Below are 72,089 nucleotides of genomic sequence, written 5' to 3' on the forward strand. Positions count from 1 at the left end.
TTTTCAGTAAGCCAGCATCTGCAATTCCTTGTTTATACAAACACACTTTCTCCTTTGGCCCATTTCTTGTGGGGGTAAGAACAATGGAAGACCCATCATGTGGGGGAGGGGGGGGGGGGGGGGGGGGGGGGGGGTGGGGGGGGGGGGGGGGGGGGGGGGGGGGGTGGGGGTGGGGGTGGGGGGGGGGGGGAATGAAGGAAGAGGGGGGGGGGGGGATACTTTGTAACTTTGTCAGCGCTGATTATGTAGCGAATATTAACAATTATGTAGCGACTATGTAGCAAAGAAACTCACTCCGCCTTGTCACATGTGACAATAAAGTATTCCATTTCTTTCTTTTGAGGCATTCAGTTGTTAATTGGATTTCTTGGAGCTCTGAATTACCACCTCAAATGATGTTTATCTGTACCTCCAGAGTCAAAGGTAGCAAAAACAGGAAGGCAGATTACTATCTAAATGGCATCAAGTTGGGAAAAGGGGAAGTACAACGGGTTCTGGGGGTCCTTGTACATCAGTCTATGAAAGTAAGCATGCAGGTACAGCAGGCAGTGAAGAAAACGAATGGCATGTTGGCCTTTATAACAAGAGGAATTGAATATAGGAGCAAAGAGGTCCTTCTGCAGTTATACAGAGCCCTAGTGAGACCACACCTGGAGTATTGTGTGCAGTTGTGGTCCCCTAATTTGAGGAAGGATATTCTTGCTATTGAGGGGGTGCAGTGTAGGTTTACAAGGTTAATTCCCGGGATGGCGGGACTGTCATATGCTGAGAGGATGGAGCAGCTGGGCTTGTACACTCTGGAGTTTAGAGGGATGAGAGGATATCTTATTGAAACCTATAAGATTGTTAATGGTTTGGACACGCTAGAAACATGTTCCCGATGTTGGGTGAGTCCAGAACCAGGGGCCACAGTTTAAGAATAAGGGGTAAGCCATTTAGAACGGAGTTGAGGAAACACTTTTTCTCACAGAGAGTTGTATGTCTGTGGAATTCTCTGCCTCGGAGGGCGGTGGAGGCCGGTTCTCTGGATGCTTTCAAGAGAGAGCTGGATAGGGCTCGTAAAGATAGCGGAGTCAGGGGATATGGGGAGAAGGCAGGAACGGAGTACTGATTGGGGATGATCAGCCATGATCACATTGAATGGCGATGCTGGCTCGAAGGGCTGAATTGCCTACTCCTGCACCCATTGTCCATTGTTTCCACGCTGTACCTCTAAACTAAGCTAACGTTGTACTTTACTTATTTTAACGCAGGTTCCCGAGACGTCTCTTCATCTGAAGCGTCCTCTGGTATTGTGGGGACGGGTCGAGCCATCGCCTTGCAGCACTGATGGAGGCCGAGTCTAAGACTGCGGCCCCTGAGGCCGTGCGGCTGAAGAAGGACATCTCCTTGCTCCACGGAGTGTGCCTGATCGTGGGCAACATGATCGGATCCGGGATCTTTGGCTCCCCCAAGGGCGTGCTGAGGTTCACCGGCTCCTACGGCCTGTCCCTGATCATCTATTGAGGGAGTGCAGCGTAGGTTCACAAGGTTAATTCCCGGGATGGCGGGACTGTCATATGCTGAGAGAATGGAGCAGCTGGGCTTGTACACTCTGGAGTTTAGAAGGATGAGAGGGAATCTCATTGAAACATATAAGATTGTTGAACGCTTGGACACGCTAGAGGCAGGAAACATGTTCCCGATGTTGGGGGAGTCCAGAACCAGGGGCCACAGTTTAAGAATAAGGAGTAAGCCATTTAGAACGGTGACGAGGAAACACTTTTTCTCACAGGATATGGGGAGAAGGCAGGAACGGGGTACTGATTGGGGATGATCAGCCATGATCACATTGAATCATGCTGACTCAAAGGGCCGAATGACCTACTCCTGCATCTATTGTCTATTATCTATTGTCTATTGTCTATTGTTGATTGTCTATTGTCTATTGTCGATTGTCTATTGTCTATTGTCTATTGTCTATTGTCTATTGTCGATTGTCTATTGCTACTTGTGACAAAGAGTGAAAATAATTGTATTGAATCTTTCTAACATCACTATTACTTTGTTACATTTAGTTTCATTTAGTTTAGAGATACGGCAAGGAAAGTGGCCCTTCGGCCTGCCAAATCCGTACCGACCAGCGATCCCCGCACATTAACACTATCCTGCACACACTAAGGACAATTTCCATTTACACCAGGCCAATTAACCTACAAACCTGTACGCCTTTGGAGTGTGGGAGGAAACCGAAGATCTCGGGAGAAAACCCACACAGGTAATGGGGAGAACGTACAAACTGCGTACAGACAAGCACCCGTAGTCAGGATCGGACTCGGGTCTCTGGTGCTGTAAGGCAGCAACTCTACCATTGTGCCACCATGTTGGAGATTGGAAGGCATCAAATAATCTGAGAAGCACAACATAAGTTTTAACAATAATTATTAGATCTTTACAACAATGCTAACTACTTGTAACTAAATTCTATCACATTCAACTATGGCAAATATGGAACTCAAACATGTTTCGAAGTATCAGGTAAAGGGGATATAATTGAGAAGAATAAAATTCAAGGAACTATCCATGAGCAAAAGATTCAATCGATTTTTCATTATTGTGTGTGCGGCATAACCTTCTTTGAAAGTAAAAAGGCTAAATCATAACCTGAGCAGCAAGACTGTTCTGCTTGCTGTGAATTGGATTATATATCTTATCAAGGATGAAAAACATAAGTTAGTTCAGCCTTTGTGACATTTACCTTAATTTATTGAACAGGAAAGGACGCAAAGTATGTAGGAAGGAACTGCAGATGCTGGTTTACACCAAAGATACACACAAAATGCCGGAGTAAATCAGCAGGTCAGGCAGCATCTCTGGAGAAAATTAATGGATGACATTTCAGGTCGAGTCCCTTCTTCAGACTGAGAGTCGGGAGAGTGAGAAATGAGTGGTATGAAATACATACATAGTGGTACAGAATACATCAGAGCAGCACTTATGAACAAGTAAAGGTGGAGCCCATAAGAGTCCATTGGTGGCTGTGGAAGAGGTAATAACAAACGTATGTGTGGATGGGAGATGGACGGATACAGAGGGAATGCAACTGAAGAAGGATCTCGAGCTGAAACATCACTTGCCCATGTTCTCCAGAGATGCTGCCTGACCTGCTGAGTTACTCCAGCACTTTGTGTCCTTTTGTGTATTTACCAGCATCCACAGTTCTTTGTTTCTACTTCTTTATTCAACTGGATTGGTTTGGCAGGTAGTTTGGCATTCAATTGTCAGGATCACACACACCTCCAGTTCCCTGTCTTAGCTGCCTTTTTTCAGAGTCCGAATGCTGTGAATTCAGCCTCCTTCCAACAACTGGGCACTTAGATGTCATATCAGGCACCCACTGAAAGATTCCTGCATTTTCCCCGGATCTGTGCTTCAGTTGGGTCTAAAAAATAGGAATGCCACCGGTATTGTGCAGGAAGGAACAGCAGATGCTGAAGTCTGAAGAAGGGTCTCTAGTACCTGAAACGTCACCCATTCCTTTTCTCCAGAGATGGTGTCTGACCTGCTGAGTAATGCCATCTGTATTCCTGGGGTGAGTATTTCAGGCGAAGCTTAAAAAATCTCAAGATAAAAAGGAAACTCGTTATTCAACTGAGGCACAACTTTTCTCCAGAGTTGCTGCCTGACCCACTGAGTTACTCCAGCATTTTGTGTCCATCTTCGGTTTGAACCAGCATCTGTAGTTCCTTCCTACACATAGATAAGAGGAAACTAATCTTGTTTTTATTATAAAGGATTTATTGTGTGTATGCAATACGTATTGAATATTTGTGTAAATACTCAGTGTACTTCAAAGTAATTCCTGGAGGACAAAGAAATTGGAATAATTAACATGGCAAATACCAATATACCTTTTATTTTGAGCCAAAAAAAATAATTTATGTAGTTCCCAAATAATGGGTGAAGACAAAATGTCACAGGATTTTTTACCTTCATCATCTACTTTTTTCATATCTTTCATTCATTGATCTATATCTCTCTACACCATCGTCCATATCTCTCGTTTCCCTTTCCACTGACTTTCAGTCTGCAGAAGAGTCTCGACCCGAAACATCACCCATTCCTTCTCCTCAGAGATGCTGCCTGGCCCACTGAGTTACACCAGCATTTTGTGTCCATCTACAGGATTTTTTAGTTTAGTTAAGTTTATTGTCACCTGTACCGAGGTACAGCGAAAAGCTTTTGTTGCATGCTAACCAGTCAGCGGAAAGACAATACATGATTACAATCGAGCCATCCACAGTGTACAGATACATAATCATATGTTATATTTAACCTCTTAAATCTATACTGTATTCTACCAATTGATTTGAACTAAATTTATCAAAGGAAATACATTTTGTCATTAAGCATAAAGTGAAGGTAATAATGATTCTTTAACTTGTATATTCGTAACTGCTTTGTGACTTTGCAATGAACACAGGATTCGACACACACACTCCCAGTAATTTAGAGCTTAAAAATATGTGTTTTTAAAATAAATGAGGTGACACATATTTACTATTCCAATGTAGTATCAAAATAGCCATAAAATAAAAATGAAATTAAGATTTGTGAAAAAGCATTGTTTGTTAGTGTTAGAACTGCACATTGAAGTTTTCAAATCATGAGAAAGACACAATGCTAGTGTTATTCAGCAGGCTGGGACTCTTCTTCAGAGCAATGGAAGAAGATCTCATAGAACTCCCATCGGATGGAAAAGGTCAACTTCATCTAAGCAGGCAAGTCTTGAAGAGATTTAGCCGTGAAGCAGTCAAGATGTAATATCAACAAGGAACTGCAGATGCCGGATTCATATGAATAGATGCTTGATGATGAGTGGAGATGCATGGACCAAAGATGGACACAAAATGCTGGAGTAACTCAGCGGCTCAGGCAGCATCTCTGGAGAAAGGGAATTAGGAATTAGTCTGAAGAAAGGTCTCGACCCAAAGCGTCACCTATTGCTTTTCTCCAGAGATGCTGCCTGAGCCACTGAGTTACTCCTCAGTAAAAGGCACATGACAGGCCGCTTGGAGATTGCCAAAAGGCACCTAAACAAAATTCTCTGGTCTGATGAAACCAAGATTGATCTCTTTGGCCTGAATGCCAAGTGTCACATCTGGAGGAAACCAGGCACGACTCATCACCTGGCCAATACCATACCTACGGTGAAGCATGGTGGTGGCAGCATCATGCTGTGGGGATGTTTGTTCAGCAACAGGAACTGGGAGACTAGTCAGGATCAAGGGAAAGATGAACGGAGCAGAGATATACTCGATGAAAAGATGCTCCAGAGCATTCAGGACCTCAGAGTGGGGCAGAGATTCACCTCCCAAAAGGACAACAACCTTATGCACACAGCCAAGACAATGCAGGATTGGCTTTGTGACAAGTCTGTGAATATCCTTGAGTGGCCCAGCCAAAACCTGGACTTGAACCCGATCGAATATCTTTGGAGGGACCTGAAAATAGCTGTGCATCGACGCACCCATCCAGCCTGATAGAGCTTGAGAGGATCTGCAGTGAAGAATGGGAGTAATTACCCAAATACAGGTGTGCCAAGCTTGCAGCATCATACCCAAGAAGACTTGAGGCTGTAATCTCTGCCAAAGGTGCCTCAACAAAGTACTGAGTAAAGGGTCTGAATACTTATGTAAATGTGATATTTCAGTTATTTATTTTTAATTACTTTGCAAACATTTCTAAACACCAGTTTTCACTTTTTTATTATGGGGTGTTGTGTATAGATTGATGATAAAAAAAATGAATGTAATCCATTTTAGAATAAGGCTGTAACGTAACAAAATGTGGAAAAAGTGAAGGGGTCTTTCTGAATACTTTCTGAATGTACTGTAATTCCGCCCAGCGCGGCCTGCGGACATTGGGAACCGCGGACTCCAGTAGGAGGTGGCCGACTCTGATGTCCAGGCCGTTGGGGAGTTCCCCCAGCCCGACGTGGGACTTACATCACCCCGGCGAGAGGGCCCGTAGTGGCAACTGCAGAGGGCTCGGGGAGGCCCCAACCACTGGGGAACATTGGGGAACATTAGAGGAAGAGGACTGACTTTGGTGCCTTCCCTCACAGTGGGAAACTTTGATTCTGCTGTGTGGGGATGTTTTATGTTGAATACTATCAACCCTATGTTGTGTTCTTTAAATTTTACTGTATGGCTGTATGGTGATTACATTTCACTGTGCCAACTGGCACATGTGACCAATGAATGTATCTTGTATCTCTTAGAACTTATAAAACTGCAGATAATTCATGTTGACATATAGATTCTGTTGGGTATGGGTGAGTTTATTATTTGTTTCTTTGGAAGTTGAGATCGTTTCTAATTCAATGTGAAACAGGGAATAGAATATTGCTCAATTTAATACCAATATATATGACAATATTCAACATATTCAATATCTCAACCAATGGGCCAAATGGCCTAATTTTACTCCTAGCCTTATAACATAACATCTGCTATTGCTCAATGATTGCGACTGTATTGTTTTCAGCAAGGTCGATGCATCTAAGAGACCATTCACCAGTTAATTTGCACAGCGCTGTCTGTTTGATATGACTAGGAGTAAGTCATTCTGCTCATCAATCTAGCAGCATTATAGTGTTGGCAATAAAACGCTTGCTGGGTTTAATTCCAGTTCCTCATCTCTTAATATTCTTTAATTTCCTTTTATCTCGAGAAGCGGAGAAGTGTTGGTGACAAGACCGAGATAACTCCCCGCTGCTTTTCCAATGGTACCGAGTAATAGGATGCAGAAGAAGTGATAACATTAATGTCTAATCAAAGTTTAATATTCCCAACAATATGACAGATTAAAAAAAACCCCAACATAATTTCATCTTCTGGGGCCGGTTGCTGTGCTCTGGAAAAAAAAAGCTTGTTTTTATCTTTTCAGTTGCACTAATTCACGGAATTAATTTCTTGTGCTCTATCGCTTGGCACTCTAGCCCAGAATATTTCAAATGGCACAATTGGAGGAACAGCACCTCATATTTCTCATGGCCACCTTGGTCACTTAAACGCTTTAAAAACGTAAATACTTTAACTCTCCCTCCCATTCCCACACTGACCTTTTTGTCCTGGGCCTCCTCCATTGTCAGTGAGGGCCACACGCAAATTGGAGGAACATCACCTCATATTTCGCTTGGGCAGCTTACACCCCAGCGGTATGAACATTGACTTCTCTAACTTCAAGTAACCCTCTCTCTCCATCCGTCTCCCCCATCCTAGTTTTCCGCCCAGTCTCACTGTTCTCCTGATTACATTTTATCTCTGTATGCCTCGTTGTCAACTCCCCCCTGGCTAACAATGATTTATTCTACATTTTCCTTGATCCACATCCCCTTTGATTTCTCGTCTTCACACCTTACCCTTCCATATCTCTGCGCCTCCCTCTCCCGCGAATCTCCTGTCTGAAGTAGGATCTCGACCCGAAACGGCACCCATTCCTTCTATCCGGAAATGCTGCCCGCCCCGCTGAGTTACTCCAGCATTTGTGTCTATCTTCAGCACTTGAATATGTACGAGTTTCCACCGTCAAGTGAAGTAACAGACGGAGGCACTAGAAGGATTTAAGATCCAAATATCTATATTGAAGTACATAGATACGACAGGTTTGGAGGGATATGGACCAAGCGCAGGCAGGTAAGACTAGCGTAGCTAAGCTGGGACATGTTGACCGGTATGGGCAAGTTGGGCCGAAGGGCCTGTTTCCACACTGTACCACTCGCCTATGACTCATTGTTAAATGTAGAGCTGTAAGAAATACTGACGCCTCATCGATATTTATTTAACTGCTTATTCTTGTATATAATAACTCCATTTGGATATTTGTACCCGGGTTACCTGTGTGTATTTGGTTCGGATGGGACCGCTGCTTCCTTTGTTAATGCTCGGGGTCTTTATGGGTCTTTGCAGTTGTCGTGTGTCCTTCATACTTGCGTGTGCAGGAACATTTATTTTTCTGTTCACCTGATTTATACCTGCGCTCTGGCTATCATTCATACTCGGTCTTGTGCCCCTGTCCAACCCCGCCGGCGGCTCCGCAGATTGATGGGGTTGTTTGTGGCGGAGAAGATAGCGCTCAGGGTATCATTCTGACTACAAATAACCGGGGTTGGTGGGGAGACTCTCATGGTCGATTACACTGTGCAAAAATCCCATGTTGCCATTGGTAAAGTCATTTAAAAAAAAACTTTATCAATCACGGCTTGTGGGCGACGTCGGGGCAAGCCGTGTAAATAGCGGGTTATTTATCCACTCTGCCGTCTCGACAACACTTTAGTGTGAATGATGGCTGATCTTTGACATTCGTCGTATGATGTGCAATTCCATTCCACCATCAAGCTATTGGGTGTGAGTCTCCGAAGTCTTCAATTCAAGGGCTCATGAACCCCCTGTGAACTGAACATAGAGTGACAGTGTGTTGTTAATGACAAATAACTCATACAGTGATACAAGGTGGAAACAGGCCCTTCGGCCCAACTTGCCCCCGCCGACCAACATGACCCACCTGCACTAGTCCCAACTGCCCGCGCTTGGCCCATATCCCATCTAAACCTTTCCTACCCATGTACATATCCTTTAAATGTCATGATAGTGCCTTCCTGGACTACCTCTTCCGGCAGCTTAACCATAAAGCCGTCATACTTTGTGCAAATAAAATGTTATCCCTCCGGTAACCATATAACCATATACCAATTACAGCACGGAAACAGGCCATCTCGGCCCTACAAGTCCGTGCCGAACAACTTTTTTCCCTTAGTCCCACCTGCCTGCACTCATACCATAACCCTCCATTCCCTTCTCATCCATATGCCTATCCAATTTATTTTTAAATGATACCAACGAACCTGCCTCCACCACTTCCACTGGAAGCTCATTCCATACCGCTACCACTCTCCGAGTAAAGAAGTTCCCCCTCATGTTACCCCTAAACTTCTGTCCCTTAATTCTGAAGTCATGTCCTCTTGTTTGAATCTTCCCTATTCTCAAAGGGAAAATAGGTACCTATTAAAAATTGCCGCCTTCACCTTAAACATGTGCCCTATGGTTCTCGATTCGCCCCACTGGGCAAAAGACTCTGTGCATTCCCCCAATTTATTCCTCTCGTGATTTTGAGGGCCTCAAACATAAGGTTTAGCACGACACGCTACGAATCCCAGTTGTGGAGACACTGGTATCGTTGTCTCGTTGTGGGACATTGATCATTCTTTTTATTCTGGATTTTAATTCATGTATTGTGTATTTTTTAAATATATAATTTGATGCCTTTATAACTGCAATACTAAGATTTTATAAGTACTTTATGATATTTTTTTAATATGCGTGATCATATTGCCATGATCATATTGAATGGCGGTGCAGGCTCGAAGGGCCGAATGGCCTACTCCTGCACCTATTTTCTATGTTTCTATATTTATGCAATGTTGTCCCTTTTCTGGACCTTGAGACCGAAATAAAGTTTATTATTATTATTATTATTATTATTATTATTATTATTATTATTATTATTATTATTATTATTATTATTATTATTATTATTATTATTATTATAAAGTTACCCCTCCAAGAAATAAAGTCCGAGCCTGCTCTCCTTGCAGCTCAGGCCCTCGAGTCCAGGTGACATCCTCGTAACTTACTCCTCCTCGTTGTCACCGAGTCATATGGTGATACAGTGTGGAAACAGGCCTTCGGCCCAACATGCCCACGTCGGCCAACATGTCCCAGGTACTCTAGTCCCACCTGCCCGCGTTAAGTCCCCCCCTCCCCCCCTGTCCGTTCGCTCCAGAGATGCTGCCCGATCAGTTGAATTACCCCAGCATTAATGTGCTTCACTCAAGCCGCCAACATTTGTCCCCCTCATCTGTATCCACCAGCCACGTGCTAGGCTTTGGTCCGCCCCCACCTCCCATCCAGCTTCCCCCACCCTCCCTTGTACAATCAGTCTGAAAATCAGCTCTGACCCCCAAACGGCGGCTACACATTCTCTCCACACGTTGCCTGACCAGCTGAGTTATTCCAGCGCTTTTGTGTTTTTAAGTCATTCGAATCTTTTTATGATCTGATTAGAAACATAGACACGTAGAAAATAGGTGCAGGAGTAGGCAATTCGGCCCTTCGAGCCTGCACCGCCATTCAATATGATCACGGCTGATCATCCAAAATCAGTAGCCCATTCTTGCTTTCTCCCCATATCCCTTTCGTTAGCCCTGAGATCTATGTCTCACTCTCTCTTGAATACACGCAGTGAATTGGGCTCCATTGCCTTCTGTGACAGAGAATTCCACGGATTCAGAACTGGCAGAATTTATTTTCCTTTCATCTCAGTCCTAAATAGCCTACCCCTTATTCTTAAACTGGGACCCCTGGTTCTGGACTCTCCCAACATCGGGAACATTCTTCCTGCATATAGCCTGTCCAATCCCGTAGATACTGATTAGACCGGTATCTATTTATTTACTTTATTAATGATTTCAATTAAATATTGGGAACATCAGGCCGCAAACGTTATTTCTTGAGTGTTGGTGCTGGACTTTGACTCGACCTTCCTAGTTAGCCGGCGCCCGAGACTGAGCCAAACAATGTCCAGACCTGACTTCAACACAAAGTGATGGAGGAACTCAAAGGGTCAGTCAGGCTCGTCCAACGCTCTGTGTTTTGCTCGTGATTCGTGCATCTGCAGTTCCTCGTGTCTACAGACCAGAGTTAATAATAATAATAATACATTTTATTTATGGGCGCCTTTCAAGAGTCTCAAGGCCACCTTACAAAAATTTAGCAAGTAGAGGAAAAACATGTAAGGGGAATGAAATAAATAGTTGAGACATGACTGGTACACAAATTAAAGACAGAATTCAATTCAAAACACAATATGAGGCAATTCAAACACAGATGAAAAGGGAGGGGGACGAGTTGCCACTTGACTCCGAGATGACCATCACAGAGCATACGGAAGATAGACACGAAATGCTGGAGTAACACAGCGGGACGGGACGGGCAGCATCTCTGGAGAGAAGAAATGTGACGTTTCGGTTCGAGACCCTTTTTCAGAGTCTCGTCCCGAAACGTCACCCATTCCTTTTATTCAGATGCTGCCCGTCCAGTATTTTGTGTCTATCTCCAGTATTACTGTGTCTATCATCGGCGCAAACCAACATCTACAGTTCTTTCCGACACATTAGAGGATACCGTCTCGCCATCACTCGGATTACCCGCTTCATTTCCATAACGTTGTCACCTCTCTTTACTTTGCTTACTGAAGCCTGATCCTTGTCACACCCAGTGCTCTATCGCCCAGCCTCTCATTTTATAATCGGGTTCGGCCAGGAAGGTACTGCAGATGCTGGATTAAAACGAAGATAGACACAACATGTAGCTCAGCGGGACAGGCAGCATGGCAGAAGGGTTTCGACCCGAAATGTCACCCATTCCTTCTCTCCAGAGATGTTGCCTGTTGGGCTGAGTTCCTCCAGCATTTTGTGTCTACCTTGGGTTTATCCAGGATCTCCCCGTTGCTGTCCTAACTCGCTTTGGTTTATTATTATTGTCTCATATCGAGAACCAGCAGATACAGGTTTAGGTTCGGGGGAAATGATTTAATGAGAGCCTAAGGGGTAACTATTTTACGCAAAGGGTGGTAGGTGTATGGAATGAGCTACCCGTTAAGGTAGTTGAGGCAGGTACTGTCGCAATGTTTAAGAAGCATTAGACTGAAGCATGGATAGGATAGGTTTAGATGGTTATGGGCCAAACGCGGGCAAGTGGGACTAGTGTTGATGGGACATATTGGTCGCTGTGGGCAAGTTGGGTCGAAGGGCCTGTTTCCACGCTGTATGATTCTACGCAGGGAATACAGTGGAAAAAAACGTTTGTTTGCGTGCTATACAATCATATCAGATAATGCTATACATGAATATAACCAAGCCACGTACAGTCTGAAGAAGGGCCTCGACCCGAAACGTCACCCGTTCCTTCTCTTTAGAGATGCTGCATGTCCCGTTGGGTTACTCCAGCATTTTGAACCGTCGAGTTACTCCAGCATTCTCTTTAAACCGGCATCTGCTGTTCCTTCCGACACATGCACAAGAACACCAGGTAGAGCGAAGAGGAAAATACCAGAGTTCAGAATATATGTTTTCAGTGTTGTAGCACAACAGTTCCAGGGGAAAAAAGTCCAATGTCCGCATTGAGGTAGGTTGGTAGGTCGGGTCAGTGCCCAAGCGAATGGAAGGAAGAACCGTTCTGAAGCCGGATAACCGAGCGGAAGAAACGATTCCTGTTCCATTCACGATTGATCTGAAGGCCTATTAACCTAACAACGTCTCTCAATGTTAAATGTTCGATGCTAATTTGCACCCCTTCATTTCAACCCCCATCACGTTCTCGCTCCTCTTGATCTCCGCGTCCTTCCTGCCCTGACCTTCGAAGTTCCCTCACCGTCCACATCACACCTTCGTCACCCATCCTCTCCCCTGAGATGCTGCCTGTCCCGCTGAGTTATACTGCATCGTTTTGCGTCTGTCTTCGGTTTAAACCATGCATCTGCAGCTCCTTCCACAGTGTTCCCCAATAGCCCGCGCCCTCTGCACATTTCAACATCTCAATATTTCAGCTCAGCCTGAAGAAGGGTCCCGACCCGAGACGTCACCTATTATCCATATTTTCCGGGGCCGCTGAGTTAGTCACTCCAGCACTTTGCCTCACCGCCTTTTCAATGTTGGCCTCATCGTCCCACATTCACGGCCAAACCTTTGGCCAAATGCTCTAATATCTCCTCACCGGATCTTCGGTTAGTTAAGGTACCATGAGGCGTTTTTGTTGTTGTTTTACGACAGGAAGGAAGCGATGTAAATACTAAGTTGTTATAAACTGTCGGGCTTGACGCGAAGTTTTCTCCCTACCTTACCCTCAGCGCCACGTTCCGGTTACGCGGTGCACGGAACATGGTCAACACTGTCTGAAGAAGGGTCTCGACCGGAAACGTCACCTATTCCTTCTTCTCCAGAGATGCTGTCTGACCCTGTCCGCGTTACTCCAGCACCCTGTGTCTCTCTTTAGTGTCTTCAGTTGGACTTTTACTGAATATTGAAGAAAAGGGCGTTGATCAGGGTCAACCAACGCGCTATGTACGTTGTGTAGGAAGGAACTGCAGATGCTCATTTACACCAAAAATGCTGGAGTAACTCATAGAAACATAGAGACATACAAAATAGGTACAGAAGTAGGCCATTCGTCCCTTCGAGCCTGCACCGCCATTCAATATGATCATGGCTGATCATCCAAGTCAGTATCCTGTACCTGCCTTCTCTCCATACCCCTGATCCCTTTAGCCACAACGGCCACATCTATCTCCCTCTTAAATATAGCCAATGAAATGGCCTCAACTACCTTCTGTGGCAGAGAATTCCCGAGATTAACCACTATCCGTGTAAAAAATGTTTTCTCAACTCAGTCCTAAAAGATTTCCCCTTTATCCTTAAAGGGGAACTCAGCGGAACAGGGTCTGAAGGAGGGTCTCGACCAGAAACATCACCCATTCCTTCCTCTCCAGAGATGCTGCCTGTCCCGCTGAGTTACTCCAGCGTTTTGTGTCTGCACACTCATTGTTCTTATCTCTTGTTGCGATTACTTTAAACAAAGGCAGCGCTCGGTTATTGCGGCGATGCCCTTCAGATGTGAAACGAATGATTCCAGACGCACTGCCCTGACTTTATTCCTTTGTTTATCATCGTTACTTTTTTGCGTATGTTTTAGTCATTGTTTTGTATCTCTCGACATCACCGTCTATATCTCTCGTTCCTCTTATCCCTAACCAGTCTGAAGAAGGGTCTCGACTCGAAGTGTCACCCATTCCTTCTCTCCAGAGATGCTGCCTGTCCCGCTGAGTTACTCCAGCTTTTTGAGCCTATCTTCGGTTTAAACCAGCATCTGCAGGCAGTTCCTTTCCTACATTTTATTCCTTTCTTGGTGTCTTCTGGGCAGATGTTGCCTTCTGCACGAAAAGTCTTGGATGAGATTGTGTGTGTGTGTGTGTGTGTGTGTGTGTGTGTGTGTGTGTGTGTGTGCGTGTGTGTGTGTGTGCGTGTGTGTGTGTGAGAGAGAGAGAGATAATGTGTGTGTGTGTGTGTGAATGGTTTAGGCATCTTTTGGGAGATGCAGCGGTTTACATTGGCATTGCCCACTTGAGATCCCTTTGTGGCGGAGCGCCCTGACCGGTAACCCCGGGTCTTGCGGTCTGGTCAAGAAGAGGTGATGTGGACACGGTATCAGTTGTAGTTCTAGAGGAACATTGCTTCCGATCGATGTCTCTTATGCACTCCTCAGTCAGAAGAACTGTGTGCGCTCTTCACCATCATGGCTCCCAGCCTACAGGTTTCTGATCTGAACAACTAACTTCTTCCCTATTTCTCCTCCCCCCGTTTCCCTCTCCTCCTCGGCTCTCTTGTTCACTCACACCTTCCCTCCCTCCCCCCCTCCCTCTCGCAGGGCTTGGTTCAAAGGGGGGCAACGAGCCAAGTGGGGCGCGGTCTGAACCCTTTCTGAAAACGAGCACAAAGAGAAAAAAAAAGTATTGTCAAGCGCTCCAAACTTCGTTTAAAATAAGTAAATGCGACCTTGGCTAATAATTTAAAAACAAAACAAAAGCAACACCCTACAAACTCTCTGTCTCTCACGATACGTGTTGTCTTGTGGGGGGGGGGGGGAGGGGTGTCGGAGAGAGGGGGTGTGGGTGTGGAGGGGACCCGATGTGAATGTTACCACTATAGGATGGCGAGGTTGGGCTCTGAGCTGCAGTGAGAGCAGAGAGGGAGAGAGCGAGAGAGAGAGAGAGAGAGTGCGTGTGCGCGTCAGCAGCAAAGTTAAATACAAAGGGCTTGTACGCGGTGGCAAGAGAGGTTTCCTTTGTTCTCGTCCGGGGCTTGAGAGAGATCGGAGAGAATGAACCATCGCACACCACTCCTAACACTCCTGGAGGGCTTACAAGCTGTGGCTGCAGGTGATATCCACGTCCATGCCTCAAGGGTAAGTTTCTTTTTAAAATGCGTATTATTTCCAACATCTTGACATCCTTTCGCGATGTAGTATATGTTTTTAAACATCACAAAACGCGCCGCAGGGGACAAAAGTTGAAGAAATGGCTCTCTTTCTATTTCTATGCTAAACGGCCGCCGATAAACTTTTCTCTCTTGGTTGCTTTTTCTTATTGTTTCTCCACCAGACGTTGCTCAAAATAACTGGGGGGGGGGGGGGGGGGGGCGGCCCGAGACATTTTTTTGTTGTTGTTTTATATTCATGCACAGTGGGCGCGCAACAGGTAAGAAAGTGAGTGCGAACTGCCGCCTTTGTAGCTGCTGCTTACATTGTATTCTGAAGGCCCGACTCAGTCTTTGTTCTCACTTTGGGATCATCAACACTGAAAACAAGCGTCTTGTGCAAGAACCACGGAACCGGCAACCAATTCACCGCGGAAGGCATCGACTGCCCGGGCTAGCACCGAATTGCTCTTGAAAACCAAATTGCAAGGTGATCATTTTTCCGAGGTGATGTCGCGAAATAAAGATGAGATCGGCGAAAATCTCAGGTCTGGGCTTTTATCGCTGACCTGTGCTAAGGGCTTAAAAAAACTGTGAGGTATTGACATTTATGCTTCTGTTGCAGACTAAATGAAAACATATCGCCCGGTCGCAGTATTTTTTTAAAGCAGAATTCGGAAGAAAAACTGACAATGGGATCGAACTTGTGGACCCCCCCTCACACACACACACACACACATTTGCGATATTTAGATTGTTTAACAGTGCAGTAGTTAGTTGCCATTGTTTATGAATGAGTGGAAATACAAACATCTCAGTATATCGATTTCCTCACCCCTCTATACAATAACCTCCAGACCCCTCAACACTAACATTTCTCCGATTTCTTCCAGTGGATTTGAACAAAAAAAAAGTTGGGTCTTCCAGCAATAGTTAACGCACCAGATTGTTAATACATTTCCACTTCTCCTAAATATAGATTCTCTCCTCCAAAAGAATGGGTTTCAAACCCACTGGGTTAATATTATAGGACGAATACAATTCCATTTTATTCGTATCCGCGGCGAAGGAGGAAGGGGGGGGGGGGGGGGGGGGTAGAAGAATATCAACAGGAGACAAAAAACAATTGTACGTGCATCTTCTCAGCACGGAACTGGGTTGAACAATCCGATAACACGAATCGCCCAAGACCAACCCTAGGCATCCAAGTTCTTTGTTTAGTGCCGTGGCCAGTCTTAATACGTTAACTGTTATCACTCTTTATGTTATTCTTGGTCTTAAACTCGTTTCTTCGTAGTCTTTGTCCCCTCCCCGTGTGACCTCGTTGTGGATAAAGCGATCCAAATAGTTTTAGGTATTCGCACTAGAAGAATATTTTGGCTTTTTCATATCGACTGAACTCATCTTCTGAACCTTCTGAATGTGTAGTCGGCAGGGCAGTGCACTGCATATCGTCTGGGACCATATATGTCTGAGAAACTCGTTCGCCAACATGTAAGAGAAAATACTTTTTTTTGAGATGCTTCGCAATGCCTCCAAGGTGGGACGAGAATTAATTAATTAATACAATGTATGGGTGAAACTTTTTACTGCCACATTCTGTGTTCAGGGATCCTGTACTTTATATGAAATCCAGCCTGCTATACGGAATATTACAAATCTGGCCAAACGTATCATTGTTTTACACGAGGTCTCGGGCGCGGTATATAATGCCAGAGTTACACAATAGATTATGGGGGCCACTGTATTGGTTGCAGACAGATGGATTTGAACGTGCGGCCGGAATTTACAACCCATCTACAACCAGATATTAATGGGAATTGGGGTGAATCCTTCGTGATTGATTTTGTGGATGAGGTTTTTAGCTTCTTCACTTTTGGTCGTGTTCAGCCACTCCCTGTTCTTTTGTTACCCAGGGAATCCTCGTGATAGCGGACTGTTGGTGTATGTATGTGTGGTACCGCGTCTATTCAGTCAATTCTTCCATTGCCCCTTTTTCTACTTTTATTTTCCTTGTTGTTTCGCTCTGTTAACACTTATTGTCCCAGAATGTTTTTTTTTTTAAATAAATCTATCGCTTCCAACAAATCTTATCACAAAAAAATTGTAACTATAATAAAGAATATCCTTCGCAATGTGCGGTCCTGTTCTCTCATCTTCCTCATTGGAGACCATTGAACTATTTAAATCGGACTTTAATGATATATGTTGCACTAAATGTTGCGCCCTTTATCATTTATCTTTGCACTGTGCCCAGCTTGACTATATTCAAGTGTAGGAAGGAACTGCAGATGCTGGTTTAAACCGAAGAAAGACACAAAAAGCTGGAGTAACTCTGAAGAAGGGTCTCGACCCGAAACGTCACCTATTCCTCGAGCGTATTAATGTATAATTGTTTTTGACTGGATAGCATGCAGACAAAAGCCTTACACTGTACTTCTGTACACGTGACAATGATATACTTAACTAAACTAAATATATATTTACAGGAGTAAAAGAATAGGTGTCTGAATCAGCCTGAAGAAGTGTTTCGGCCCGAAACGTTGCCTATTTCCTTCGCTCCATAGATGCTGCTGCACCCACTGAGCTTCTCCAGCATTTTTGTGTGCCTTCGATTTTCCAGCATCTGCAGTTCCTTCTTAAACAAAGAATAGGTGATGTTTCTGGTCGCGACTCGACCCAAAACTTCACCGATTTCTTTTCTCCAGAGGCGTTGCCTGACCCGCTGAGTTGTTGCAGCATTTTGCGCCTATCTTCAGTTTAAACCAGCATCTGCAGTTCATCCTTACGTACTACATATATTTACTATTCGTGTAAAGGATAGGAACGTGCAAATGCCCGAGTTATTTTGGTAAGGTGCATGTTTTCACGCACCGCGATTAAAGAAGATTTCAGTTAGAGAGGTTTAATTGTGTAATGTACACTATTCCAAATAGAACACAGAAAGTTCCATTGTGGTGGCACTTGCAATGATGTTCTTTACCAACAGCTTTGCACACAAGCAATCATCTTTCAGTGCCACCTTGTTAATTTTGATGCAATTGGTATTTTAACCAGATTGCTTGACACTTCACAAGACTGCTTGAATCATCTTACCACTATCAGAGAGCAGTCCTGAACGACTCTCTACCTCATTGGTGACTCTCGGACTCTTCTTGATTGGGCTTTGCTGGCTTTACCTTTAACTAAAAGTTATTCCCTGATCATGTATGTGTACCCTGTAAATGGCTGGATTGTAATCATGTATTGTCTTTCCGCTGACTGGATAACACGCAACAAAAGCTTTCCACTGTACCACGGTGCACATGTCAATAAACTAAACTGTAAACTGTAAACTAACGCATATAAAACAATCAACCAGAATATAAAACAATATCAATTTAAATCCTTTGTGACCATTGGGACCCGATAGTTGGTGACCAAAGATTGTGAATTCACCTTGCAACCTGTTGATTGGAGGTAAATTGTTTGATAACTGCAAGGGCAAGTGTGTTCCAGCATAACCCATGTCCTTTGTTTAGTAGATATACATAAAAAGCTGGAGTAACTCAGCGGGTTAGACAGCATCTCTATAGAAAAGAAATAGGTGATGTTTCAACGGTTTTCTCCAGAGATGTTGCCTGTTACTCCATCATTTTATGTCTATCTTCGGTTTAAACCAGCATCTGCATTTCCTTCCTACACATTTCCTTTGTTTAGGAATACTTATTACAGCAGAATCAAAAGATATGATCATCTCCATCCATCTGGATGTAAGAAAGCCAAACTTGAGCTTGTGCAAGTGTTTTATTTTGCTCTGTTTTCATTATTCTGTTCTTTCTTCATTGTTTTTCTTCATTGGCCATTGCTTCTAATCACAGTTTAATTAAACCTGTCACACCGCTGAAGGAATCTTAAATTGCTACCTATCATAAACATAGTAAAGTGCCCAATAAATGGATCGATTGCAATCATGTATTGTCTTTCGGCTGACTGGATAGCAGGCAACATAAGCTTTTTACCTCAGGACATGTGACATTAAACTGAACTGATGTTTATGCTCAGAGATGTTAGCGATGCAATAGCACAGATATCTCTGACGATTCAATGGTGTATTTAAGCATTTAATAGTAGAGTGAATGTGGAGAGGATGTTTCTACTAGTGAGAGAGTCTAGGACCAGAGGCCACAGCCTCAGAACAAAAGGACCTTCAGAAAGGTGATGAGGAGGAATTTCTTTAGTCAGATGTTGGTCAATCTGTGGAATTCATTGCCACAGATGGCTGTGGTGACCAAATCGATATTTTTAAGGTGGAAATTGACAGTTCTTTATTAGTCGGCTGTTGGGGTTATGGGGAGAAGACAGAAGAATGTGTTTGAGAGGGAAAGATAGATCAACCATGATTGAATGGCAGTGAACGTTCGATGGGCTGAATGGCCTAATTCTGCTCCTGTAACTTATGAAATCACAGCCAATTCATGTTTACATATAAATTCCTCCATTGGGTAGGGGTGCGTTTGTTTTTTTTTTCTTTGGATGTTGATAAAATTTCTAATTCAATGTGAAGCAGTGAACAGAATATTCCTCAAATTATTGCCAATATTTCTGACAATCTGTTTTCCAAATGTAAATCAACAATTACAAATGACAGAACAAAGTGAGATAAGGTCTATTTAGACAATTGATGATAGACAATAGGTGCAGGAGTAGGCCATTCGGCCCTTCGATCCAGCACCGCCATTCAATGTGATCATGGCTGATCATCCACAATCAGTACCCCGTTCCTGCCTTCTCCCCATATCCCCTGACTCCGCAATCTTTGAGAGCCCTTGAAAGTATCCAGAGAACCGGCCTCCACCGCCTTTTGAGGCAGAGAATTCCACAGACTCACAGATCTCTGTGTGAAAAAGTGTTTCCTCATTTCCGTTCTAAATGGCTTACCCCTTAATCTTAAACAATGGCCCCTGGTTCTGGACTCCCCCAACATCGGGAACATGTTTTCTGCCTCTAACGTGTCCAAACCCTTAATAATCTTATATGTTTCAATAATGTCTCATCCTTCAAAAGTCCAGAATATACGAATTTCTGACGAGGATCCACCACTCTGACCAAATAAAAGTCATTACCAAATTAAAAAAAAAAGTTTTTGTTGTACTTTCGTATAAAAGAAAACTTTTGAAAGTTTTACAGCCTGTATAAAGATGTAAAATCTCTGTAACAGATTTTGGAGAAACTGTCACTGAGATGAATTGTAGTTGGATATAAGACTATTTTACTCACTGGTCAGTAGTAGGCTCATACCCTACATAAGAATGTAAAATTGTTCATTTTTCAGCAGGTACACATGAAGATGGTCTTTGACCTGACTTATTTCAGCCACTGAAATCAAAATCCATCACCCCGTCCCTTTCTTACCCATCGCTAGACTTTACCCTGAATTTTCACAACTAAGTGTAACAAATTATTTTCCTTTAGGAATTCCTTAATTGCTTCTGGAATTCTGTGTAAAGTATACCCTTTAGTTTAGTTTAATTTCGAGCTACAGGGTGGAATCAGGTCCTTTGATCCCCGCACACTTACACTATCCAACACACAATTTACAATTTTACCAAGCCAATTACCCTACGAACCTGCACGTCTTTGGAGTGTGGGATGAAACCAAAGATCTCAGGGGAAACCCACGCGGTCACGGGGAGAAAGTACAAACTGCATACAGACAGCACCCGTAGTTGGGATCGAACCCGGATCTCTGGCGCTGTAAGGCAGCAACATTACCGCTACGCCAACGTGCTCATTAAAAATAAAACTAGAGTTTCTACTGCCAAAGGCAAAGTCAATTTTATTTGTCACATGCACCCGAAGGTGCAGTGAAATGAATTTGCCAGCAGTGATACACTTAAAAAGAACACACAATACACAATAGAATTTAACACAAACATCCACCACAGCATTTTTCACTGTGGTGGAAGGCAACAAAGTTCAGTCAGTCCTCCTCCTTTGCCTGTCAGACTTTAACTGCATTCTGAACATATTATTTTTATTTACAAGGTATTATAATGCAGGTAATCCTTATTGCCTGATGTTAGTTGTTGATTGTTCCACAGAATGCATGGGATACTTAATTTTCATGAAGATGCTGAACTGTGGTGAGATAAATGTCAACTAACTAAGCATGATATTGGAGATTCTGAAAATCTGAATCAAACATGAAAAGGTTGGAAATATTCAACTGATCGGGCAGCAGATTTGGAGAAAGAAGCAGTTTGCCTTTCAAATCATTGACCTTTAATCATCAAATTAGTTTTGCATTAAGATAGTGTTTCAATAGTTTAATGAAGGTTTTATTGTCTCATGCGAAGTGCATGAGACACAGTGAAATTATTTTCTTACAAACAGTCCAGTAGAGTGTTGCCATACCCAAGCACAGCTCTAGCTGTTATAATTTAGAATGAATGAATGAATGAATACTTTATTGTCACATGTGGCAAGTCACAATGAAATTCTTTGCTTGCATACCCACGGTATGCAAATAGTCACCACATAAAGGGTATAGACAAAGTTACAAAGTATCAAAGTATCCCGAGCCAGGTCCACCTTTGTTGATGCTCCATCCCCCACCCCTACGCTGGGTCCTTTGTTCTCCCCCCTCCACCTCCCTCAAGGCAGTTCCCTCTCACTCCAGATCCACCTTTGTTTTCCCCCCACCCCTCATAGCAGTCCCCCACGCTGGGTCCTCCTTTGTTCATCTTGCCCTCCACCCCCTCACGGCGGTTCCCCTATGCCGGGCCGGGTCCTCCTTTGTTTGCTTAAGAATATGTATTTTAACTCACAAATATTTTCTTCTGCTAGGGGAGACACCGCAGGAGATTTCATATCCACTCCCGTGAACGTAATGTGGACGAATAGCCAATATGGATCCATACAATTCCAGACAGCCATGTATCAATGGATTCACATGTTTGCTTTTGCAAACTCACCAGACGACGGAAAAATGGCCACAATATATTTCTTTGGGTTTACTTTACCTTCTAAGTATTTATACATGAAGAGCAATGGCTACAAGTTGAGCTGACCAAAAATGGAATAGAATTGAACTTTGCTCCATGGCTTCATTGTCAACTATTTGCTGCAAGTTGAATTTGGAAATTCTTCTAATTTGAAAAATGGGAACTATTGGCTGTCAAGACGATAACCTTATAATGAGTTGGATACAACGTAAATATCAGGTATGTCCCTTATCTTTTGCAGAATGCTTATCTGTGTCTTCATACTCAAATGATGAAAATCCATTTTTATAAATCCTTCATGTAAACGTTTCCAAATGGCTGATCGTGAATAATAGTGTAAAACAAATTTTGTAAATATTTCAGATATGCATTGATAAAAACAGATAAACAGTTGTAAAGTTTCATTTCGCCTTCAGGAATTAATGTTCTTCTGTGCTAAAAATCCTCTAACTTTTTCATTTTATTTATTCTTCCTTTTTTTAAATTTCCTACTTTGCCGCTGCCTAAATAGTTTTAGTGATGTCACACCTTAATGTCCTCATTACGTGAACCTGAAAACTAACTTTTAATTATCTAATACTTGGAGAATAATCATTGAGGTTGGAAGCTAATGTGAATTTCACCACATTGGGCAAACTGATTTGGTGGACAACACAGAATGATGGTGTAATACATCTCATATTCACAAGAAAGTTGAAAAATATCAATCATTACAATGGAGAACGCCCAATGTTACTAATGCAGTTAAGTTAGAATAATTGCAAAGGCAAGAAGACAAAAAATGGCGTAGCAATAGAACCACTGCCTTAAAGCGCCAGAGACCTGGGACTGATCCTGACCAGGGTTGCTGTCTGTATGGAGTTTGAACATTTTCCCCATGACCTGCGTGGGTTTTCTCCAAAATCCTCGGTTTTCTCCCACACTCCAACGTCGTACAAGCTTGTAGGTCAATTGGCCTGGTATAAATGTAAAATTGTCCCTGGTGTGCGTGCAGTAGTGTTAATGGTGGCAAAATGAGGTGACGTTGGGGATTCCCCTCCTCCACCATAGATGAGGCTCGCACCAGGGACTCTCCCATACCCCGCAACACTGCTCTCTCTCCCCATCCCCGCACTCGTAACAAGGGCAGAGTCCCCCTAGTCCTCACCTTTCACCCCACCAGCCGTCACATACAACAAATAATCCTCCATCATTTCCGCCACCTCCAACGTGACCCCATCACTCGCCACATCTTCCCATCTCCCCCCATGTCTGCCTTCTGCCTTCTCCCTCCACAACTCCCTTGTCAATTCTTCCCTTCCCTCCCGTATCACCCTCTCCCCGGGCACTTTCCGTTGCAACCGCAAGAAATACAACACCTGTCCCTTTACCTTCCCCCTCGACTCCATTCAAGGACCCAAGCAGTCGTTCCAGGTGCGACAGAGGTTCACCTGTATCTCCTCCAACCTCATCTACTGCATCCGCTGCTCTAGATGTCAGCTGATCTACATCAGTGAGACCAAGCGGAGGTTGGGCGATCATTTCGCTGAACACCACCGCTCGGTCCGCAAGAACCTACCTGACCTCCCGGTGGCTCAGCACTTCCTCCCCCTCCCACTCCGAATCCGACCTCTCTGTCCTGGGTCTCCTCCATGGCCAGAGCGAGCAACACCGGAAATTGGAGGAACAGCACCTCATATTCCGCTTGGGGAGTCTGCAGTCCCAATTTTGTTAGCCCTTGCTGTCTCCTCCCCTTCCTTAGCCCTCGGGATCCTCCTCCTCCTTTTTCCTTCCTTCTCCCCCCCACCCCCTATCAGTCTGAAGAAGGGTTTCGGCCCGAAACGTTGCCTATTTCCTTTGCTCCATAGATGCTGCTGCACCCGCTGAGTTTCTCCAGCTTTTTTGTGTACCTTCGATTTTCCAGCATCTGCAGTTCTTTCTTGAACACTCTGACTAAGGAAGTTCTTCTTCACCTCCTTTCTAAAAGAGTGCCCTTTAATTCGGGTCCTAGACCCACCAGTGGAAACATCCTTTCCACATCCACTCTATTTATGCCTTTCATTATTCTGTAAGTTTCAATGTGGTCCCCCCTGAACCTTCTAAACTCCAGCGAGGAGAGGCCCAGTGCTCGCAAATGCTCATCATATGCTAACCCACTCATTCCTGGAATAATTCATGTAAACCTCCTCTGGACCCTCTCCAGAGCCAGCACATCCTTTCTCAGATATGGGGCCCAAATTTGTTCACAGTACTCCAAGTGCGGCCTTTTTAAAAAATATATTTTTTATTATTTTATACAATTTTTTTAACAAAACAGAACAAAACAAACAAAAAAAAAATAAAATAAAATAAAAACTGAAAAAGACAACAGGAAAAAAAAGGAAGGAAAAAAAACAAAAAAAAAAATAAAAATTAATAAAACAAAGCCACCAGACATAACAGTATTGGTACAATCCACATGGTGCTACACAGTCATGCATTGCAAAAGCAGAAGTAGAGGTCACAGGACTACATCACTGCAGATAATATGAAATTATGAAATTATTGGACTTTGAGATGGTTGATAAATGGTCCCCAAACACTTAAAAAGTTGTTTGGTACCTTGGAGTTGTAGAAGCGTATCCTTTCCATCTGTATGATTATTATCATTTCATTGAGCCATTTTTCGAAGCAGGGGGGTGTAGATGATTTCCAGTCTGTTAGGATCATTTTCTTGGCTGCCACCATATCAAGCATCAGTGCTTGTTGTTCTTCAGACGTGAAGTACAAAGCAGTCTCTGAGCATCCAAAAAGTGCCAGTTCTGGATCAGGGAGAATATCTTTTCCATAGACCCCAGAAAACCACTTAAATATTTTAGACCAGTATCTTTGTATATGAGGACAGAGCCAGAAAATATGTGTTAAAAAACCATCTGCACTTTTGCATCTGTCACATAATGGAGAAATAGCAGGGTAGATTCGATGTAATTTGGTCTTTGAGTAATGGAGTCTGTGGATGACTTTAAACTGAATCAGTTTATACCTGACATTGATCGAAGAAGTTTGGATTCTGGTCAGACCTTCATTCCAAGTGTCGTCAGACACCTCGAAATTCAGCTCAGTAGACCAGGCTTCTTTCAGATGGGTAGTGGATACAGAGGTGGTGAATAGACTCACAAAGCGAGATATTAGATGTTTGGAGTCTGGAGGAAGCTGCAGGAGCTCATAGAGTGGGCAACTGTCAGGCATGGTTTGAAAATTTGCAATTTGTTCTTTAATGTAGTGCCTAATTTGGAGATAGCAAAAAAAATGAGAGTTGGAAAGGTTAAATTTTGATTTCAGCTGATTAAACGAAGCAAACTTTTTGTCAATATATAGATCTCTGAGGGTCGCAAGGCCCTTGTCCCTCCAGACAGCAAACACCCCATCCATCTGTGATGGCAAAAAGGAGTGGTTGTGACATATGGGGGTGTAAATAGAGACATTTGACAATGTACTGAAACTTCTTATCTGATTTAAAATTCGAATAGAATTTCTTAAAATGAAGTTCTCACCAACCAACTTATGTGGGGATTCTGTTTCGGAAAAAAGCAAAGTACAGAGGGAGGAATTTTTCACTGCTGTGTTTTCAATGTTTAGCCACGAAGGGGTATTATAGAGCCTCTGCATTACATGTCTGTAACGGCATGATTTTTACAGTTAATGGCAGGGTCATGGGGAGTGTTGTAGAGCAGTGGGATCTGGGAGTGCAGATACATAATTCCTTGAAAGTGGAGTCACAGGTAGATAGGGTGGGCATGATTTCATACGTGTTAGGAGCAGTAGTAGCTCCAGAAAAAACCCAGTGCTAGTTTAGAGATACAGCACGGAAACAGGCCCCCGGCCCACCAAGTCTGAGCTGACCAGCAACCCCCGTACACTCGCACTATCCTCCACACTCAGGGGACTATTTACAATCTTTACCGAGACCAACTAATCTACAAACCTACAAAGCCGTATGTCTTTGGAGTGTGGGAGGAAATTGAAAATCACGGAGAAAATCCATGTGCTCACGGGAAGAGCATACAGACGGTGTACGGACAGCACCCATAGTCGGGATCGAACCCTGGTCTTTGGCGTCGTAAACGCTGTAAGGCAGCAACTCTACCGCTGCGCCACCATTCCTCCCTGCAAAGGGGACAAATGCCAGCACTTTGTTTATTTTTTTTGTAACTAGCATCTGCAGTTCCTTGTGTCTACAATTACAGCACATTGTCCTTTCGTTCTAATGTGGAGAACACTGACTAAGTGTAATTAGGAGAAACGAATGCCAATAAACCAGAGGGAACTTCTTCACCCAAGAACTGGATAGGACAGGTTTAGAGGGATATGGGCCTATACCAGGTAGGTGGGTCTAGTGTAGATGGAGCACCTTGGTCAGCGTGGGCAAGTTGGGCATAAGGACCTGTTTTCATGCTGTATGACTCTATATCACATCTTGGATGTATGCAGTGCAAGTCACTGGTGAGATAGCTTCTGCACTGCTGAATGCAGCAATGGGCAACAGGGGTTTTGGGGAGAAGGCAGGAGAATGGGGTTAGGAGGGAGAGATAGATCAGCCATGATTGAATGGTGAAGTAGGCTTGATTTGCCATAGAGGGAGTGCAGAGAAGGTTCACCAGACTGATTCCTGGGATGTCAGGACTGTCTTATGAAGAAAGACTGGATAGACTTAGTTTATACTCTCTAGAATTTAGGAGAATGAGAGGGGATCTTATAGAAACTTACAAAATTCTTAAGGGGTTGGACAGGCTAGATGCAGGAAGATTGCTCCTGATGTTGGGGAAGTCCAGGACAAGGGGTCACAGCTTAAGGATAAGGGGGAAATCCTTTAAAACTGAGATGAGAAGAACTTTTTTCACACAGAGAGTGGTGAATCTCTGGAACTCTCTGCCACAGAAGGTAGTCGAGGCCAGTTCATTGGCTATATTTAAGAGGGAGTTAGACATGGCCCTTGTGGCTAAGGGGATCAGAGGGTATGGAGAGAAGGCAGGTACGGGATACTGAGTTGGATGATCAGCCATGATCATATTGAATGGCGGTGCAGGCTCGACGGGCCGAATGGCCTACTCCTGCACCTAATTTCTATGTTTCTATGATGGGCCGAATGGCCTAATTTTGCTCCTATCACATGACGTTATGTTCTTATAACATGGCTAATACTGGCTGCATGTAAATCAGGCAAACTTAGACACAAAAGCTGGAATAATTCAGTGGGACAGGCAGCATCTCTGGAGAGAAGGAATGGTGATGTATAATCAGGCAACTGTCTTCAAATTCACACACCACTTGCACCTGAATGATAGAGTTGGCCCATTGTTGGGTGAAGAAAACAGGGCGCTGGTGAAATTTAGTTTAGTTTAGTATAGAAAGACCGTGTGGAAACCGCGTGGAAACAAGCCCTTCGGCCCACCAAATCGGAGCTGCCGGACCACCAATCCCCGTACACCAGGACTATCCTACACACTCGGGACAATTCCTAACCTTTACCAAAGCCAACTAGCCGACATACCTGTACGTCTTTGGAGCGTGGGAGGAAAGCGGAGCACCCGGGGAACATCCACATGGTCACGGGGAGCTTGACCCAACTGTGTCTATGGAAGGGTTGGAGTAACATCTAGAAAGTGATAGATGGACTCGGGAGAGGAGGAGAGTCTGGTGGGAGAGAGAGTGGTGGAGATAGTAACTGAGGCTGTAGTGACTGAGGAGATAGTAACTGAGGCGATTAGTGGCAGAGACAAAATGAATTTGATAAGGAAGGAAGGTGGGGAGTGAAATGTGGAGCCAGAGGGAAGGGCATTGGGAGGAGTAAAAAGAGTCATTCGGAATAGGGAGGGTTTCCCCATTGTTCAAGCAAGGAGGGTGGGGAAGTAGAATTTCCAACCACACATTTTCAGATGCAGTTCTCATAGAGTCACATACAGTTTGGAAACAGGCCCTTCAGCCCAACTTGCCCACACCTGCCAACATGTCCCAACTACACTAGTCCCACATTTGTCCCATATCCCTCCATCCTGTCCTATCCCTGTACCTGTCTAAATGTGTCTTAAATGTTGCACTAGTCCCTGCCTCAACCAGCTCCTCTGTCAGCTCGTTCTATAGAGTTAAGGGCCTGTTGCATGAGCATGCGACTCCATGCGGCAAGCGCGACCTAAGTGACTCCATGCGCCAAGCGCTACCTAACGTGGTCGCTTCAGCTGTACGGCTCCGCGGGGCCGGTCCCACTTCGATCGCTGGAGCCGTATGGAGTTGTGCGGAGCTGGTCCCGACATCGCGCGGGGCTCGGAAAAACTGACCGTGTTCAAAAATTCCATGCTGCTACGGCCTGCCGGCCCGCAGCCGCCTCAACGCCGTACGTCACGCACGATTTTCCCGCGGACTTAGCTCACACTTCATGTCACTCACTCGACCTCCGCGTGGCCCCTGCTTCTGGTTAGGTCGCAATTCTACTTGCCGCTGAGAGTCGCTTTAGGTCGCGCTTGCCGTATGGAGTCGCATGCTCGTTGGACAGGCCCTTTACAGTTCTCAAATTGACACTTTGTAACTTTGTCGGTGTCCTGTACCTTTGCATCGCTGGTCGGTGGGCCGAAGGGCCTGTTTCCGCGCTGTATCTCTAAACTGAACAAAACTAAAGTAAACCTCCTCTGGCTGGTTGTTCCTGTGAAATTCTTTGTTTTGCATTCTATAAACAAAGTATGCAAAGAGTCGCCATGTATAGAACGCCAATGAAGTTACAAAGTGTCAGGGCATTTGAGAACTGCAACTCTGACTATGGAAACATAGAAACATAGAAATAGGTGCAGGAGTAGGCCATTCGACCCTTCGAGCCAGCATCGCCATTCAATATGATCATGGCTGATCATCCAAAATCAGTACCCCATTCCAGCTTTCTCCCCATATCCATTGATTCTGTTAGCCCTAAGAGCTAAATCTAACTCTCTCTTGAAAACACCCAGTGAACTAGCCTCCACTGCCTTCGGTGACAGAGAGTTTCACAGGAACAAGCTGCCAGTGGAGGCATAGTTTAGTGTTGTTTAGTTTAGAGACACAGCACGGAAAAAGAGGCCCTTCGACCCACCGGTTCGTGACAACCAGCGATCTCCGCACATTAACATTATCCTACACCCACTAGGGATCATTTTTACATTCACCAAGCCAATTAACCTACAAACCTGTACATCGTTGGAGTGTGGGAGGAAACCGAAGATCTCGGAGAAAACCCACGCAGGTCATGGGGAGAACGTACAAACTCCGTGCAGCTAGCACCCGTAGTCGGGATTGAACCCTGATCTCCGGCACTGCATACACTGTAAGGCAGCAACTCTACCGCTGCGCCATCGTTACCGTGGTACCGTGAGGCAGTTGAACCCAGTTCACAAATTCACAGGTTGTGGGAGTAGAATTAGGCCATTCGGCCCATCGAGTCCACTCCACCATTCAATCATGCCTGATCTCTGCCTCCTAATCCCACTTTCCTGCCTTCTCCAGGTGCTGACGAAAGTTATACCGATCCCACCAAGTGGAAAATGCTCCTTGCTTCCAGCTTGTGATGGAAAATCAATCCACAGGTCTTGGAGGCCAGCTGTATACTTATAACTGGCTGGCAATAGCTAAAGCCTGCGTATACACCCGTAGGGAAGAGAAACAAAGTGGAGCCTCACTAAAAGTCTGCGTTAGAAGAGTACTCACTGGAGTTTGGTATATTTTTGTTTAGTTTCTTGTCACGCACACCGAGGCAGAGTGAAAAGCCATTTGTTGCGTGCTATCTAGTCTTCTCCATGGATGGTCACCTTGTCGTGGTGGAAAGGTTTGTGTGATCCTGAGAACCTGAGAGCGATGCCGTCTGGAGCTATGTTCCTGGTAGGGCCATCCATGGCAGTCAGGTCGAAGGGGAGGTCTCTGACAAAGAGCAATCCAACCAAGACCTCAATGGTGGAACAGGCGGAGGACTATGGCTGACCTTAGTGGAGCGTCACAACGGCTGGGAAGGTGGATGAAGGCTGCAGCAGAAAAGGGTCTCCGGTCGTCTTGGATTCCATGCCACTGGATCCTGACCCAGATCTGTCAAGGACCGTGTGGTGGCTGTCTGTGCGCCAGTCTCCCCACGTTAAACAAAGTCACACACAGGCATCCTCGAACCCTGGAGACACCCATGGTCAGCCATGACCAAAGGGGGCCTAAGAAATAAAAAGAAAACTAGTCAGTGGAAAGACAATACATGATCACAAACAATGTACAAGTAAACTTGCCTTGCGCATCTCCTTTAAACCTTGCTCCCCTCACCTTAAAGCTATGCCTTCTAGTCTTTGTCATTTCAATAGACAATAGACAATAGACAATAGACAATAGACAATAGACAATAGGTGCAGGAGTAAGCCATTCGGCCCTTTAAGCCAGCACCGCCATTCAATGTGATCATGGCTGATCATCCACAATCAGTACCCCGTTCCTGCCTTCTCCCCATAATCTTTGATTCTTTAAGAGCTCTCTTGAAAGCATTCAGAGGATTAGCCTCCACTGCCTTCTGAGGCAGAGAATTCCACAGATTCACAACTCTTTGGGTGAAAAAGTTTTTCCTCATCTCCGTTCTAAATGGCCTATCCCTTATTCTTAATAATTCCCTCCTGGGACAAAGGTTCTGATTGTCTACCCAATCTATGCCTCTCATAACTGTACAAGTGACGCAGCGGTAGAGTTGCTGCCTTACAGCGTCAGAGACCCAGGTTCGATCCTGACTACGGGTGCTGTCTGTATGGAGTTTGTACGTTCTCCCCGTGACCTGCGTGGGTTTCCTTTGGGTGCTCTGGTTTCCACACACATTCCAAAGAAGTACAGGTTTGTAAGATAATCGATTTAGGGAAATTGTAAATTGTCCCTAGTATGAAGGATAGTGCTAGTGTATGGGGTGAGCATTGATCGGCATGGTCTCGGTGGGCCGAAGGGCCTATTTCCATGCTGTATCTCTCTAAAATAAACGGTATAAGCTGAGGCATGTGATTTATTTGTAACTTTCCTCTTCTCCAAGAGAGCAATAAAGGAAGAAAATAAATCAAACTGAAGTAATAGTTTATTTTCTGAATGTCACGTCTACTAATAGGCCTGTCCCACTTAGGCGATTTTTCAGCGGACTGAATTAGTACACATTGTACAGGTGCAGTCGCCTGAAAAACTGGCAACTAGAACGGCGACTGTCAGAGTGGAACACACACACACACATCGCTTCCTTCACCAGCCCGTTATGCAGTTCGGGGGACAGGGCAAGCGGGGTGGGGGAGCGCTGTCTGAGTGACATTCACACGGTGCAAAGCCAAGGTGATACAGACACACACCGCGATGAACAGGAAGGTTGGCGCTGTAATTAAGACGGTTAAAGCACAGTGTACAGATACAGGATAAAGGGAATAACGTGAATAACATTTAGTGCAAGATAAAGCTAGTAAAATCCAATCAAAGACAGTCCGAGGGTCTCCAATGTGGAAGATTGTAGCACAGGAACTCTCTTGTTGCCTGATAACAGCTGGGAAGAACCTGTCCCTGAATCTGGTGTGCGTATACCTTTTGCCCGATGAGAGAGGTGAGAAGAGGGTGTGGCCAGGGTGCAACTTTAGAAGGATGAAGGGGTAGCTCATTGAAACTTACTGAATAGTGATAGACCTGGACATGGAGCGGATGATTCTACTAGTAGGAGAGTCTAGGTCCTGAGGCCATAGCCTCAGAATAAAAGGACGTTCCTTTAGAAAGGAAATGAGGATAAATTACTTTTGTGAGTGGGTGGTGAATCTGTGGAATTCTTTGCCACAGATGGTTGTGGAGGCAATAGACAATATGTGCAATAGGTCCATTCGGCCCTTCGAGCCAGCACCGACATTCAATGTGATCATGGCTGATCATCCCCAATCAGTACCCCGTTTCTGCCTTCTCCCCATATCCCCTGACTCCGCTATTTTTAAGAGCCCTATCTAGCTCTCTCTTGAAAGCATCCAGAGAACCTGCCTCCACCACCCTCCGAGGCAGAGAATTCCACAGACTCACCACTCTCTGTGAGAAAAAGAGTTTCCTCGTCTCCGTTCTAAATGGATTACTCCTTATTCTTAAACTGTGGCCCCTGGTTCTGGACTCCCCCAACATCGGGAACATGTTTCCTGCCTCTAGCGTGTCCAAACCCTTAACAATCTTATATGTTTCAATGAGATCCCCTCTCATTCTTCTAAATCCAGGGTGTACAAGCCCAGCTGCTCCATTCTCTCAGCATATGACAGCCCCACCATCCCGGGAATTAACCTTGTAAACCTACGCTGCACTCCCTCAATAGCAAGAACGAGGCCAAGTCAATGGATATTTTTATGGCAGAGATTGACAGATTCTTGATTAGTAAAGGTGTCGGGGAGAAGGCAGGAGAATGTTGTTGAGAGGGAAAAGTAGCTCAGCCATGATTAAAGGGGCTGTTTCTGTGCAGTATCTCTGGTCAAAATTCTCAACCTACAGACGACAGCTTAACCTCTCTCACTCTCTCTCTTTTTTTTTCCTTTCAAAAACTTTATTCGACACAAACATATGATATAACACATCAAATCATAAACAAAAATTACACTATATCAAGTATCATTATAATACAACATCGCATTCATTGTTCACAATACTCTCAACCCCACGTGGTGACCAGCGCCCACGGAAGCGCTCTCTCTCTCTCTCTCTCTCTCTCTCTCTCTCTCTCTCTCTCTCTCTCTCTCTCTCTCTCTCTCTCTCTCTCTCTCTCTCTCTCTCTCTCTCTCTCTCTCTCTCTCTCTCTCTCTCTCTCTCTCTCTCTCTCTCTCTCTCTCTCTCTCTCTCTCTCTCTCTCTCTCTCTCTCTCTCTCTCTCTCTCTCTCTCTCTCTCTCTCTCTCTCTCTTCTCTCTCTCTCTCTCTCTCTCTTTTTCTCTCTCTCTCTCTCTCTCTCTCTCTTTCTCTCTTTCTTTCTCTCTTTATTTCACCTTAAATCTGTTCCCTCAAGTTATTAAATGTTTGCAGTTCACTGGAAGCAAAATCCATTTTAAATTCACTGAAGTTACATCCATATTTAATGCAGCGTTTGACAAGACTACTTGACATTCTCCTGCTCCATTATGAAGTAATCTGACTGTTCAAGATGTATAAAACCTGCGGGAATATTACTTCCAGCTGCAGCATTTAAAAGTGATTGAATAAAAATAGTCAAAATTGAACAAATGTTTGCAGTGTCTTAGATCGATTGTTGGGATTATTGGAAAAAACCCATTAAATAGTTATCCAAACTGGTTTACCAAGTGTGTAGGAAGGAACTGCAGATGCTGGTTTAAAACGAAGATACATACAAATTGCTGGGGTAACTCAGCAGGACAGGCAGCATATCTGGAGAGAAGGAATGGGTGACGTTTCGGGTCAAGACTCGTCTGAAGAAGAGTCTCGACCCAAAATGTGACATCTCCGTGACTATGTTAGTTTGACCTTCCTACCACAGGATTAGGTCATAAGGTCACAAGTGATAGGAGCAGAATTGGGCCATTCGGCCCCTCAAGTCTACTCCGTCATTAAATCTCCTCCTTACCCCATTCTCCTGCCTTCCCTGCATAACCCCTGACATGCGTACAAATCGAGAATCTATCTATCTGCCTTAAAAATATTAATTGACTTGGCCTCCACAGCGCTCTGTGGCATAGAACTTTGCAGATTCACCAACATCTAATGACTAATGAAATTCCTCGTCTTCCTAAAGGAATGTCTTTTAATTCTGAAGCTCTGACCTCCAGTCTTACACTCTCCCATTAATGGAAACATCCTCTCCACATCCACTCTATCCAAGCCTTTCACTATATGTTTCAATGAGGTGTCCCCTCATCCTTCTTAAGTGTACAGAGAACCGGCCCAGTACCATCAAACATTCATCATATGTCAACCCACTCATTCCTGGGATCATTCTTGTAAATCTCCTCTGGAGCCTCACCAGAGCCAGCACATCCTTCCTCAGATATGGTGCCCAAAAAATTGCTCACAATTTGCACATGGGTAATCGGTCTTGTTTTACTTTACATACACCATCCCAAGCGGATGGCTTTTTGAATGCTATTCATTCCAGTTGTACATCAGCACCAGGTGACATATAATGGTCCTAACAAAAGCAAGTCCTTCCATAAATGTCCCTGCCTCTTTTCCTCTCTTGCCACTTATAAGACATCCTCGTTGATCACGTTTTTGTTAATGGCCCCAACATTCCCTATTTGTTATTTGATAATGCCTTTGTGAAATGCCTCCGACATTTCGCTAAGTTAAAAGAAGTTGATGTTGTTGAGAACAAGCGGACACAAACTTCTTCAAGCACTTTGGCCTCCTATCCACAACATGTAGTTTTAGACGTGTACAGGAAGAAACAGCTGGTTCACATGGAAGATAGACACAGAAAGCTGGAGTTACTCAACGGCTCGGGCAGTATCTATGGAGAAAAAGAATAGGTGAAGTTTAGGGTCGAGACCCTTCTTCAGACTGAAAGTCAGGGGAAAGAGAACGAGTGAGAATGTTGCAAAACTCTCGTTGGAGAGAGGAGGAGAATTTCTTCAACGTCGGCATACCTTGAGATATCGCAGTGGAGCAGACAAAATATGTAGGAAGAAACTGCAGATGCTGGTTTACACTAAAGATGGACACAAACAGCTGAAGTAATACTTGATTACTGATTTAGCCCATAGCTTAACAGCAAATAGAGGTTTTGCCAATGTGGCAAAAAGTCATAAAGTGATACAGTGTGGAAACAGGTCTTTCTGCCCAATTTGCCCATACCGGCCAACATGTCCCAGCTACACTAGACCCACCTACCCGGGTTTGGCCCAAATCCCTCCAAACCTGTCCTATCCATGTACCTGTCTAACTGTTTCTTAAATGTTGGGAGAGCCTGAACTACCTCCTCTGGTAGCTTGTTCCATACACCCACTACCCTTTGAAGTGTGAAATGTTACCACTCTGATTCCTATTAAATGTTTTCCCCTTCACCTTAAACCTATGTCCTCTGGTCCTCAATTCACCTACTCTGGGCAAGAGATTCTGTGCGTCTAATCTAGGTTTACCAGATTGGAAAACTGGTCTAAATCTTTCAGCTGTCTGAGAATAAGGCTGGTATTTTACAGCAGTTCAGTGAATGATGCCACAGGGCATTTGACAGCTGTATTTAAGTATAGATGGTAAGTAAACACAGGAACCTCTGGTTGAAAATGTGGTAATTCATATATTCAATGGAGAAGATCTGCTTAACACATGCAGGCTGCATTATTCTGTTTCAATACAAAGAAGTTAAATATTAAAAAAATAATTTATGGTGTAAAATATTTTTCGGAAATTGTCATGCAAAGATTATGCCCAAACGACGCATGCATTACTTATCAAATGTGGAATGCTGTAAAGCCAAACTTTGGTACATTTTGAAATCAGATGATTTTAGCTTATAGACAGTTACCCTCTGGCAAAATATTTATGTGAAGGATCAGAGTTAGCTTGTCTTTAAATATTGCAACGTCTGTCACAGGCTGGCGTGTCTTGCTAGAATGGAATACACTTTGAAAGGGGTAAGATACTGATAGTAGCCAAGTGTTTCATTTGGATTACAGTTGCTGCCGAGCTCTGTGTACATTATCTGCGGCACGGTGTGCAGCCATAAAGCTCCAGAGTCCAGGGTTCGATCCTTGACTACGGGTGCTGTCTGTACGGAGTTTGTACGTTCTCCCCGTGACCTGCGTGGCTTTCCTCCAGGATCTCCGGTTTCCCCAACACTCCAAAGACGTGCTGGTACGTAGATTAATTGACTTGGTAAAATTTTAATGTGTCCAGTTTCGGATTTACGTATAAGCTTCACAAGCTTAAGCCGAGGGCCTCACGATCTAGATGGACCTCGGCAGGGCCGGATTTACCTATAGGCTTCGTAGGCTGAAGCCGAGGGCCTCAATATATAGGGGGCCTCCGGCCAAGGTGTTTTTTTCCCCAGAGTAAAAAAAAACAGAAAAAAAAAATTGGAGAGCTATCAGCGTTTCCACTTTGACGGAAATTACCCAAAATTCTGGTTCCGGCCCGCTGGAAGTTTTGGGGGAAAAATTGCGCAGTTGGGGGAAGCTGGCGACGCAGAATGACGCTGTCTCTCCACGCGTGTGCAGTGGGCCAGGGCGGGTTCAGATCTCCATTTGCACTGCCACACAATCACCTCGATGCCTCTTGTCTACTCCAGGTAAGTAGTGGAATATTTAGTTGCAGGAGAGAGAGGGGTAGGGAGGGAGGGAGTGAGGGGGGGGGGGGGGGGGTGTGAGAGGAGGAAAGGGGGGGTTGAGACTGAGGGGGGAGATAGAGGGAGGGGAAGGGGAGAGAGAGAGAGGGCAAGGGGGGAGAGGGGAGAGGGGAAGGGGGGGAGGGGGAGGGGAGGGGGGTGAGAGAGAGGTGGGAGGGAGGGAGAGGTGGAGGGAGAGGGAGAGGGAAGGAGGAGGGGGGAGAGGGAAAGGGGATTATCTTTAGTGAGATTGCAAAATTAAGGTAGGTTTTGGAGCAATTATATTTTCTCCTCCATATTAATAATATCAAACAATTGGAACTGCTTTCTTTTCCTTGATAACAAAACTGAAATATATGAATTCCATAGTTTGCGACTTTCATTTTGCATCATACTTTTAATGGCACACACTAACACAATCGAACAGTAACAGGCAATCAAATCAACACACAAAACATTTTCTAAAAAAAGGTTTTATTTACTGAAAAAACTTACAGTATTTTATTTGCAGTGTTTGTATACTCCTTTATAACATTTTACATAACATTTTACAGTACAACTTGATTATTAAAACAAGGCCAACTTCAATTCTTGATTTAAAAAAATGTATACAACAATGATCCCAATCATCCCATTGCAACCACTCATTACTCTTGACTCAACCAAAATTATTTCTGAAATATTGGTCATAAATTTGGTGCAAAAATGCTCAAAAATAAGGCTCAGAATGCTCCATAGAGCATCTAAAACCCCACACCTCGGCAGCAATGGTCTTTGAGCTTCGCGCTTGTGATATGCACTGCGTGCACTTATTTCACATACATTTTTTGTAATCCTGCCATGCCAACCCCCTTTTGAAAAGCTTCGTATGGGCCTGGTGAATAATATTTTTGACACTGACATAGGCCTTTCTTACATATGCTGTCACAATGCACTGTAGCCTCTAAACAACACTTCAGTAATTTTCCTTGCCCTCCATTTCAGAATAATAGTGTTTCAAGCTGATAACTCGACACTGGCACTGGCAATAAATAAAAAGCGCAGCTTTCCAGCCCTTATCTCTTTGGCCACGCTCGACTGCACATTGGTGTCAATCTGGTGGACTCTTCCATCTTCCTCTTGTCGTGGGGGTAGGGGATTGGGAGGGGCCTCACAAGTGGAATAGCCTAGGGCCTCTCTTCATCTAAATACTGTCCCTAATATATGTAGGATAGTGTAAAGGACCTGTCCCACTTGACAATTTTTTCGGCGACTGCCGGCATCATTGATTGACGTATCAGGTCAACTAAAAATTGACGTGAGGCATGATGCGGCGTGATGATGTATTGATGCACTGTGTTTTTTCAAGAGTAAAAATTGCCAAGTGGGACAGGCCCTTAAGTGTGCTGAAGTACAGTGAAAAGCATTGTTTTGCATGCTATCCAAACAGGTGAGATAATATTATACACAAGTAGGATCAAACTGAATCAAGTGCAAAAGAAAGAGCAAGCATTCTTTTAGGAAGGAAATGAGGAGAAATTTCTTTATTCAGAAGGTGGTGAATCAGTGGAATTCTTTGCCACAAAAGGCAGTGGAGACCAGTGGATACATACCAGTGGACATTTTTAATGAAGATATAGAGTCTTGATTAGTACGGGTGTCAGAGATTATGGGGAGAAGGCAAGAAAATGGGATTAGGAAGGAGAGATAGATCAGCCGTGCTTGAATGGTGGAGTAGACTTGATGGGCCGAATGGCCTAATTCTTCTCCTATCATTTATGACCTTATAACCTTACAGCGGAATGTAGTTCTCAGCATTGTAGAGCATCACTTCCACAAAGTCCAATTGCCACAATGTGGTAGAAGGAGATTGATCACTACACTTGCCTTTGCAAAGACCATTCAGAAGCCCGATAACAGACGGAAGTAAAGCTACCCCCTGAGTCTGGTGGTGAGTGCTTTCATGCTTCGGTGTTTTCTGCTGGATGGGAGCAGGGAGAATGAGGAACGACTGCAGTGGTACAAATCTTTCATCAATTTGGCTGCTGATCACGATGTTTTTTCACACTGTATCACTCTAGGACTCTAGGAGGTAGAGGTGTTAGTGTGCCTTAACAGATTAAATAGATCTGGAACATGCAGGATTTGCATAATAAAAGAACAATGATGAGAAATTTTGGACGTGTTCACAAGGCCCACTTTGTTCCTCAAATAATTACAGAAGGTTCCTTTCCTGGGGTTTTCTGCAGTCAAAACCCTGAGGCTGATCACCTGTTGTGGCTGAGCAAGCACTCTCAAACATCTGGCTGAGTTATTAGACATCTATGTATTGTTGCTCCTCACAATATCTTCTGTTTAGTGTAAAGATACAGCATAGAAACAGTCCCTTCGGCCCACCGAGTTCATGCCTAGGTGCGGCACGGTGGCGCAGTGGTAGAGTTGCTGTCGTACAGTGCCAGAGACCCGGGTTTAAACGTGACCTCAGGTGCAGTCTTTATGGAGTCATCATCGGCTGTCACTCGATGTCACTCGATTAGGGTCTTTACAGAGTAATCACGAGAGGAATAGATAGGGTGGGTTTTCTCCAGGTAATCTGGCTTTTCCCACACTTCAAAGACGTACAGGTTTGTAGGTTTCTTCGGTAAAATTGTAAATGGTCCCAGAGAGTGGTGATTCTCTGGAATTCTCTGCCACAGAAGGTAGCTGAGGCCAGTTCATTGGCTATATTTAAGAGGGAGTTAGATGTGGCCCTTGTGGCTAAAGGGATCAGGGGGTATGGAGAGAAGGCAGGTACAGGATACTGTTGGATGATCAGCCATGATCATGTTGAATGGCAGTGCAGGCTCGAAGGGCCAAATGGCCTACTCCTGCACCTATTTTCTATGTTTCTATGTTTCTATGTTTCCATGTCCCTGGAGTGCTTAGTGTAGTGTTAGTGAACGGGATGATCGCTGGTCAGCGTGGACTCGATGGGCCGAAGGGTCTGTTTCCGCCCTCTATCTCTGAACTAAGACTAAACTAGAATATAACAAATTTATTTTCTTATTCTAAGGAGAACCTTTGAGAGCAAATTGAAGTTTTTTCCCTCTCTGAAGGCCTGCACTGCCTGCTCTCATTTTCGATTTTGTTTGCATCAATTTTGGATGACTGCTGTTTACAGCTAATAAGCATTATCCTTTCAGTGAAGTATTGAAAGATAATGTTTATATCTTGCATTTATGCATGTATTGTACTGCTGTTTTTCAGCTGATTCATAAAATTAGATTCCTTGTAGCTTTGAAATGTTTTATTTCTTTATCAAACATCTTAAATGCAGCCTTTTTAAATATTTGTGAGGAGGAACGGCAGATGCCAGTTTACACTGAGTAGAGACACTTAAAATACAGGTGTAGCTCAGCGGGTTAGGCAGCATCTCGGGAGAAAAGGAATCGGTGACGTTTCGGATCGAGACCTCAGGCTGAAGCAGGAGATAAAGAAACGAGGATATTGAAAAGGTACATGAAAAGTAGGAATCACAGAAGGTGAGCAGCGAGAGAGGATGTTGCAGAACTCTCATTGGAGAGAGGATGGGAACTTCTTCAAAGTCGGTATGCCTGGAGGAGATTTTGCAGTGTAGCAGACAAAATCTCTGATCCCCTTCTTCCTCCTTGCTCTCCACTCCATCTGCCGGCCAGTCCACAATGGGGTTCAGAGCCTTCAGTCGTTCTGCCCCTCGCCTCTGGAACTCTCTCCCACTATCCATCCATCCGTACCATAGAGTCTCTCCCCACCTTTAAAATCTCCCTCAAAACTCACCTATTCACTGGCCTATCCCATGTAACTCCACTTTCTATCAAATTCATGGATATGTTGTTTTTGTTTCATTTTATTTATATATTTGTAATTTCCTTGTTTTAACTGTAAGATGGCCTTGAATGTTCTGAAATGCATTATTATTATTATTATTATTATTATTATTATTATTATTATTATTATTATTATTAAAATGCGCAGGAAGGAACTGCAGATCTTCGGTTAACTCCGAATATAGACACAAAATGCTGGAGTAACTAAGTGGGTCAGGCAGCATCTCTGGAGAGAAGGAATGGGTGACGGTTTGGCTTGAGACACCTTTTCTGAATGAGAGTCAGGAGAGAGTGAAAGGGTCTTGACCAAAAATGTAAGCCATTCCTTCGCTCTGGAGATGCTGCCTTTCCCACTGAGTTACTTCAGCAGTTTGTTCATGTTCACAAGTTATAGGAGTAGAATTAGGCCATTGAGCCCATCGAGTCCACTCCACCATTCAATCATGGCTGATTTCTGCCGCATAATTCCATTTTCCTGCCTCCCCCCCCATAACCCTTGACACCTGTTCTAATCAAGAATTTGTCTATCTCTGTCTTTAAAATATCCGCTGACTTGGCCTCCACAGCCCTCTGTGGCAATGAGTAATGAGTTCCACAGGTTAATTACCCTCTGATTGAAGAAGTTCCTCCTCACCTCCTTTCCAAAAGAGCGCCCTTTAATTCTGATGCTATGACCTCTGATCCTAGACTCTCCAACAACTGGAAACATCCTTTCCACATCCACTCTATCTATGCCTTTCATTACTCTGTAAGTTTCAATGAGGTTCCCCCATAAACCTTCTAAACTCCAGCGAGTAGAAGTCCAGTGCTTTGTTCAGGTCAGGTCGGGTGAAGTTCCCCCCTCCATGGGTACCATGTAATCCCGCGCTACCTGCTCCATGATCGGATAGTCGGCGACTAAACCGTCTTCCCCCACCTGGTTTGCCAGGTGAGGAGGGGGCTGCAGACTACTATCAGGACCAAAAACAAGACCTGTTAAAGGGCGAATGAGCTCCTAGCGAGCCAACGGCCATCTACATTTCAGTGGAAGTTGCGATCATTGTCGTACATAGCATTGTAAGGAAATTCTCGTCGGAAACCAGCGCCACATCGTCACTAATGTTTTCAACAATGATGATGATGTTGTCAAGCGCTCATCTTATGCTAACCATGCAATCATTTGTGTCTATCATTTGCGTCTGTCTTTGGTGTAAACCAGCATCTGCAATTTCTTCCCACATGTGATAAATATTTGTTGGGTATTGTTATTTGGAAGATTTCCAGAGCTGTCCTTTTGTCTGTCACAATGTTTGAGTGTGTTATGATTATATAAGCAAAATATCCTAAATTGACTATCTATAAACATAATGTCAGTCATTCTACAGAATGTGTACGGCTGAACAACCTGTTATATTCAGAGCTTGTAACATCTTACACCAAGCAAATCTTGTTTGGAGGAATAGTTTTATATGCACTCCTAAGATGTACAGGTTTGTACTCCAGTACTCAAGTACTCCAGCTATAAAACTGTACCACTCCTCTCCCTTCTGACATGGGGTAGACTGACTCTCCTCCCCCCCCCCCCACCTCCCCACCTCCCCCCCCTCCTCACCTCCCCAAACTTTGCACATTCCAAATCCTTTCCACCTGTCACTTTAATTTCATGTTTCATGTATTTTGTGTTTTTATGACTGTTGGCAGATCAATTTCCCTCCAGGGGTAAAAAAAAGTTATATCATATCAATAGACAGAAGACACTAGACAATAGGTGCAGCAGTAGGCCAATTTGGGCCAGCACCGCCATTCAATGTGATCATGGCTGATCATCCACAATCAGTACCCTGTTCCTGCCTTCTCCCCATATCCCTTGACTCCGCTATCTTTAAGAGCGCTATCTGACTCCCTCTTGAATGCATCCAGAGAACTGGCCTCCACTGCTCACTGAGGCAGAGAATGCCACAGACTCATAACTATCTGTGTGAAAGAGTGTTTCCTCGTCTCTGTTCTAAGTGGCTTACCCCTTATTCTCAAATATCGTATCGTATCATTATTGTATTGTAGGCTAATTGGCTTAGTATAAGTGTAAAATATCCCTAGTGTATGTAGGATAGTGTTAATGTGCGGGGATCGCTGGCTGGCATGGGCTCGGTGGGCCGAGGGGCCTGTTTCCGCGCTGTTTTTTTTTAAGTGAACTAAACTAAACTAAATGTGGCATGTTGTGTGTGACTCTGTCTGTTTGTTGATGCAGATTGACAACGAGTGACATCGGGACTAGAAGATAGACGTCTGACTGCCTCTAGCCCTTTGCCAAGGCGCTTCGAAACAAAGCTGCCCAGCTTTGACAGATAGACTGGAGTATCACAGCTCATGTTGGGCTAATGCCCTGTGGAACCTCTCATCCTGGAAACGTTGTGAAACCTGACAGATGTTGGAATACTTCATTGGAATAAAAATACACGATGGGATATTGCAGAGTCACACAGCACTTCAAATTGGATTTGTGTACTGGAAGGTGTTACAATGGTTGGAATAATTCAAAAGGAACACCTTGTGTTTAGAATAATGTGACACGCTACAATAATGGAATAATGTGCTGGATTATGATTATAACATTGCATTGGATCAGAATACAGCAATTTATACTGGAGCTCAACTGAAATACGACATCCAGAATGAAATGGTGGAACAATGTGCGGGAACACAAATGGAATATTGTACTGGAACCTTCATCCTGGCACAGTGGCACAGTGGTAGAGTTGCTGCCTGACAGAGCTTGCAGCGCCAGAGACCCAGGTTCGATCCTGACTACGGGTGCTGTCTGTATGAAGTTTGTACGTTCTCCCCGTGACCTGCGTGGGTTTTCTCAGAGCTCTTTGGTTTCCTCCCATTGCTGGTCGGTGGGCCGAAGGGCCTGTTTCCGCACTGTATCTCTGAACTAAAACCTGGGATCAGAATTACACATGGAATACAATAATACAAACTGGAATACTACACTGGATCATGGCAACGTGTACTGGACAAGCGTATAATGCCTTACTTTGGAAATGACCTGGGACAGTTCCCACCGGAATACTGCTCTGGAATACAATACTTGGTGTAGGAATTATGTACCACAACAAAATACCTTACACACGAATAATCCATTGGAATACAAATTCTTTCTTTGGTCTTATAATACATTTGATGGAATAATGTACTGGGTTACCACATCTTATGGGAATACAATCTCTTGTGCTGGCATAATGTGTTGGATTACCCCCTGCTGCATTAATGCACAGGTTTACGACACTTTTCACAATACTGTACTGGAATACAATATGTTACTTTGGAATATTGGGAAACTTCTGCTGGAATTAAGTAAGATTGTAATACCTTGCATTGGAATGATGCACGGGGGCACAACACCTTGCATTGGAGTGATTCATTGGAGCATGACAACTTGCATTGGAGTGATGCACTGGAGCACAACACCTTGTATTCTAGCACAACACCTTGCATTGGAATGATGCATAGGAGCATGACACCTTGCATTGGAATGATGCACTGGGCCACAACCCCTTGCATGGGAATAATGCCTTGGAGCATGATGCATTGGAGTGATGCACTGGGCCAAACCCCTTGCATAGGAATGATGCATTGGAGCATGACAACTTGCCTTGGAGCATGATGCATTGGAGTGATGCACTGGGCCAAACCTCTTGCATAGGAATGATGCATTGGAGCATGACAACTTGCATTGGAGCGATGCACTGGAGCATGATACCTTGCATTGGGGCACACCACCTTACATTGGAGTGATGCATTGGAGCACAACACCTTGCATTGGAATGATGCATTGGAGCATGACAACTTGCATTGGATGCACTGGAGCACGATACCTTGCGTTGGAGTGATGCACAGGAGTACAACCTTGGTGCTGGATATTTTTGCTTGATTGAACGCATTATATTGGAGCAATGTGCATAAACAGATGTAAAGAGAACATGTGGGAAATTCTCAACAGCATCCGAGGACTAGAAAGGTGTAGAAATGTGGTAACCATTGTAAGTTGCAGGGCAAGGTGTGGGAATGAGTGGAAAAGCCTGTAATCACGTGGAAAGCAAGAGACGTATTGACACAACATTGTATGGGCTGACAGAGATGATAAAGGCTTGTTAATTGAAGCTGCTCCGTCCATAGAAGGTAAATAGACAGCAGTGAACTTAGTTTAGTTTAGAGATACAGCGCGGAAACAGACCCTTCGGCCCACCGAATCTGCACTGACCAGCGATCCCCGCACATTAGCACTACCCTACACACACTGGGGACAACTTTTACTTTCACACCAAGCCAATTAACCTGCAAACCTGTATGTTTTTGGAGTTTGGGTGAAAACCGGAGCACCCGGAGAAAACCCTTGTGGTCACAGGGAGAACATACAAATTCCGTACAGATAGCACCCGTAGTCGGGATTGAACCAGGGTCTCTGGCGCTGCAGGCACTGTAAGGCAGCAACTCTACTGCTGCGCCACCATGCCGAGCAAACAGGAAAGAGAATGACACTGTTGGATCTCAGAAATGCATAACGCCATAGTTGACGTAAAGGAGAAAGTTTGAAAGCCCCTGCAGGTCAGGTCACATCTGTCTGCTACTGTAATATCCACACTTCTGTTTGATGCCAGATTTAGGCACAGTGGTGCAGCAGTAGAGTTGCTGCCTTAGATCATCAGAGACCCGGGTTCGATCCTATCTACTGGTGCTGTCTACATGGAGTTTGTACGTTCTCCCCGTGACCGCATGGGTTTTCCCTGGGCGCTTCAGTTTTCTCCCACACTGCAAAGATATACAGGTTTGTAGGTTAATTGACCCGGTAAAATTGCAAATTTTCCCTAGTGTGTGTAGCACAGTGCTAGGATATGGGGATCGCTGGTTGGCGCAGACTTGGAGGGCCGAGGGGCCTGTTTCCTGTTATCTCTAAACTAAAGTAAACCCAATTTTAGACGGTTTTGATTTCTATCAGTGTATAATGTGCACACAATTATACAACACAATGTGAATGCTACACAATGATTTTAAATTAAGTTGGGGAACAATTCAAAACATTGTAAAGCCTAAATGTTCATGGAATTAAAGAGTATTGAAACTGGTCCACAGTAATGTTTGCACTCTTCATGAACAATCTCTACCATCCATTTATCTTCCTATTTATTTCTCCTTTGGCATGGATTCATTAAGGGGAAATGATATATTTGCTTCAGTCTTTCACACAGAGGGTGATGGGTGTATGGAACAAGTTGCCACAGGAGGTAGTTGAGGCTTGTACTATAACAACATTTAAAAGACATTTGGAAAGGTACATGGATAGGCAATGTTTAGAGGTATCTGGGCCAAATGCAGGAAGGTTGGACTAGTATAGATGGGTCACATTAGTCAGCATGAGCTGAAGGTCTGAAGGTCCTGTTTCCATGTAGTATGACTATGATTCTCGATGTCTTATGCAATTCCACATATCCGCCAGCCTGACCTTGAAGAAGCTTCTTATAAATCTCTTATTGGAAATATAATAGCCCTGCCGCCTTTCTGATAGCTTGAGGTAGTTCTGATATCACAGACAAATATGTTCAGTTCATTTATTTATTGTCATTCGATAAAAAAACATGCTACCACATGAATCATGAACAAAATTTGTACTCGGGTCCGAGCAGCGTAAGACATCAATAAAGTGCAGTAAAGACATCAATAAATTCTAACATATAAAAACCTTCCACAATAAAATCTCAATAATAATGAGTAAATAGTAAAACGTTAAAAAAGCAACATGGTTCAAAGGCAGCAGCAGCAGCAGCAGCAGCAGCAGCATAGCAGCAGCAGCAGCAGCAGCAGCAGCAGCAGCAGGCAGCAGCAGCAGCTGCAGCAGTAGTGAGGGTTCACTGAGGTAGTCAGTCAGTGAGGTAGGGTGTTTAAAAGTCTCACTGCCTTGGGGAAGAAGCTGGCTTTAAGCCATGTTGTCCTGGCCTTTATGCTGCGCAGCCTTCTCCCTGAGGGGAGGGGGGCAAGGAGTCTATTTGCCGGGTGGGTGTGGTCCTTCATGATGTTTGAGGCTCTGCTCTTGCACCTTCTGATGTAAATGTCCTCAATGGCAGGGAGGCAGTTATTTGTGATTTTTTTGAGGCAGATTTGACCACCCTCTGCAACGCCTTCCTGTCAGCAGCAGAGCATTTTCCTTACCTTCACTGAAACTTGGCTCAACACTGACGTTCCTGACAGCGCCATCCAGCTATCGGGGCGTCATTTACTCCGAGCGGACAGGACATCAGACTCTGGTAAGACCAGAGGGGGGGGTCTGTGCATTTACGTAAACAAAGCATGGTGCACGGACTCCACCATCATCGAGAGTCACTGCTCAGCTAACCTTGAATTCCTCTTGGTTAGATGCAGACCGTTCTATCTGCCCAGAGAGTTCACCTCCACTGTTGTGACTGCAGCCTACATCCCTCCTGATGCTAATGCCAAGCTTGCAATGAAAGAGCTGCATACTGCCATTAGCAAACAACAGACTCACAACCCCGAGGCAACCTTCATTGTTGCGGGTGACTTCAATCACTCCAACCTGAAGACTGTACTCCCCAAATTCCACCAATATGTATCCTTCCCCACTAGAGTAGACAAGACACTGGACAAAGTCTACACCAACATGGCTGAAGCTTACAAAGCCATCCCCCTCCCCCACCTTGGTCAGTCTGATCACGTCTCATTGTTCCTGCTCCCTAAGTACTCCCCACTCATCAGACGGGTTAAACCAACTGTAAGGACAGTTAAAGTCTGGTCAGAGGAAGCGGACTTCACACTTCAGCAGTGTTTTGGAAACACTGACTGGAAGGCGTTTGCAGCCCAGGCCACCCTTGACTCTCACACGGACATTGATTCCTATACATCCTCTGTTCTGGACTTTATAAACTCTACCATCAATAGTGTCACCTCCCTCAAACAGGTGACCATATACCCGAATCAGAAGCCATGGATGAACAGCGAGGTCAGGCTACTGCTGAAAGCACGGGACACCGCTTTCAGGTCAGGCGATGCTCGAGCCTACAGTTCATCCAGGGCTAACCTGAAGAGGGGCATCAGGAAGGCCAAGCACTGCCATAAGCTCAGGATTGAGGAGTACTTCAACAACAACTCCGACCCCCGACGCATGTGGCAAGGCATCCAGGCCATCACGGACTACAGACCCTCCAACATCACCCCCACATCCAGCGACGCCTCCTTCCTTGAGGAGCTTAACCACTTCTATGGCCGCTTCGACAGGGACAATCTAGAGACAGCCATCAAGGCTGTGCTACCTGCCGATCACCAACCCCTCACACTCACCCCCTACGACGTGTACGTGGCACTGAGTAGGACTAATGCACGTAAGGCTGCTGGCCCTGACGGCATCCCCGGGCGCGTGCTCAGTGCCTGTGCTGCGCAGCTGACAGACGTCTGGACTGACATCTTCAACCTGTCACTTGCCCAAGCAGTTGTCCCCACTTGCCTTAAAGCCACCTCCATCGTGCCAGTGCCAAAACACTCCACTGCGGCAAGCCTCAACGACTTCCGCCCAGTTGCACTTACCCCCATCATCACCAAGTGCTTCGAGAGGCTGGTCCTGGCACACCTCAAAAGCTGCCTACCCCCCACACTGGATCCCTATCAGTTTGCCTACCGCAAGAACAGGAGTACGGAGGATGCCATCTCAACGGCACTTCACTCCGCCCTCTCCCACCTTGACAACAGAGACACTTATGTAAGAATGCTGTTCATCGATTACAGCTCAGCATTCAACACCATTATTCCATCAAAACTGATCACCAAACTCGGTAACCTGGGCATCGACCCCTCCCTCTGCAACTGGATACTGGACTTTCTAACCAACAGACCCCAGTCTGTGAGGTTAGACAAGCACACCTCTTCAACCCTCACCCTGAACACCGGCGTTCCTCAGGGCTGTGTGTTGAGCCCCCTCCTCTACTCCCTCTTCACCTATGACTGCACACCTGTACATGGTACTAACACCATCATCAAGTATGCAGATGATACAACGGTGATTGGCCTCATCAGCAACAACGATGAGCTGGCCTACAGGGAGGAGGTCCAGCACTTAGCAGCATGGTGCGCTGACAACAACCTGGTCCTTAACTCCAAGAAGACCAAGGAGCTCATTGTAAACTTCAGGAAGTCCAGAGGTGGCACGCACACCCCCATCCACATTAACGGGACGGAGGTGGAACGTGTTTCTAGCTTCAGGTTCCTGGGAGTCAACATCTCCGATGACCTCTCTTGGACCCACAATACCTCTACTCTGATCAAGAAGGCTCATCAGCGTCTCTTCTTCCTGAGGAGACTGAAGAAGGTCCATCTGTCTCCTCAGATCCTGGTGAACTTCTACCGCTGCACCATCGAGAGCATCCTTACCAACTGCATCACAGTATGGTATGGCAACTGCTCTGTCTCCGACCGGAAGGCACTGCAGAGGGTGGTGAAAATTGCCAAACGCATCACCGGTTCCACGCTCCCCTCCATTGAGTCTGTCCAAAGCAAGCGCTGTCTGCGGAGGGCGCTCAGCATCGCCAAGGACTGCTCTCACCCCAACCATGGACTGTTTACCCTCCTACCATCCGGGAGGCGCTACAGGTCTCTCCGTTGCCGAACCAGCAGGTCGAGGAACAGCTTCTTTCCGGCGGCTGTCACTCTACTCAACAACGTACCTCGGTGACTGCCAATCACCCCCCCCCCCCCCCCCCCCGGACACTTATTATTTATTTTTTATTCAAATCGTTTGCTATGTCGCTCTTCAAGGGAGATGCTAAATGCATTTCGTTGTCTCTGTACTGTACACTGACAATGACAATTAAAATTGAATCTGAATCTGAATCTGAACCACACTGTGATACACGGTGTGAGGACGCTCTCCACCACACCTGTAAAATGATGTCAGGACTGGGGTGCTGAGGCCAGCCAGCATGCATCAGCTTCGTCAAGAAGTAAAGGCGTTGGTGGGCTTTTTTAATGATGCTAGCCCGTGTTACAGATCCAGGTGAGGTCATTAGAAATGTGCACCCCCAGATATTTAAATCTGGACATCATCTCCACAGCTTCTCCTCTGATGTAGAGGGGAGGGGGGATGTAGCTGCCTTTTCTGAAGTTCACAATCACCTCCTTTGTCTTCCCAACATTGATGTAGAGTTGTTTGCTTTACACCAGACTGTGCAGGAAGGAACTGCAGATGCTGGCAGACACAAAATGTTGGAGCAACTCAGCAGGGCAGGCAGCATCTGGAGAAATGGAATAGATGCCATTTCCGGTCGACCCGAAACGTCACCCATTCCTCTTCTCCACAGATGCTGGCTGACCCGCCGAGTTTCTCCAAGATTTGTTCTAATTCCACTACCTAGGTCTTCACAGATAGACAATGAGGTCGATATTTTGGGGAGAAGGGACTCCAGTTTTTCGCACTTCCCTGGCATTTATTGCACCATCCTTGTAAAAACTTTCTTCAATGTGTTTTCTACATGTGTTAATCTGAAAATTAAGCAAATCTTACAGAAGTGTATAAAACCACGAGAGGACCAGATCGAGTAGATACACAGAATGTCTTTCCCAGAGTAGGGGAATTGAGGACCATAGGACATTGGTTTAAGTTGAAGGGGAAAAGATTTAATAGGATTCTGAGGGGTAACATTTTTACAGAAAGGGTGTGGGTCTATTGAACAAGCTGCCAGAGAAGGTAGTTGAGGCTTGGACTATCCTAACATTTAGGAAACAGTTAGACAGGTACATGGATAGGACAGGTTTGGAGGGATATGGACCAAGCCCGGGCAGGTGGGGCTAGTGTAGCTGGGACACGTTGGCCAGTGTGTGAAGTTGGGCTGAAGGGCCTGTTTCCACACTGTATCACTCTATGACTCTATGAGGGGGTGGCCCGGTAGCACAGCAGTAGATTTGCTGCCTTACAGTGTTAAAGACCCTGGTCCGATCCTAACTACGGGTGCCCTCTGTATAGAGTTTGCATGTTCTCCCTGTGACTGCATGGGCTTTTCCCCCCGGTACTCTGGTTTCCTCCTACATGTAGGTTATTTGGCATCTGTAAATTATCCCTGTTGTATAGGATAGAACTAGTGTATGTGCGACCATTGGTCAGCATGGATTCAGTGGGCTGAAGGGCCTGTTTTTACACTGTATTGCGAGACTAAACTAAACAGAGTTTTCTGCTATGTGAGGTTTAACAAGTGATCAAAGGTTGGATCAAAGTAATAGGTATGGAGGAACAGCACAAAGTAACTGGGAAGATTTAAGGAAATAATTCCAAACACTAGGATGTAGTCAGATGAAGGGATAGAATTAGATGGGCACAAGAAGTCAGAATAAGAGGCAAGAACCGTCTTGTCTATCACTATTGCCCTCTCCACCATTGTCCCCGATGTTGGGGGAGTCCAGAACCAGGGGTCACAGTTTAAGAATAAGGGGTAGGCCTGAGATGAGGAAATACCTTTTCACCCAGAGAGTTGGGAATCTGTGGAATTCTCTGCCACAGAAGGCAGTGGAGGCCAATTCACTGGATGGATTCAAGAGAGTTAGATATAACTCTTGGGGCTAAAGGAATCAAGGGATATGGGGAGAAAGCAGGAACGGGGTACTGATTTTGGAAGATCAGCCATGATCATATTGAATGGCTATGCTGGCCTGGAAGGCCGAATGGCCTACTACTGCACCTATGTTCTATTTTTCTATGTTTCTATGATAGGATGTATAGGAGGCCCTGCTTGAAAAAGGCAGCCAGCATCATCGGAGACGCACACTACCCTGGCTCAGTCTTATTTCACTTCTATCATCAGGAAGAAGGTATAGGAATCTGAAAACCATGACCACCAGGTTCAAGAATAACTTGAACCAGCAACCATCTCACAACACTATCTTCGGTTGCACTAAGGACTTCAGGATTTTTTGCACTAATATTGGGGTTATTAATATATTTCTGTTTATTATACTTGTTTATTAATATTGTGCTTACAAGCCAGTTGCACTGCTGCGAGCATGTGACGATCAAATCATTACATTAAAGGCCTGGATAGAGAGGATGTGGATGTTTCCACTAGTGGGAGTGTCTAGGGACAGAGGCCGTAGCCTCAGCATAAAAGGACGTACCTTTAGAAAGGAGATGGGGAAGAATTTCTTTAGTCAGATGGTGGTGAATCTGTGGAATTCATTGCGACAGACGGCTGTGGAGGCCATCAATGGATATTTGTAATGTGTGAGATTGACAGATTCTTGATTAGTACGGGTAACTGGGGGTTATGGGGAGAAGGCAGGAGAATGAGGTTGAGAGGGAGAGATAGATCAGCCATAATTGAACGGCGGAATCGAGACTGCCCCCCCTTGAACTTATGAATTAAAGCCTCCTGACTCGTGGCTTGGACAGTTCTTGGAAGATTAGAAGTTGGAGAATATTCTTATGGCTAGTTCGGGCCAGGCCAGAGAAAACAATTGAACTCCATCCAATTTTTCATAGTTTACTTTAACCTGAGCTGATGTTGTTCAAACAGACTGCTGACACAGTTACGGAGCTGTGAGAATTAGTATCGGCCAGAGCGTTGAACCTTGCTTTGCGATTCCCAGCTACCCAGTTTCTGTTTCGAGCTGTTATCTTGTGTTCATTACACAGTCATCCTTCAAATAAACACAAGTCCAGTGTACCCGCCGTGTAGACAGCTTGGTTTAAAAAATATGCTACCGATGTCCTCTGTCAACACTTTCCCAGCTCTGCACTTGTGTAATCCTCGAGGCTGTCAGGATTTTTCATTAACTTCAGTGTCTATTGAACTTGTGAAATGTCACCTCACTTGGAGATCCCAGGGAGCTGAGGGCAGATCTCTCTCCATTGCTTCCTTGTGGAGACACATGTTCGAATAATTACCAAACACCTAAAACACATGGTGATCCTTGAAGAGACATTTATTTTCATTGTCCGTGATTGCAAGCTGCTTATAAAATTTGAGCTATTTGTATACAAGGCATTGGCCTACATAATTCTCTCTGGCAATGACTATCAAAATCATAAGTAGATTTTGAGCCTTTGTTTAAACAGCTTGGTTGATCTCCCCTGCTGTTTGCAGTCACATGGTTACAAGGTCATACGTGATAGAAGCAGTATTAGGCCATCCGGCCCATCAAGTCTACTCCGCCATTCAATCATGGCTGATCTATCTTTCCCTCCGAACCCCATTCTCCTGCCTTCTCCCCATAATCCCTGACACCTGCACTGATCAAGAATCTATTTATCTCTGCCTTAAAAGTATCCACTGACTTGGCCGCCACAGCCTTCTGTGGCAAAGAATTCTACAGATTCACCACCCTCTGTCTAAATAAATTTTTCCTCATCTCCTTCCTAAAGCAACATCCTTTAATTTTGAGGCTACGACCTCTAGTCCTAGACCCTCCCACTAGTGGAAACATCCTCTCCACATCCACTCTATACAAGCCGTTCACTATTCGGTAAGTTTCAATGAGTTACCCCCTCATCCTTCTAAACTACAGTGAGTTCAGGCCCAGTGCAGTCAAACGCTCATCATATGTTAACCGAGTGCAGTAGTGCCACAGCTTGGATTTGTACACAAATTTTATGGTGGTAAGATATTTCAACGTTCTTCAAATTAACTGTGACACTGATACACAGAAATACACCGAGAGTATTGTGTTCAGTTCTGCTTTGGTCACCCTGCTATAGGAAAGTAGCCATTCAATTGGAAAGTGTGCAGAGAAAATGTATAGGATGATAGACAGCATCTCTGAAGAAAAGGAATATTCCTGTTCTCCAGAGATGCTGCCTGAGTTTACTCCAGCATTTTGTGCCCATCGTTGGTGTAAACCAACACCTGCAGTTCCTTCCCACACACTTATAGAATGTTGCCAGGTCTAGAGGGCCTGAGCTACAGGGAAGGTTTGGGCAGACTAAAACTGTATTTCTAGGACTGCTGAGGATGATCAAGTCAAGTCAAGTTTATTTGTCACATACACATACGAGATGTGCAGTGAAATGAAAGTGGCAATGCTCGCGGAATTTTGTGCAAAAAGTCAAACAACCAAACAAACTATAAACACAATCATAACACACATATACCTTTACATAATAAATAATGGAAGTAAAAACGTTCAGTAGAGTTAGTCCCTGGTGAGATAGGAGTTTACAGTCCGAATAGCCTCTGGGAAGAAACTCCTTCTCAACCTCTCCGTTCTCACCGCATGGCAACGGAGGCATTTGCCTGACCGTAGCAGCTGGAACAGTCCATTGCAGGGGTGGAAGGGGTCTCTCATGATATTGTTGGCTCTGCAGTTGCACCTCCTGATGTATAGTTCCTGCAGGGGGGCAAGTGAAGTTCCCATAGTGCGTTCGGCCGAACGCACTACTCTCTGCAGAGCCTTCTTGTCCTTGGCAGAGCAATTCCCAAACCAGATGGTAATGTTCCCGGACAAGATGCTTTCCACCGCCGCTGTGTAAAGCACTGGAGGATCCTCGAAGACACTCTGAATTTCCTCAATTGCCTGAGGTGGTAAAGGCGCTGCCTTGCCTTACTCACGAGTGCTGAGGCGTGTGATGCCCATGTCATATCCTCAGAGATGTGGACTCCCAGATATTTAAAACAGTTCACCCTATCCACAGGATCCCCATTTATCCTCAATGGAGTGTACGTCCTCGGATGATGTGCCCTCCTAAAGTCCATGATCAGCTCCTTCGTTTTTTTGATGTTCAAGAGGAGGCTGTTATCCTGGCACCAGAGTGCTAGACCAGCCACCTCCTCCTGGTAGGCCTTCTCGTCGTTGTCTGAGATCAGGCCCACCACCACAGTGTCATCAGCAAACTTAATTATTGAGTTGGAGCTGAACCTAGCCACACAGTCATGTGTGTACAGGGAGTACAATAGGGGGCTGCGGACGCAACCCTGGGGCGACCCTGTGCTCAGGGTGAGGGACTTCGATGTATTCCCTCCCATCTTGACTACCTGGGGCCCAGCGGTGAGAAAGTCCAGGACCCAGGCACACAGGGAGGTATTGAGCCCCAATTCCATTAGTTTCCCGGCCAGTCTGGTGGGGACTATCGTGTTGAAGGCTGAACTGTAGTCTATGAACAGCATCCTCATGTAGCCCCCCTTCTGGCTGTCCAGATGGGAGAGAGCGGTGTGCAAGACCTGGGAGACCGCATCGTCCGTGGACCTGTTCGGACGGTATGCGAACTGCAACGGGTCCATGTTCCGAGGGAGGAAGGCGCAGATGTGTTTCTTCACCAGCCTCTCAAAGCATTTCATGACTACCGAGGTAAGGGCCACCGGACGGTAGTCATTCAGGCAGGCTGGGGAGGCATTTTTTGGTACCGGTACAATGATGGATTTTTTGAAGCAGGCAGGGTCCACGGACTTGTCCAGGGCGAGGTTGAATAATGTAGTGAGCACTGGAGCTAGCTGCGTAGCACAGGACTTGAGTACTCGCCCCGAGATGCCATCGGGGCCTGCAGCTTTTCTCGTGTTCACCCGTGTCAGAGCCCTCCTCACGTCGTGCTCGGACAGCGAGAATGTGTGCACATTCCTCCCTTCAGCTTCGGTAGCCAGCCCGCTGGCGGTATTGTCGATAGTCGGCAGACCTGGAGTGGTGTTGCCCCTCTCGAAACGAGCGTAAAAGGAGTTCAGGTCATCAGCTAGGGAGGTGCCGGCACTTGCGGATGAGGGAGGGGTGCTCCGGTAGTTGGTTACAATCCGTAGCCCCTGCCACAGGCTTCTGGTGTCCTGCTGCTCCATCTGTAACTCCATCTTGTCCCTGTACCTCCTCTTTGCGTCCTTCACCGCCCTTCGCAGTCGGTAGGACTCTGCCTTGTAGACGTCCATGTTTCCTGATGCCAGGCCCGAGTTGTAGGCAGCGGTGCGAGCATTCAGGGCCACACGAACAGACCTGTCTACCCAGGGTTTTTGGTTCGGAAAGGTGCTTACCCTTACCGTGGGGACGATGTTGTCGGTTACTGTTGCGATGAAGTCCGTGACTGCTTCCGCGAACTCACTGACGTCACTGGAACTTGCTTCGAACATATTCCAGTCGACATCACTCAGTGCATCTTGCAGCATGGCCTCTGACTGGTCGGACCACCGCTTTACGTCCCTCGTCTCTACCGCTTCCCGAACTATCCTCTGTTTATACTCCGGCAACAGGAAAATGGCAGCGTGGTCAGATTTTCCTAGGGGAGGGAGTGAAACGGCCTTGTAGCCTTTCCTGAACGGTGTGTAGCAGTGGTCCAAAGTTCTCTCCCCCCTGGTGGCACACATGATGTGTTGGTAGAAGTTCGGCATGACCTTCTTGAGATTTGATTTATTAAAATCTCCAGCCACCACCATAGCCGCATCCGGGTACTTGTTTTGGTTTCGACATAGCACATCGTGTAGGGCCGAAAGTGCCACATCGGTGTCCGCCTGCGGTGGAATGTAGACGGCTGTGACGATCACTGAGCCGAACTCCTGGGGAAGGTAGAATGGGCGGCATGAGATTGTCAGATGCTCCAGGCCCGGCGAGCAGGAACGGGAAAGCATCTTGATATTTCCAGGGTTGCACCAGTTGTTATTGGTCATGAAGCAGACTCCTCCACCCTTGGATTTCCCAGATGCTTCTGTTCTGTCAGCACGGTGGACAGTGAAGGACTCGGTTGGGCAGATTACCTGATCCGGAATCAGTGAGGTCAGCCATGTTTCAGTCAGGCAGAGGATGTTGCAGTTCCTTATGTCCCGCTGGAATCTGACCCTCGCCCTGAGGTCATCCAGCTTGTTTTCCATGGACTGGACATTTGTCAGAAGAATGCTGGGCAGAGGTGGACGAAAGGCTTGGGCTTTCAGCCTATTCCGAATCCCCCCCCCGCTTCCCTCAATGTTTTCTCCAGGTTTTCCTTGCAGCTGAGCTCCCATTGTTGCTACAGCAGCTTCTGCTGATCTCTGCTGGCCATGCTGGATCTGTGAGTACAGAGTTTAAAAAGTCTCCGTTTGCCCTGGAGTTTAGATTTAAGAGGGTTTCCCTGTCATACTTTGTTAGTACTAGGGAGTTAGAACTTAGAAATAAGTTAAAAAGGAACATAAAATTAAAAACACACACAATTTTCGCGGAGCTGCCACAACGGCGACTGGACAGGGCCGCGCCATTTTTTCAAATGATCAAGAGATATCTCAAATCATGAGTAGAATAGATAGGATGAATTCACAAAGCCTTTCCCCCGGGGCAGGGGATACAAGAATTCAAGTAGGTTTAAGGTGAGAGGGGAAATATTTACATAGATACAACGATGCATAGTCAATAGGTGCAGGAGCAGGCCATTCGGCCCTTTGAGCCAGCACCACCATTCAATGTGATCATGGCTGCTCATCCACAATCAGTATCTTGTCCTGCCTTCTCCTGATATCCCTTGATTCCGCTAGCCCTAAGAGCTCTATCTAATGCCCATGTCCCACTTAGGAAACCTGAACGGAAACCTCTGGAGACTTTGCTCCCCACCCAAGGTTTTCGTGCAGTTCCTGGAGGTTGCAGGTGGTTGCCGGAGTTTGCAGGTAGTGGAAGCAGGTAGGGAGACTTACAAAAACCTCCGGGAACCGCACGGAAACCTTGGGTGGGGCACAAAGTCTCCAGAGGTTTCCGTTCAGGTTTCCTAAGTGGGACAGGGGTATAACTTTCTTTTGCATGGGCTGCAGAAATGGGGGGGGGGGGGGGGGGGGGGTAGTCCCCCTGTAGCTGTAGCCCCCCTGTAGCTGTAGCTGTAGCTGTAGCCCCCCCCCCCCAATTTTTTGGCTAGACATGTTTCATAACGCGTAGCCTCAAGTTAATCGAGTCGCTGTAGGAACGCCTGTGATTGACAGCAGCCGCCAACCAACCACTGCAACAGGTGCATTGTGCCGTCACCGAGGCCCCGTCGCTGCAGCCGGCCAATCACAGCGGCCGAACTGGGATTCTGCTCCCCCAATGGTCAACTCTTGCCACACAGTTGGCCAATGAAAGAGGCGGAATAGAAGAGATTAGCCAATGGACACTACCCTGTGCGCTATCGAACTGTCTTTGATGGCATTTGTAGGAAGGAACTGCAGATGCTGGTCTAACAGAACTTAGACACAAAATGCTGGAGTAACTCAGTGGGTCAGGCAGCATCTCTGGAGAGCATGGATAGGCGACGTTTCGAGTTGGAATCCTTCACACTCAGTCAGACCCACTGAGTTACTCCAGCATTTCGTGTCCATCCTCAATGTGCAGGAAGGAACTGCAGATGCTGGTTTACACTGACGATTGACACAAAGCGCTGGAGTAACTCAGCAGGACAGGCAGCATCACTGGAGAACATGGATCTCTGGAAACAATGCCCTCCGGAGATGATGTCCGATCTGCTGAGTTACTCCAGCGCTTTATGCCTGAGAGGGAAAGAGAACTTGCACTAATTTCCATCATCAGTGCCCGACTCCGGGCCACACAGGAAGGGATAATTTGTATGACTTTGCGAAATCAGGAAATGTCATCATTATTTCTTGTCCCTTTTTCGGGAGCCAGGAGCACAGTTTCGGGAGCGGAGTCAGGGGAAATGGGGAGAAGGCAGGAACGGGGCACTGATTGGGGATGATCAGTACTAGAAACATAGAAAATAGGTGCAGTAGTAGGCCATTCGGCCCTACTGGGGGAGGGGGGGGGATGGGGGATATATCCCCCCACTTTTTGAGGTGGGGGGTGGCCTGTATTATTATCCCCCAGTTTTTGGAGGTCAAGCAATAATAAAAATAATAATCAACTGCTCCTATCTCTCATGTAGGCCCTACATTATCTTAAAAATACTTCAAACAAAAAACATTGAAATCATTCTTCTACAATGCACAAAAACATAGTTTTAATACAACAAATTTCAAAAACCTCCCTACCGTGGGAGTGGGAACAACCCCCTTCCCACACCCTCCCCCTGAGGCCGGTGGCTAGTGATCACTCAGCCCCCCCGCTTTCAAAAATGCTCCACACCCCCTGTTTTGAATGCATCCAGTGAATCGGCCTCCACTGCATTCTGAGGCAGAGAATTCCACAAATTCACAACTCTCTGTGTGAAAAATGTAATAAGAACTTGCAAGGTAACCTTTGTACACAGAGGGTGATAGGTATATCAAAAGATCTGCTAGAGGAGGTAGTTGAGGCAAGTACAATAACAGCATTGAAAAGACATTTGGACAAATATGATTTATGACGATGTTGCCAGGAATAGAGGGTCTGAGCTATAGGGGGAGGTTGAATAGGCTGGGATTCTATTCCCTGGAGAGCAGGTGGATGAAGGGTGACCTTATAGAGGTGTACACAATCATAAGAGGTGTATGTTTAAGAAGCAGTTAGAGAGGTACATGGATTGGACAGGGTTGGAAGGATATGAACCAAACGCAGGCAGGTGGGACTGGTGTAGCTGGGACATGTTTGCTGGTGTGGGCAAGTTGGGGCGAAGGGCCCGTTTCCTCAATATATGGCTCTATGACTCTATATGCGGATAGGGACGTTTTCGAGGGATAGGGTCATAGTCAAAGATTCAAAAATATGCGATACGAGCCAAATGCAGGCAAATGAGTCTAGCTTACATCGACATCTTGTTTAGTATGGTGTCAAATGGGGCTGTTTCCATTCTGTGACTAAATAAATATCAAGGTTGGAGGCCAAAGACATACTTAACCCAATCCCATTTTAATCTAATATCCCTGCACAGACCAAAGACTATGAGGCCATAAAAATGAATTCAAGTATTTTTTTTAATGTGGGAATAGGTTTTGGGAATTACAGCATCGGATTACAATTACAAGCCAACTGAAGGCCTACAGTGGAACAATTAAAATGAAGAGGCTTAAAGGGCCTGTCCCACTTATGCGACCTTTACAGGCGACTGCCAGCACCCGTCATAGGTCGCCGAAAGACGCTACGACTCTTTGGAGACCTCTCACGACCATACATAGGAGACCTCTCATGACCATACAGCCTATGGTCGTGAGAGGTCTCCAAAGAGTCGTAGTGTCTTTCTGGTCGCCACTGAATATTCAACAAAATTTCAGCGACCTATGACGTGCGCCGGCAGTTGCCGGTAAAGTTCGCGTAAGTGGGACAGGCCCTTAAGGGAGCAGGGGCCCAGAGGCTCATGTGTCTGTGAGAGGCTGCAGAGATAGAAAGGCCAGCCCATGAAGAAGTGTAAACGCACAGACATCATTATATGGCACCATGCTGCATGGGATATTTATTCCAGATGGTGCTGATTAAATCCTCATTCTGTGGTCAGTTAGCTTATCTCAGACGAGACGGTGGTTAGCAACTGTGTTTTTATTAGATACATCAAAAATTTAGGTTAGTTACAGTGCTGAAACAGGCCCTTCAGCCCACTGAGTCCGTGCCGACCAGCAGACTATAGTCACACATACTGGGGGCAATTTACAATCTTTACTGAAGCCAAATTAATCGACAAACCTGTGCGTCTTTGGAATGTGGGGGGAAACCGGAAATCCAAGCGGTCACAGGGAGAACGTAAAACTCCATACAGACAGCACCTGTAGTCAGGATCGAACCCGGGTCTCTGGCGGTGTAAGGCAGCAACTCTACCGGTGCACCACAGGGCCGCCATTTTATATTTGCTCCTTTTGACTGTCTGTATTAGAAACATAGAAACATAGAAAATAGGTGCAGGAGGAGGCCATTCAGCCCTTTAAGCCAGCACCACCATTCAATATGATCATATAACCATATAACCATATAACAATTACAGCACAGAAACAGACCATCTCGGCCCTTGCCGAACACTTACTCTCCCCTAGTCCCATCTACCTGCACTCAGACCATAACCCTCCATTCCTTTCCCGTCAATATACCTATTTGATTAATTTTTAAATGATAAAAACGTACCTGAGTGAGGCCTTCACCACTTCCACTCGAAGCTCATCCCACACAATATCCTCTCACTTGGCCTCCACATCCTCCATTCTTTGCCACAGGAGGATGTGGAGGCCCAGTGAGAGGATATTTTTAAGGTTTAGATAGATTCATGATTACCCCGGGAAGAAGGAAGTTGGGAGAATGGGGTTAGGAGGGAGAGATAGATCAGCCATGACTGAATTGCGGAGTAGACTTGATGGGCCTAATTCTGCTCCTAGCACTTCTGACTGTCTGACCTTATGATCATGTCATTCCAATGCAAGTGCTGACCCTTGCTAGTTATGCGGTTTAACTGATTGAACAAACCAAGGTTCATTGGCCACACACAGAGCTTCCGTCTGTAAATAAACCAGGAGTGAAGGTGACACCAGTGAATGTTTACTTTTCTCACTGAGATAGGTTACATCATTCAGAAACCATGCCACAGTGCTGGTGGGCCGAGCATTTAGAGTCACAGAGTCATAGTGTGATACAGCGTGGAAACAGGCCCTTCGGCCCAACTATTCCCACACCGGCCAATATGTCCCAGCTACACTAGTCCCACCTGCCAGCGTTTGGTCCATATCCCTCCAAACCTGTCCTATCCATATACCTGTCTAACTGTTTCTTAAATGTTGGGATAGTCCCAGCCTCAACTACCTCCTCTGGCAGCTTGTTCCATACACGCACCACCCTTTGTGTGAAAAAGTCATCCCTCAGATTCCTATTAAATCTTTTCTCCTTCACCTTAAACCTATGTCCTTTGGTTCTTGATTCACCTACTCTGGGCAAGAGACATTTTTCATTTGGCAGTTTTCATGTCCTGAGTTGGAATCCTGCGAGTCTAGTTTAGTTTAGTTTTATCACCACCTGTGCCGAGGTATAGTGAAAAGCTTTTCTTTGCTGCGTGCTATCCAGTCATTGGAAAGATTAAACGTGGTTATGATCGAGTGTGTTAGAAGGAACTGCAAATGCTGGTTTCCACCGAAGATAGACGGAAAAAGCGCTTAGGAAACCTGAACGGAAACCTCTGGAGACTTTGTGCCCCGCCCAAGGTTTCCGTGCGGTTCCCGGAGGTTGCAGGTGGTTGCCGTAGGTTGCAGGTAGTGGAAGCAGGTAGGGAGACTGACAAAAACCTCCGGGAACCGCACGGAAACCTTGGGTGGGACACAAAGTCTCCAGAGGTTTCTGTTCAGGTTTCCTAAGTGGGACAGGGGCATTACTCAGCAGGACAGGCAACATCTCTGGAGAAAAGGAATCGGTGACGTTTCAGGTCGGGACCCTTCTTATGACTGCGTCATAAGACTGCGTTATAAGAACCAGCGGAGACCCGACTCGGAAGCTGTAGCGGCGGCGAAGCTGTAGCGGCGGCAGCAGCAGCAGTGGCAGCGGAGACCTGACTCGGTCCTGGAGCTGTGGCGGCGGCAGCGGCAGCAGCAGCGGTAGCAGAGACCCGACTCGGCCCCGAAGCTGTAGCGGCGGCAGCAGCAGCAGGAGACCCGACTCGGTCCTGGAGCTGTGGCGAGGCAGCGACCACCCGCGGAATTTGAACCGTCGCCTCGGCGCAGAGGGAGAACAAAGAGGGAAGAGACAGAGACTTTAAGATTTTGCCTTCCACCACAGTGAGGAGGTGTTTGGTGAACTCACTGTGGTGGATGTTAAATTTGTGTTGATTGTGTGTTTTTGTCATTTTTTTAATTATATGTATGACTGCAGGGAAACAAAATTTCGTTCAGATCGAAAGGTCTGAATGACAATAAACGAATCTAATCTAATCTAATCTAAGTCAGGGGAGAGGAAACAAGAAATACCCAAAGGTACAAAGAAACAAATAGATGAAAGGTATGCAAAAGGATTACAATCAAGCAGCCCATAGTGTACAGATACTGGATGAGGAGAATAACATTTAGTCCAAGATAATGTCTAGAAAAGCCCGATTAAGGATCATCTGAGGGTCTCCAATGAGCTTATGGTAGCTCAGGACTGCTCTCTGGTTGGTGATCGTACGGTTCAATTGCCTGATAATTGTTTACTTTAGTTTAGAGATACTGCGCGGGAACAGGCCCTTCGGCCCACCTAGTTCGCACTGATCAGCGATTCCTGCAGATTAACACATTGCTACGCACACTAGGGCCAATTTTACACATGCACTAAGCCAATTAACCTACAAACCTGTACGTCTTTGGGAGTAAACCGAGGATCTCGGAGAAAACCCACGCAGGTCACGGGGAGAACGTACAAACTCCGTACAGACAGAACCCATAGTTGGGATTGAACCCGGGTCTTCGGCGCTGTGAACGCTGTGAGGCAGCAAATCTACCGCTGCGGAAGAAACTGTCCCTGAACTGCGTTCTCACATTTCTGTAGAAGTGGGAGTTGGGGAAAAACATAAAGGTTTATATTGTCAGAGATGATTCACATGCTCTATGCAGCGCTCTTCTCTGAAGTTCAATAAACCTTCCCTGGAGCCACACAACTGAACAAACACCACATACAAACACAAGGAACTGCAGACACTGGGTTACAAAAACAGACACAAGGTGCTGGGGTAACTCAATGGGTCAGCTGGCATCTCTGTGAAGGACATGGATAGGTGACATTTAGGGTCGGGATCCTTCTTCAGACTGATTTATAGTGGGGAGGAGAACGTTGGGAGAGATTTAGGGGTCAGCACATACAGATTGAGTTTAGTTTGGCAGTTTAGAGATACAGTGCAGAAACAGGCCCTCGGCCCACCGAGTCCACACAGACCAGCGATTCCCGCACACCAACACTATCCTCGTACACTAACACTACACTCGGGAGAATTTTTACGCTGATGCCAAGCCAATTAACCAATAAACCTTTACGTCTTTGGAGTGTGGGAGGAACCCGAAGGACTGGGAGAAAACCCACGCAGGTCACGAGGAGAACGTACAAACTCCGTACAGACAGCACCCATAACCAGGACTGAACCTGGGCCTCTGGCACTGTAAGCACCATAAGGCAGCTTCTCTACCGCTGCGCCACCGTGCCGCCCTAATTGTAATGTGTATTTGGACTGTGCGTTGTACATATCTGTGGCAATTTGGTCTTCAGACCTGAAATGTGGGATCCGGCTTGGGGTATAAACGGTTAAGAGATGTGAGGACTTTTCCTTGTGCCTATGTTTTGAGAAGCAAATTCCAGAAATATATTCCAGATGAGCTGCAGCTTGCCGTGATGAACAGCTGCATTTATTGCCAGTCTATGTGTGATCCTGGTCGCGCTGCTGGATTCACGGGAGGTGGTCTTGGAGGGGAGGATTCTCCTCAAACCGCGGAGCATCTTGGACAATACAATGTTGCCTGGGTTTCAGCAACTAAGTTACAGAGAAAGGTTGAACAAGTTAGGGCTTTATTCTTTGGAGCACAGAAGGTTAAGGGGGGACTTGATAGAGGTCTTTAAAATGATGAGAGGGATAGACAGAGTTGACGTGGGTAAGCTTTTCCCACTGAGAGTAGGGAAGATTCAAACAAGGGGACATGACTTGAGAATTAAGGAACAGAAGTTTAGGGGTAACATGAGGGGGAACTTCTTTACTCAGAGAGTTGTGGCTGTGTGGAATGAGCTTCCAGTGAAGGTGGTGGAGACAGGTTCGTTTTTATCATTTAAAAATAAATTGGATAGTTATATGGACGGGAAAGGAATGGAGGGTTATGGTCTGAACGCAGGTATATGGGACTAGGGGAGAATACGTGTTCGGCACGGACTAGAAGGGTCGAGATGGCCTGTTTCCGTGCTGAAATTGTTATATGGTTATATGGTTATATGGTTAACTCACCCCCTCCATGACACACTGGTCAACCTGAGGAGCACCTTCAGCAAAGGACTGGTTCTATCGACATACATCACAGAACGCCACAGGAGATCCTTCTTCCCTGTGGCTATCAAACTGTACAACTCCTCCTCCTTCTGTTGTGGGGTAGACTGACTCTCCTTCCACCCCCCCACTCCATCCCCAATCTTTGCACATCCCCAATCCTTTCTATTCATCACATTAAGTTCATGTTTCATGTACCTTGTGATTTATGACAATTTCCCTCCGATGCTTGGATTTGAGGGTATCAGCTGTAAGGAGAACTTGTACAGGCTTGGACTGTTTTCTCTGCAATGCCGCGGATTGAGAAGAGAACTGATGGTATATAAAATCATGAAAGGCATACATACAGTAGATAGAATCTTTTTTTAAAGATTTAAACATCAAAGACAAGATGGCAGAGCGAGGGGCAAAGTTTAAAGGAGACGTGTTTTTTTTGTTTTGGTTTTAGAAACATAGAAACATTTAAACATAGAAAAATAGGTGCAGGAGTAGGCCATGCGGCCCTTCGAGCCAGCACTGCCATTCAATATGATGATTGATCATCTAAAATCAGTACCCCATTCCTGCTTTTTCCCCATATTCCTTGATTCGTTTAGCCGTAAGAGCCAAATCTAACTCTCTTGAAAATGTGGTGGGGAAATAGGCCCTCAGCCCACCAATTCTGTGCTGACCAACAAACCCCGTACATTAACACTATCCTCCACTCACTGCAGACAATTTGCAATCTTTAGCGAAGTCAATTAACCTACAAACATGTACCTCTTTGGAGTGTGGGAGGAAACCGGAGCACCCGGGGAAAACCCTACAAACCTGCGCTTTGCTTCCTCCCCCCCCCCCCCCCCCTCCATGCAGGGCAAACTTTACGCAGTACATACCTGGGTTGGTTGTGGAGGCAGACATGATAGTGGCATCTAGTAGTCTTTTAGATGGGCACACAGATATGCAGGGAATGGAACGATTGGGATCATGCACGAGCAGAGATTAGCTTAATTTGGCATCATGTTCGACATAAACTGTGGGCGGCACAGCGGCGCATCGATAAAGTTGCTGTCGTACAGCACAAGTGACCCCGGGTCCTGGGTTCGATCTTGACTACGGGTGCTGTCTGTACAGAGTTTGTACGTTCTCCCCATGACCTGCCTGGGTTTTCTCCGAGATCTTCAGTTTCCTCCCACACTCCAAAGACAAACAGGTTTGTAGGTTATTAGGTTTGGTATAAATGTAAAAAAAATGTCCCTCGTATGGGGATTGCTGATTGGCGCGTACTCGGTTGGCCGGAGGGCCTGTTTCCATGATGTATCTGTAAACTAAACTAAACGACACACATTATGGGTTGAAGCAACTGTCCTGTGTCGAACTGTTTTATAGTCTATGTGCCATATGTTCCACACCAACATTTCCATTCTAGATTCTAGGTTAGTTGCTTGGTGTACACAGTTACAGGAAGAGGCTGTGTCCTCTGTTCCTATGTTCAGAAAGCAATAGTACAAACCTTTAATGGGAATCTGATTTAAAGTCTGACCGAACAAGACATCAGAGATTTACATTTAGTAATTCTTGAATTGCCATTGTGGCTCCTTTAGCATTTAAATGGAAATTCTTATTGTATACAAACTTAAAGCACATGGTATTGGGGGTTCAGTATTGATGTGGATAGAGAACTGGCTGGCAGACAGGAAAAAAGAGTAGGAGTAAAAGGGTCCTTTTCACAATGGCAGGCAGTGACTAGTGGGGTACTGCAAGGCTCAGTTCTGGGACCCCAGCTATTTACAATATATACTAGACCAAGTGCAGACCCATTGGGTCTGATCCCCCAACGTGCGGTTGTGGGGGGGGGAGGCGGCATGCAGCGTCACACACACTAACTATCCCCCCCCCCCCGCACTCACTCTAATTACCCCCCTTGATATTATATTAATATTATTAATTTGCTCCTTTGACCCCATAACCACCCTATCTACTGACGCATAGCCCCCAACTTGCAGTCACATCTAGAGAGGGAGGAGGCAGCGGGGTTAGAGAGTGAGGGCATAGAGAGGGGCAAGAGGGATGGGGGGGGAGGTGGAGAGGAGAAGAGAGGGAGGTTGGGTGAGGGGGAAAGGTGGGGGAGGAGGGGGTGGAGAGAGAGAGGGTGAGAGTGAGGGGGAGAGAGAGAGGGTGCTGAGAGGGGGGTGAGGTGAGGGGAGGTGGAGAGGTGGGGGAGCAGCAGGGGAGGGGAGGGAGGGTGGAGGGAAGGGGGTAGGGGTGTGTGGGAGGGTGTTTGGGGGTAGGGACGGTGGGGGAAGGGATGGAGGGGAGGAGAGGGAGAAAAAGAGGGGAGAGAGAGAGGGGGAGAGGGGGGAAGAGGAGAGGAGAGGGGGGGGTGGAGTGGAGAGGAGAGGGGGCGAGAGGAGGGAGGGAGGGGGGGGGGGAGGGGGGAGAGAGGGGGGAGGAGAGGGGGGAGAGAGGGGGGGAGGGGGAGAGAGGGGGGGAAGGAGGGGGGGGAGAAGAGGGGGGGAGGAGAGGGAAGGGGAGGAGAGGAGGGGGGAGGAGAAGGGGGAGAGGGGGGGAGAGAGAGGAGAGAGGAGGAGAGGAGAGGGGGGGAGGGGAGAGGGGGGACGAGAGGAGGGGGGGTAGAGAGGGGGTGAGGAGAGGGGGGGAGAGAGGAGGGGGGAAGAGGAGAGAGGGGGTGATGGGGAGAGGGGGAGAGAGAGAGAGAGAGGAGAGAGAGAAAGAAAGAGAGAGAGAGAGGGGGAGAGAGACAGAGAGAAAGAGAGATGGATAGGGAGAGAGAGAGGTGGGGAGAGAGAGGAGGAGAGAGAGGAGGGGAGGAGAGGAGAGAGAGGAGGGGAGAGAGAGGAGGGGAGAGAGAGAGAGAGGAGGGGAGAGAGAGGAGGGGAGAGAGAGAGAGAGGGTGCCTTTTTACTTCAACCAAAACAATAATTTGCAGGCAGTGCTTTTTTCCTAAAACTAACCATATTTTAATTTTCAAACCACATTATGGGTACTCACAGCTGTGGAGACATTTGTTCAGTGTTATTCAGAGCTCTGATTGAGGCACACCACTTGCAGAGACTGATTGAGGCACACCACTTCCTGGTTTTATAGTCCCTCCCCTTCCCTCCAGCAGGGGCAGCAGAGAGAATGGGAAATTTTGTAAAAACATTAATATCTCTGTCATTTTTCATCGACGGGAAAAATCCTCGGCACACATGTAGCGGAGGGGGGCTCTGAGCGAGGTGGCCAAAAATGATGGCCATAGGTGACGGTGTTCACTCGGAAATCGCAGCACAGAAGGCCAAAAGCGGTCAAGAACAGAGATTTAGTAATATAGATAGATAGATTAATGATTTGGACGAGGGAATTGAATGCAACATCTCCAAGTTTGCAGATGACACAAAGCTGGGGGGCAGTGTTAGCTGTGAGGAGGATGCTAGGAGGCTGCAAGGTGACTTGGATAGGCTGAGTGAGTGGGCAAATGCATGGCAGATGCAGTATAATGTGGATAAATGTGAGGTTACCACTTTGGTGGCAAAAACAGGAAAGTAGACTATTACCTGAATGTTGGCCGATTAGGAAAAGGGGAGATGCAACGAGGCCTGGGTGTCATGATACACCAGTCATTAAAAGTAGGCATGCAGGTGCAGCAGGCAGTGAAGAGTGCGAATGGTATGTTAGCTTTCATAGCAAAAGGATTTGAGTATAGGAGCAGGGAGGTTCTACTCCAGTTTTACCGGGTCTTGGTGAGACCACACCTGGAGTATTGTGTTCAGTTTTGGTCTCCTAATCTGATGAAAGACATTCTTGCCATAGAGAGAGTACAGAGAAGGTTCACCATACTGATGTCAGGACTTTCATATGAAGAAAGACTGGATAGACTCGGCTTGTACTCGTTAGAATTTAGAAGATTGAGGGGGGATCTTATAGAAACTTACAACATTCTTAAGTGGTTGGACAGGCTAAATGCAAGAAGATTGTTCCCGATGTTGGGGAAGTCCAGAACAAGGGGTCACAGTTTATGGATAAGGGGTAATCTTTTAGGACCGAGATGAGAAAACATTTTTCACACAGAGAGTGGTGAATCTCTGGAATTCTCTGCCACAGAAGGTAGTTGAGGTCAGTTCATTGGCTATATTTAAGAGGGAGTTAGGTGTGGCCCTTGTGGTTAAAGGGATCAGGGGGTATGGAGAGAAGGCAGGTACAGGATACTGAGTTGGACGATCAGCCATGATCATATTGAATGGCGGTGCAGGCTCGAAGGGCCGAATGGCCTACTCCTGCACCTACTTTCTATGTTTCTATGATTCCATTCATCAGCTATTGACTCCCAGTTGGCTGCTGGCAGGAAGGGAAGTGAAATGGAAGAGGTCAGTACCATGGGGCTTCTATATGAGAGCACTTGCTTGGGTCTACTGGCGGCACAGTGGCACAGTGGTACAGCTGCTTCCTGACAGCGGCAGAAACCCGGGTTCGATCCTGGCCACGGATGCTGTCTGTGTGGAGTTTGTATACTCTTCCTGTTACAACATGGGTTTTCTCCATGTGTTCTGGTTTTCTCCCACATACCAAAGATGTACAGGTTGGTAGGTTAATTGTCCCTAGTGTGTAGGATGCGAAAGTGGGATAACATAAAATTAGTGTATGGGTGATCGATGGTTGGCATGGACTCGGTGGGCCGAAGGGTGTACCCATTCTGTATCACTAAACTAAACTAAACTAAACTAAACTAAACTAAACTAAACTAAACTAAACTAAACGAAAGAAACTAAACGAAACTAAACTAAACTAAACCAAACCAAACTACACCAAACCAAACCACACCAAACTAAACATTGACTGCAGGTTTGGAACCATTTAGCACTTCATACAGAAACCAATTCCCTCACTGTCTCATTTCCAAGACTAATTATTTTTCATTACTTTGAAACATATTTTATTATGTTTGCAGTGTGGGTTTTTTCCACTTACCTGATGGGAGCCGTTAACTGTTTCAGACCAATTGGCATTTGCTATTTCAAACAGAATTCTGAGAAGATCACGGGGTGGTGCAGCGGTAGAGTTGCTGCCTTACAACGCCAGAGACCCGGGTTCGATCCTGACTACAGGTGCTTGTCTGTCTGGAGTTTGTACGCTCCCCCAGAGTCCGCGTGGGTTATCGGGTGCTCTGGTTTCCTCCTACACTCTAAAGTCGCACAGGTTTGTAGGGTAATTGGCTTCAGTAAAGAAGGTAAAATGTCCCTAGTGTGTAGGATAGTGTTAGTGTCCGGGGATCGCTGGTCATGGTGGGCCGAATGGCCCTTTTCTGCACTGTATCTCTGAAACTAAAAACTAAACTCCAGACAAATGGTTGTATTGACGCATTGGAAACCAGAGAGAGTTGAATTTGTTTCTTTGGAAGATGGCGAATAAACATTATAGATGGACTCAATTTCACCATCTTAAAAAGAAACAGATGCCTCGACTCAACAAATGAGCTGAGGGCCACCTGTTTGAAATTCAATAAGGAAACACTTTCTTTGGAACTTCCATTTTGCAATCTGGCGGAGAATATTGCTCAGCAGGGCGTAGCTATGACATTGTCAGTCTGAAATAGTCAACAGCAACTGACTAGCTGCTTCATACAGGTCCTCAACCCGAAACGTCACCCATTCCTTCTCTCCAGAGACGCTGCCAGTCCCTCTGAGTTACTCCAGCATTTTGTGTCTATCTTCGGTTTAAACCAGCATCTGCAGTTCCTTCTTACTCAAACAGGTACTCGCCTGGTTATGAATACCTGAATCCTACACAGCCTGTACATGCAGGATGGATAGGAGATGGATTTGCCAGCTGCTGTGTGACAACAGAAATTTTCTGCCATGTGGGAACTTGATTCACTGCAATATCATTGCATCTTGACTTTAGACTTTTGGAGATACAGAGCGCAAACACAGTCCCTTCAGCCCACCGAGAATGCACCGACCAGCGAGCACCATGCACAAGCATTCTCCTATATAGAAACATAGATACATAGAAAATAGGTGCAGGAGGAGGCTATTCGGCCCTTCGAGCCAGCACCAGCATTCATTGTGATCATGGCTGATCGTCCCCAATCAATAACCCGTGCCTGCCTTCTCCCCATATCCCTTGACTCCACTAGCCCCTAGAGCTCTAACTAACTCTCTTAAATCCATCCAATGATTTGGCCTCCACTGCCCTCTGTGGCAGGGAATTCCATAAATTCACAACTCTCTGGGTGAAAACTTTTTTTCTCACCTCAGTCTTAAATGGCCTCCCCTTTATCTAAGACTGGTTCTGGACTCGCCCAACATTGGAAAAACATTAATAGGAATACTAGGAATACTTTACAATTTTACTGAAGCCAACTGAACTACAAACCTGCACGTCTTTGGAGCGTGGGGGGAGCACCTGGAGGAAACCCACACAGGTCATGGGGAGAACGTACAAACTTCAGCAAACAGACAGCGCCCGTAGTCAGGATCGAAACCGGGTCTCTGACGCTGTAAGGCAACAACTCTGCCGATGTGCCACTGTGCTGACCCTTGCAGAGACATCCAAACGTTTTAGTTCAATGCCCTTGTTTAACCCCACGTTGCCTATTGTCTGTTGCAGGGCAGCTGCATTTCTCACTTGCGAACTGTTCAACAAATGAATATTTCAGTTCAATTCAGTTTATTGTCACGTGTACCAAGATATAGTGAAAAGCTTTTGTTGCGTGCTAACCAGTCAGCTGAAAGACAAAACATGATTACAATCTAGCCATTTGACAGTGCAGAGATAATTTATAAGGCAATGACGTTTAGTGCAAGGTAAAGCCAGCAAAGTCTGATCAAAGATAGTCTATAGGTCACCAATGAGGTAGATAATAGTTCTGCACTGCTCTCTAGTTGCGGTGGGATGGTTCAGTTGCCTGTTAACAGCTTGGAAGAAATTGGTAGTTACAGTCATACAGCATGGAAACAGGCCCTTCGGCCCAACTTGCCCACACCAACAAACATGCCCCATCCACACTAGTCCCATCTGCCTGCATTTGGCCCTATAACCTTTATAAGGTCATCCCTCATCCTCATTTGCACTGACTAGCATGCAGCAACAAGCTTTGTTGTGTCATTTGCAGATGACACAAAGCTGGGTGGCAGTGTGAACTGTGAGGAGGATGCTATGAGAATGCAGGGTGACTTGGACATGTTGGGGGAGTGGGCAGATGGATGGCAGATGATGTTTAATGTGGATAAATGTGAGGTTATCCACTTTGGTATCAAAAACAGGAAGGCAGATTACTATCTAAATGGCGTCAAGTTGGGAAAAGAGGAAGTACAACGGGATCTGGGGGTCCTGGTTCATCAGTCTATTAAAGAAAGCATGCAGGTACAGCAGGCAGTGAAGAAAGCGAATGGCATATTGCCCTTTATAACCAATAGGAGCAAAGAGGTCCTTCTGCAGTGGTACATGGCCCTAGTGAGACCACGCCTGGTGTATTGTGTGCAGTTTTGGTCCCCCTAATTTGAGGAAGGACATTCTTGCTATTGAGGGAGTGCAGTGTAGGTTTACAAGGTTAATTCCCGGGATGGTGGGACTGTGCTATTCTGAGAGAATGGAGCAGCTGGGCTTGTACACTCTGGAGTTTAGAAGGATGAGAGGGTATCACATTGAAACATATAAGATTGTTAAGGGTTTGGACGCGCTAGAGGCAGGAAACATGTTTCCGATGTTGGGGGAGTCCAGAAACAAGGCCACAGTTTAAGAATAAGGGGTAAGCCATTTAGAACGGAGATGAGGAAACACATTTTCTCACAGAGTTGTGAGTCTGGGGAATTCTCTGCCTCAGAGGCCGGTGGAGGCGGATTCTCTGGATACTTTCAAGAGAGATCTAGATAGGGCTCTTAAAGATAGCAGAGTCAGGGGATATGGGGAGAAGGCAGGAACGGGTATTCCTGATTGGGGATGATTACCCATGGTCACATTGAATGGTGGTGCTGGTTCGAAGGGCCGAATCGCCTACTCCTGCACCTATTGTCTATTGTCTATTGTTTTAACTGCACCTCATTACACGTGACAATACACTAAACTAAACTGAAACTAGGGAGAGAAAGGTTTAGAAGGCTATGGGTCAAAGGCAGGCCAATGAGACTAGCCCAAGAGGCCAATTTGGTCGGCATGTGTAAGGTGGGCCAAAGGGCCTGTTTCCATGACTCTAATTACAGAGTCTATGTAGGACCC

The 72,089-nt window shown here is 45.7% G+C and overlaps 1 long non-coding RNA gene across 1 annotated transcript; it reads left to right on the forward strand.

Moving 5' to 3' along the window:
* Positions 1-14,793: 14,793 nt before the first annotated feature.
* LOC129708832 (uncharacterized) lies at positions 14,794-43,655 on the forward strand. The gene is made up of 3 exons (XR_008725420.1): positions 14,794-15,059; positions 21,899-22,275; positions 42,363-43,655. It is a non-coding gene; the product is annotated as an uncharacterized LOC129708832 (long non-coding RNA).
* The last annotated feature ends 28,434 nt before the right edge of the window (positions 43,656-72,089 follow it).

The sequence above is a fragment of the Leucoraja erinacea genome, chromosome 2, assembly GCF_028641065.1.
Source record: "Leucoraja erinacea ecotype New England chromosome 2, Leri_hhj_1, whole genome shotgun sequence".
NCBI lineage: Eukaryota > Metazoa > Chordata > Chondrichthyes > Rajiformes > Rajidae > Leucoraja > Leucoraja erinaceus.